The sequence below is a fragment of the Lepeophtheirus salmonis genome, chromosome 13 (genome assembly GCF_016086655.4).
Source record: "Lepeophtheirus salmonis chromosome 13, UVic_Lsal_1.4, whole genome shotgun sequence".
In the NCBI taxonomy this organism is placed as follows: domain Eukaryota; kingdom Metazoa; phylum Arthropoda; class Copepoda; order Siphonostomatoida; family Caligidae; genus Lepeophtheirus; species Lepeophtheirus salmonis.
Window position 1 is genome coordinate 42,484,582 of NC_052143.2, and position 72,089 is coordinate 42,556,670.

The window sequence follows — 72,089 nt, forward strand, 5'->3', positions numbered from 1 at the left end:
CTGTCATTACTGAAACTGATTAAAAAAGGAATAAATATATTTTAAAGGACGTCACACAGGACATAACTTAATTTTTTTTAGGATGAACACTACAAGACTGAACTGGTCCGGACCGAAACTACACTACTTGATAGCAATGAAAAGCAGTTATATTTAAATTAATTATCCATACGAAATGGCTATATTGGTATAATTAATCATGTTCCGGATGTATCATGAACGGGGAAATTAGAATAATTAATGGAAGATAAATATTTGATCCATGCAAGTGTAATTGCTGATTTTTGGGCGACACCATCGTAATATGATCATAAAATGAGGCAATAAAATATGTTTCATATATATTAGGATCTGATAAATAATAAAGATATTTAGATTTTTGATAGAGAGTAAAGTTTCAAACTCTTTTATGTGTAGGTTCTAATTTTACATCAAAATACACTGTAGTAATTGACAATTTCCCCTCATCGTAATGTAAAAAGTAGAGATATTGCGTCTCTCTCATTAATCTGAAGTACGCATCGAATTCCGAATATACAAACAGTACACTAGAACAATAATTTGTAAATTAAATCATCATAAATACCATCCAGTGACGTCATCATCATTCAATCCATCATACAATAAATAGGCCAAAATTATCTGCAAGATGGTTAGGGCGTCCGCTGGATTATATTTTAGGGAGGTCTTGGTTTTTGGAAATTTTTGGATAAAATTTTTCCAAAAATCCAATTATTCAAAAAAATTTAATTTTTTTTCTCAGAAAATTTTAAAATTTACAGCTGTTCTCATAAAATCGTTTTTGTTTTAAAAACCAAAGCTATTAAAAATAAATTAAATTTTTTGGAAAAAAATTTAAAAAGTTCATAGCTGTTCAGATAAAATTAAATTTTTCACAAAAATTTTAAATATCCTATTTTCCAGTAAAAAGCAAAAATTGCTAAATTTGGGGGGAACTAAGCCCCTGCAGCCCACCCTTTATGGACGCCCCTGATGATGTGATATTCTGTAGCTTCTTCTAACTATTAACTAGCTAATTTAAGAGTTTTCACAGCATCCTCTTTGTGAAAAACAAACAACTATATTTTTATTAAATCATATTATCATTCTCAGAGTCGTATTATTTTGCCACCACTCTTTGCTTACAAACTAATATAATTAAACAACACTCATGCCTTATAAGTTAACAGATGCATTTTGCTTTAACATTACTGAATATTAGTCATGAGACGATTAATCGGACTCGGGAAAAGAATGTTTAATTTGCCACTCCCATTCTAATTTATTATTATTTACTATTTAACTATTTGCTTTCTAAGCTATGAAAAAAAATAATTATTAAATATATTCGTCAAGAAGAATAAAGCAACCATTTGAATTTGTTACTTGAGCCTTGTAATTTTATAAATATTGTAATAAAACGATTTATGATTAAAAATGCTCGAAAACTGAAAAGAAACAAATTGAATACAATCTAAACTTGAACAAAAGTGTTCTAAACACATACCGTCGGTGCAGATATAGACATTTTAGGGATATACGTTTTGTGAAGGGATCTTAGAAAACTCGCCTTTTGAAAGTTTGCTGTTGGATTACTCACCTAGGAAAATTTGCCTTGGAAAAAACTCGTCAGGCAGAGGAATCGCCATGCTATATTTAATGAAAATATTATTTACATTAAATAAAGGAAGTCAATTTCTTTTATCAATTATAATTCTTAGAAATTTATACTACAATTGTATTTTTTTAAATATTAAAGAATTGGAATTGGAATCGGGAAGTTTTACTAGAATGGCATAGGAATCAGCATACGGACTTTTTCAATAGTCCCATCACTAGGAAAGATGATGTCTTGTAGAGGGATTTCTAAAATTTGAGATGTTTTTTAAGGACTGATTGGAGGGATGGAGCTGATTTTAAGTCCATCTTATTAAGAATGGATTCAACCATAGAAAAAATCTTTTTTATTTAATGTTTATTTATTAATTCCTCGTTGTTTAGGCCTTTCAAGATGGACCATATTAATATTGCTGACTTTGCATAAAATTACTCTTGTAGAGCGTTTTCATATTTATTTTAAAACGAAACTTGTCAAAAAAGGAAAATGACAATGTTTCTCTTCCTTTTCAATTGACTCTGTGTATGTACATACGGCAATGAACTAATGATAGAAAAGAAGATTGTTTGTCGTGTGTTGCTTTATTAGGACTGGAGGTAATGGAGTAAGACATCATCCATGAGGGGTGAAAGTAACATTATCATCATCAACTATATACATACACGGGGTCTTTGTGTGTTCTCTGTTAACTATGTACCTAAAGACGGAGCTCTTAGTTAGTTATTATAAGGAATAATGATGATGAAGATGAGGTGGAGGCCATTTTTCTTTCTTTTTCCATCCTCTGGTTTCTTTCCCTTTTCCCTACAATATGTGCTTGTATATTATAATACATATATATCTTTAAAGCATCTCCATCCATGTACAGAATAATAAGACAAAAAAAAAAAGAATCATTTATTTCCATCTTGAAAAATAGGCGCATAAAAATAAATGCCATTTTAATATTCTACTCAGAGCCTGCGTGCAGTAAGGAGCTTATTCTCTCTCTCTCTCTTGCTCAAAAAGTATATTTTTGTACATTATTCTGTAGATAAGCTTTAACAGAAAATTATTATGATTTTTATTATTCTCTGCATAAAATATTTCAAAAATAGGCGGGAGAATATACATATCTAATAAAATTCAATTATTCTGTGAGGCTTTACATATTATATGTAATATTATTTATATGAATGTTTTCAGCATGAGGCATACATATTCTAGGGAGATAAGAAGATTTCCCCTTTGAAGGCGGCACAGAGGTTGCGCGCCTCATAAATAGTTAAATCTGTTCCGGAATGGATAGGTATATATGGAAATTGAAATAAAATTGAAGGAATCACAATGCTAGATCTTTCCTTCCTTGATTAAATGAATTTCATTTAAAGAGATGGCTTAGTTAGATAGTATAATTATCAAAACGTTCTGGTCTTTCGCTTTGGAAGGCGGACAGAGTGGAAGGGAGTAGAACTGCAAAATGTACCTATATGCATACGTCGTATAAAGGAAATGTAGTATACCTTATGTATAAAATATTTCAGCACTTCATTAAATATAGTGTTGGTTTCGATTCAAAATTTTTGATTTCGAGTTTTTGAGTCCTGTGGCGAGTTGAGTTCAAAGTAGGAATATATACTAAGTTTTGAGTTTGGTCGAGGTCCAGTCTTTGTCAATTATGACATATAATGTATGTAAGCTTGTATCAGTCTTGAATATAGCACTTAAAATCAATGATCGGTACTTGAAAAACGTCCCAAATAATAAAGTGCTCTCTATTTTCACTAATATAACTGTAAAGTATCTCATTTTACCATTTAAATTAGCATAGTAAAACTGTAAGTTTCTTTTATGCACGAGAATAGTTTGTCATTGTTCTTAATTTCACCCTAATCAAAGTCTGAATTAGGCTTACTAAAATGATCAAGATTTATTTATGATGACGTCACCGCTAGATATCTATGATGCCGTCATTTATCAAAGATTGTTCTTTGGGACGGCTTTTGTGTCCGATTTTGACGCATGAGTAAAATTTAGAATAAAAATAGACTAAACTGAGACATTTTGGGACTGATACATTTCTATTAAAGTATTTTTTCCCCTTTTTAATACAATATTCAATATCAATGCCTATAGTCTTTGTTCTTCACTATATTTTTGAGGGATACTAAAGATTGGGGCCCAAAACTTACCGAATCATCTAATTACAATTTTCACTCCCCGTTATTTTTAATTACGTGATTTCATTACGCAACAAAACGACATTTGAAACACAATAAACAAGTTTTGTTTTCATTCCATGTCTTTAAATATAAATATATCGGAGCAATCTGACCGGCCTCCATGTGGCCCTTGTCCTTCCCGTACTCAATCCCCAGGACTTTGCATTTGGTGTGTCTTGGAGAAGAATTGCTGCCGCAGATCTCATCCAAATTTGAATTTACTCCGAGCTACCATCATAAAAGCGTAGTCGTCTAGAGCTGCCTGTCTGATCGTTGTCGTGTCGAGGCTGACATTACTTGTGAAGAAGAGCATATTGAATAATAAATAATATTGTTAAATATAGTATTTAAACTATTTAGGTACCCAATCTGTAGATATTTAACTGATGATTAATATGTGAATGTTTTGAATTTTGATAACTCGAATTTAAGTAAAGTTGAGTCATCCCAAATATATTTAGGATGAGCTCAATATATTTTTCATGAAGTTATTGGCTTTAGTAACATCGAGTATTTTTTATTTATTTTGAAACAATGCTCGAGTCCAACACTAATTAATTAAATGCATGTAGTATTGATCCTCTTTAGATACATTTATTTTAGAACTAATGTAGAAGATTTTTATAATTAATACATGTATTAATATATAAGTAAAGCAAACGTGTATTCAGACTTTGTGTCGGAATATAATATAACTCAAAATGATGTTTCTTGGGTCGTCTTTTGAAAACAAATCCCAGTTTATCCACTTCTCACACCTATAACACTACCTATGGAGGTTAAATCATGAATTCAACTACTTCATCAAAAAGACTGAAATAAACTAGGCCAGACAATTGTAATTCCAAAATCTTATTTGATTTCAGAGTTGAATCCGTGTGGTTTGTCCATTGCTACTTACGGTTATTTTTGAGGTTTTACTTAATAGATATATGTACTATAGGTATTACTCTAAGTACGCATTTGTACCAAGGTTAAAGTAGAATAATAATATGAATTGGAATAGAAATACATACATAAAGCCTTAATCAGATAAACTAAGGAATGAAGCTTGGCTCTGCACCTTTTTCCGTTGCAAAATAAAAACCTTTGAACGTTAATAATATGTCCTTCAAAAAGAAAAGAAAATAAAGGAATTATCAGACTAGGACCATATCAAAATGTGGTTTGAAGGCCAGGTCATGATAATATAAAGATGTATCATAGCAACAAGTACAAAAGAAGTACAGTGATATATAGAATTATGAACATAGTTACTCCGATTTTAGAACAAAGTTTGTTGGACAAAACTGACTAAGAATTTACAACTTAAATATAAATTATAATCTACCATTATTTCAAGCCAATCCTAAGACTTTTTTGTAATTTTCGAAATTTGTATGTATTCTAGTAGCCCTAGATTTATCCATGAAAATCATAAGAATCAACACTGAAATCCTAAAAAAATAAGAATAGTTGACAGAACATGAAATTTCGACAATTTCATGTCCTTCTTCAACTTCAATAATGTATGATGATAAGCGTATTTAATTATGTTTTTTATCTTTGTAAAATCCCAAGAATTTGATACAAATCCTCCTTAACGTAACATCAATATCCTAAGAAGTTATATCTCTGATCTCAAGTAATAAGTATTTGAAATTTATATATAAAAGTATAAAAATTGCAGGAGTCCCGGCGAGCCACGAAACTTTTTTTTTTTTTTTTTGATGTCGCTATTAAAAAAAAGACTGATCGATATTTTTCAATAATTATTGTACTTAATTTGAAAGCCTCAATATTCCCATTTCATTCATATGGCCACCGTGGGTGGCCTTACAGGAGCCCATTCTGTTCACCCAATTTTTCAATTCATTTTCGATTGTGTGACCTTCAATTGCTGCAATGGCGACTCCAATTTCGTGTTTCAAATCGTCAATCATCTCTAGATGGTTGGCGTAACATTTATCTTTGACGGTTCTCCACAAAAAATAGTCCAACAGAGTCAAATCGCAGCTACGAGGTGCCTAGTTGACGTTGCCGTTTCGGCTTATGATGCGATTGTCGAAGACAGTGCGCAAAAGATCCACTGTAACGTTGGCTGTGTGGCACGTAGCGCCATCTTGTTGGAACCAAATGTCGCCGATGTCTTCTTTTTCCATTTGGGAAGACAAAAAATCTTCCAACATGGCCCAATAGCGCTCACCATTGACCGTAACGGCTCGTTTTCTTGTTTTTTCGCTTTCGGCAAAAGCAGCAATGTTTTCGATTGAGTGCACTGGACGAACACGGGAACACGTTGTTATATCCTTTAACGAACCAGTTTTGTGCACACGCTTCACAAATTTATCCACAAACTGCCTGGAAGGCGCTATATTTCGACCGACGTAATTTTCTTGCAGTTTGTTTGAAGACTCTCCATTTTGGAAGTAAGTCTTCGGTATTTCCCAATTTTTTTAAGTGTAAACTTAGCCATTTTGTAAACCGGAGACCTTTTACAAAATATTAGACAGAATGAAAATGTTACTACAGCTGTCAGACGTCAAAAAAGTGATAGTTTAAAATGCAACCGCTAGATGGGCGTTCCGTTATATATATAAATTTATGCCAGTATCATGCACACTAATTGTACTTTTAATAATTTTCTCCGCTATTTTGAAAAATTAAACAGTTTCAGTAAGTATGAGTCACTGTTATCTATGTCAGCAGATACGCCGTCCCTAAAAGTTATCATATTTTAAATGACATGGACTTCTCCCATTTTAATTTCTCCATTAATACAGAAAATATGACTACCAATGTAATTTTCATATTATTAACAATTTACTGGGTATATAATAATCATTTTGATACCCAAAAGATCCAAGTATCCCAGACTAACAGACCCTTTAACAAAAGATCAACGGAATTTACCAACCAATGACTCTAAAACTAAATGAACTTCTAGTTCATAGTTCTGACAATTTGTGGACTGTTTTGTAAGAGATCATCTGTGTCTATGGAGGAGTGGCACAAGTAAAAAAATAAGGGCATTGTCAAAAATTACACTTTGATGTCGATCTTCCATTATAGTCTGAGTCCAACAAGGATTTACGATTATAAATCTGCAACAAATCCTCAATGTTATTTCTATGAGCACAGACGAATGTTCAATGAGGTTTAGAATATAGTTGAATCAAGTAGGAAAGTAAGTTCACTACTGGGAAGTTAAATAATAATGACAACAGCTGATGAAGAGAAAATTCATTCTTCAGATTACTAATTCCAAATAAAAGGACCCAGCTAAAAAATACACACGAGATACATCACTATACTCAATATCAAAAGTTAAAGTATCTACACTTTCCAACTAAGTAGCTCACGATCCGAGCACACGTATTTGGCCATATTGGATAGACAAGGGTTGAATTCAAGTTTCATATAATACATAAAAACATTTGCCAAAATCCTTATCTCACGTATATTGTTATGTAGATACATTAAGTTACCTCACATATGATAAACCCACGTGATTTGATTATTGTCAAGTAGTGTACCTACCTAGTAGTCTTTATGGACATTAACTATGTATATTTGTATACGTAATGTGCTTGCCCATTAGATCGTTCGTGATGTAGCAATTACGATCGTACATATTAAATTCATGAAAATATTGGTGGGATAGCTAGCTGGTATCTCTTTCGCCGAAAAAGCTGCCTCCCATCTCCATTACCTGTCACTTTTCTCTTATTTATTTCCCAGCTACTTGTCTTGACTTCCTAAGTACGAGGTTACTTTATTTTTCCTTCTTTATAGCTATAAAAATTTTAAAAATAATATTGTTATTATTATTACTGTACCTATGTAAAGAATCTGATAAGAAAGAAAAATAAAAGAAAATGATGAACTTTGAAGAAGAAGAAAAAAAGAATATTTTTTATTTTTTTTAATTCTTGTTATTATTTTGAAGGAGAGAGAGAACAAAAACACACACATTTTTCCAAGTGAGATGGACGGACTACTCCATCCAACATCCACTTCTCTTTCTTTTTAAATTGACTTAATTTCTTATGCCTTCAAATAAGGAATATATCATCTTTCAACATCTCTTATTTTCAACAACAAAAATAAGATATCAGCTCCGTCTCGTCAAGGACACATCGTTTCATTTTAAATTACATAGTATATTTAGTCTCCAACTCTAAACTCCATGGTGACTATAAATGTCTTTATTATTCAGTTAACTTTGCACAAAATGAATTATTTCCCTTTTGTGGGTTTGGACGGTTTTATTTAACTTTTTGTTAGATAACTGAGGTGTTTATAAGGTTGAAACATCCTTGTAAAGTACAATTGCTATAATGAGCTAAAAACTGCATCCAATTTTATAGCTAACTATATGTATGATCCATTTAAATCCTTAATTAAAGTTATGTCCACTCGACTCAAAAGGCGGCGGTGAGTTCATCTTCAAATTCGAAAAAAAAAACGAGTCGACTTAATAATATTTTATAAAGTCGGCTTCATTTTTATTACTTAACCTTTTCACATGTTTTGAGTTTCGTGGTGCTAATGTTCCTTAGTGTTTTTTTAAAGAATCACAATTTCTAATGTGCTTTATCTAATTTCTGGTATTCAAATAGCACAATCCACTTTAAAAGTACTCGTGTTTTGATTTTTAGCGAAGTTAAAGGTTGATTAAGTATTTCGTTGACGTTTGATTAATTTTTCTATTTCTTACGAGTTTCTTTTGTTTGGGAAACCACCAATTCATACAAATAAATAAAATTATTTTTTTATTAAGTCAATATTCTATTTTGCTCTTTCATCATTTTTTTTATTTTTTTTTTCATAATCAAATTGGGTTTTCCCCCCACTTTGCTTCTCCTGTTTCAAGAAAGAAATTGAAGGCTGTAAGAAGCAGATAATTTTGACACTTTAATATTATTAATATTGTAATAGCAACACCATTTTACACTCCATTTCTCTTTGATACAAGATGTCGTTTTACCTCTTTCCTTCTATTTTACCTTATTTGGAGGAAATGTTCACAATGTACAAGTTGAAGTTTTGTACAAGTTGTAATTAGTTGATCTCCTGACGTGTTATTTAATTGATAACACCACCCCATTTTAATTTTTAAATGATTTTTGTTCAGTACTCCCCGGTTACATAGAGGGTCGGTTTTATTGGGAGCACTTGCCCGAGGGCTACCATTTTAAAGTAAGAAATTAGGGACACACAATAAATTATTTTCTTTAAAAAACAAATTAAAAATATCTGTGCCAAAACTGTAGTACGCGGTAAGTCAAGGTTAACAATAGTTATAGTATAATATATTTTCATTTTTGTTATGAAAAAAAGAAAGAAAGAAGTAAGCCGCGACCTTATTTATTGACCCTAAATTTTTGAAAGTGATACGAAATTACTGTTTCTTCAACCTAATATTTTGTTTGGTATTCACATATCCTCCAGAATTATTTTTCTCAGAGTTATTATATTTTTAGATTTTGTATTCTTTCAAATTTAATTTGAAGAGGGGAGCCCCTCCCCCCACTCCCTACGAATGCCTCTATAGTTTATTCATAAAGAAAAATTATTGTCGAGCATATATTTTATGTGAAAATATAATAAATCTACAAAAAATACTTGATACAAAACCTTGAAAATTTTATGGTCAAAAACTAAAATCATAGTTTACTTATTGGTTATCAAATATTCAAAGCCAAACAATTGCTAATTTTTTCCTATTTAAGGCCTCAAAACTTAGAGTTGGATTGATTTAATTTCTGAGCTAGTCTACTGTCAATAATACTCTATAGCAAATTTTACTCAAATCCGCTTCCTCATGAAAATTTATCCTGTAATGACCCATTTCTGAATTTATCATGACTTCTATCGTCTATCGACGTCATTTTCTTTTCGTTTTTGTTTGCCGCTGACTTGAGTAATAGATTCTTTCACTTTCATATAGTTTATATACTTACAGTTGTGGCTGGATAATTTGTATTTAGATTCATTTTTATTCGGTAATTATTTGGATACATTATTTTTTTTAATGTATTCCGGTAATAAGTTTTTTATTTAAAATATAAAACTTTTTGTCAAAAATAATCGTGAGGATTAATATTTGTAAAATTATTGCACATATTTACCTCGGATCATAGGATAAACCTTTATAAAGTTGCGAGTGTATACTACAAAACTCTTTTTGGACAGTATTGTGTATAGCTGATTCAGTCGTGAATTATCGTGCGTCGAGTATGGAGTTTTCATAATAATAAATCTCCCATATTTTACATTTTGATGACCTGAAAGGGGAAAACGTCTAAAAAAGACCAAGAAAATTTGTGATGTCGGTTCGTATTGAACAACGCAACCGTTTGAATCTGGTTATCGAACAGATGCGGACAGCATTGCTGAATAGGTAAAAAATCGTGTGTCATCAAGACTACGCACATAGAGGCGTGTGAAAATTGGTTGGCCAAGTTTTTTGCTAATAGGGACAAGGGCTTCTACAAGAAGTTGGATTCTTGTTGGCAACGAGTTATGGAACCGAACGGGGCATACTTGGCTTAAATCGGATGATTAGAACACTGTTTATAAAGCATTGAAATAATGGGGAAAAAAATACAAAATGACTTTTTCCCCAACTTATTATTATTTTATTTTAAGAAATAAAAAATGGCTGAATTTGGGAAAAAGGAAAGTGTCGTCTTTATTACTGTATCTAAAGTTCCATGATTGATGGCATGTTAAATGTTGTTTTCTCTAGTAACAAAAACATACATTTTGGCTTATATGTAAATGTTATATTCATGTTTTTCGAAGTAAAAGCAATCAAAGGCATTATCTACATATTTAAAAAAACTCCTGCTATTTTTTTGCAACTAAATTGTAGAAATCCCAAAATCATAATGTAGTAAACCCTATATTTGTTAAAAAAAACTCGCCAATATCTTTGAACCAAATAAATAGGGAGTAAATATAAATGTAAATTGAAGGCGTTTCCTAAGAAAACATTTTTTAGGACAAAAACCACACCTTGGAAAGAAAAGGTGGATGATGTACCTACACGTAACCAGACTCAATAACATTGCCATCAGCATCCACTAACCAAAGTGTGATAAGAAAAACAAAGTCATCAATTCCTTCTTCCGTCCTTAACGAACTTTTGATATCCAACATTTAGATTTTATATGAATCTATTATTTTTATATAAAGAAATATCACATCATTAACTCATTTAAATATGATTTAAAATTGGGGCGTTATTTGAAGATTGGAGTGAGGGGAATTTAATGGACATACATAGTACATTATACGTCTATTTTGAGTGATTAAGCTTCTATTCTCATTTTATATGGAGCTACTAACCATGGATATACAAGACTCAATATGACTGAATGCCTTTTATTGATAATAGGTCAATGCTTTTAAATGATTCTTTCACTTATCTTCTTTTTTAATTGGAGTCATTATTAGTCTCTTGTTGTTACACATTGATCACTTCAAGAAGGATCTTTCAAAATACCTTCTAATGGAATCCAAGGAATGCAATCTGGTCATCTGTTGTTCTATCACTACTGATAGTTATTGTTGTTGTAGGAACGTCACAAGTGATCATTAATGAGGAGGGGGCATCCCCAATGGTTTTAATTTATAACTTGTACTTTATTTATTTATATGCGTAACTTTGAGACTGATAAGGATATGTTGTTTTTCCTACGTACGAGAATATACAATGTATCAACATAAAGTCTGAATATGAAGGAGGTAGATGATGGCCAATTCGTGCTCCCGCCCACCCATTAATGATAATATTTGGACCTAAGATGTATAAAGCGATACAAATAAAGTAATAACCTAAGGCCCGCATATGATTTATTATATGTATACATATTATTTACGAGTTGCAACTTGTACAAGTTACAATTCTATGAATTGCTGGTAGAATTTCATTTTGGACATTTCACATTACTGCGACAGTATAACTTCCTTTTTTTTTAAAGTAATAAAACGTGTTTTATAAATTAAACAAGTTTTGCTTTTGTTTCATAGTGATAGTTTGTTTTTAAAGTTTTGTTTGACAAATTTTTAAAAATCCTATCAGATAGTTGACGTCCCCTATTGGGCATATATTGAATAAACCGAACTTAGGTATTATTACAATGGGACTTCTTATATTTTTTGTGCATATTTCTTTGTATAACTTTTCATTGGGAAGTTTTAGAAGGATAACTATCTTTTATAAAAAGATGCAAAGTTTGATAAGAACCATATCTTATTAAGTAAATATGCTTAATTTATTGATGAGAACATTAATGATTGACGATTCTACAAAAGTCTTAAAAATGTTGGTTGTTCCGGAATCAATCCGGTTCCAATTATTCGACTTAAAAATCGCAACAATTTAAATTTCTTGCATGATACCAAAACTGATAACTCTGGTTTTAGCTCTCATACATTAATCTATCTATGGAGTTATTTGCATTCAAAGAAATTTGCAATTTTAAATTATAAAAATGTATGAAAAATTTGAAAACTTTGCTTTTTTTATAATACAAACAATAGATCCCCCAGAAATCATCAGTATTTTTCATTTGTACCCTTACACGCAATTATTTAATATAGTGGTTCTCAAATGGGAGTACGTGTACCCCTTGGGGTACTTGGAGGCACTCCAGGGGGGTACTGGAGATTTTCAAAGAATATTTTACAAGTGATACATAACTCAGAGGCGTCCGCAGGAGGTGGGCTAGAGAGGATGTAAACCCCCAAGTTAAGGATTTTTTTTTACAATGAAATTTTATGTTTGAATTTTTTTTGAAAAGATTTAACATTTGAAATTTTAATTAATTTTCTGTGAATAGCTATGCTTATATAATTGAAATTTTTCTCCAAAAAAATTAATATTTGAAATAATTTTTCTAAAAATATGAACAACTGTGGATTTTGAATTGTTTACAAAAAAAAAACTTTATTTTTTTTGTGACAAGGTAAGGATTTTTGAAATGTTTATCCAAAAATTGATTTTTTGAGAATAACTGTAGATTTTTGATTTTTTTTTTTCCAAAAAATTTAATTTTTGAAATTCCTTGAGATAAATTAATATTTTATAAAATTCAATCCATGAATTTGAAATCATTTTTGGTAATGATTATTTTTCGAAACAACGCACACTCCTTACTACTTTTACACATGACTGTATCTCCAAAAAATAAATGTCTTTTGAATCTAGCCTCTAAAAATAAACCACACCCCTCTGCTACAGCCTGATTGCACCACATTATATAAAATGAAGTTATTTTGCCGCACCCTGTATTTAGGAGTAATTTAAGTCTGGACTTTTGACTATTATAATCAGTATTTTTTATCAAAGGAGATACAATTTATGCAAAAAATATATTAACCATCCATGAAATATTCAGTATTCAAATCTTTTCATCACCAACACTCAAAATATCTCATTTAAAAGTATATATAAGCTTTTATTGTAATCCAAAACTTACAACTTGTACAAAATCAATATGAATTATGTGTTCTATTTTTTAGGCCCGTGACTAAAATTTTTATTTTAGGAATGGATACTAGTGAGCTCTTGGTTATCATTTTGTTTCTAATAGACATTTATTATGAAGATATATTTCCATTTTTGACAAAATATACCAGCTTTATTTTTTTACGCCAATGAGGGTTGTCCAGAAGAACCCCCCCCCCAATGCCTTCCCTTCTTTTAACCCATTATTAAAATTATGAAATTATAATTTGTTAAAAAATACCTATTCAATGTATTTTTTAAATTAGAAAAGAAAAATACGTATTAAAAGCACAGACATGATGAATTAAAGGGCACTTTGTGAGTTTTTTTTTTAGTTTTGATTGAGAGAACTGATTAAACATTTGATTTACAGTTCTTTTGGATTTATTTATTTAAAATCCTACCTTTATCTATAGTAGTAGTAACCACCAATAAAGGGGGTTGCCCCATAAATGGTGATGTTCATAATGATTTATATCCCATAACTATTAATAATAAAAATAATGTTAATCTATTAAATGAAGCAGCCCTTAGCAAACCGCCTTGTCTGAGAGTTTCAATTTAATTGGAATGACATACTACAAATAACGATGGGAGAAAAACGGGATTTAAAAATGTAGCTTACCCCATAAAATGATTTTTAAATATTTATTGTCATTTTAGACGGTTTTGTATCCCGAGATTTAGATAAAATTTGTGTGTTATCTCGTGGTCCCAAGAATTAATTATTATTTTTACAAACGATTGGTTTTTATATCAAGTACTGGAATGCTAAACGATGTCAAAAGCATGAAATCTATGAACATATGTTATAAGAGATACTTACTTATTGTCATTTGTTAATAATTTAGAGCTTTTTCCTTGACGTCATAAATTGCATCAATATTAAAGAAAACGCTATGTTTGGGTATTCAAAGTTGGTATTTTAATACATCAAATCAACAGGTTTCCAATAAATCTTGATAAAACTTTATTAAATAGCTTTTTAAAAAAAGTCTTAATACATATGTTGATTACTACTTGATAGCTATGATAAATATTGATATTTGAATTAAATAAAAGTCATATGTACTGAAAATTCCTAAAAATGGCATGATTTATACATTTGGGGAGGGGGGATTAACATTAACATGGGATAATTAGATAAAAATATGTAATCCTAGGCAAATATAATAGGTAATTTACCATCTACACCAGGGGGCTTTCTTAGTGGTCATTATTTGAGGGGGGAGGATATGTGATAAAAACTTTGGGAGACTTCAGTAACGTTTAGGGAGAAGGTTCACCCCCTCCAAACAAAAAAAGGAGCATATTGTTTATAGGTAGTAATGTTTAAGTATTTTTAATTGTTGGTTCAATTCCGATTCCAATAGTTCACCACTTACTATTTATGAATTTAATGTTTCTATTCTGATAAAACTTGGTAGCTTAGGCCCCCAAAATAAAGAAAAGAAAATTGACCAAGTACCTATTTTGTCACATGAACTTATATGAAAAATATTAATGACAACGTACTATCACGTACGGTACAATTTCTTTTCACCTCCTTGGCTATTATGTTTTGCTTTTGATAATAATATTTAACAAAAAACATTTTAATTTCCAAAGTTTTCTTATATTATTTTATTTTTTGAATGATAATAATTATTTCTGAGGTTTTTTAAGGTAGGAAAGAGAACGACAAGGTCATTGATGGTTGTATGTATGTAGGGACCAACTTGATAGTATCTTCATCACATCCCTGATGCATCATTTGTTCAGACAATCTTCTAATTAAAACGAAAAAAACATTGGATTTTTCTTGATTGACATTATATTTTTTTAATTTTTTCTTAGGTGTCTTATCAATTAAAGAATATAAAATAAGAATAAATGATAATGATTCTATTTTTTATTTTTTTTTCGTCGTCTGAGGCCATCTTATTATATATATTCTGTATATTTTTGTATGCGTTGTTTTACCATTGCTCCAGGGAAATTAAACGTACTTACCTATTTGGGGTTATCTCCCAAGATCTCAGTATCCCGAAAACCTGGGATCACTTTGTTTTTTACTATTGGGAAAATTCCAGGGAAATCCCGATCCATTGAAATTAAATCGTTTTCATCTACTTTTTCGTCGACGATGACAATCGCCATGTTATTGTGAATAGAAATCGTTACCGCGCCATGATAACCGATGTTTTTGGCCTGAATTGGAAGATGTGGACTTGGACTTGTGGTTTCAAGAAGAGGGTGCCACTTCACACACAGCAAATGTTAGAATCGATTTATTAAAGAGTAAGTTTGGTGAGCGTCTTATCTCCAGAAATGGACCTGTCAATTGGCCACCTCGCTCGTGCGTTTTAACACCTCTAGACTATTTTCTTTGGGGTCACGTGAAAGCCCTGGTCTACATCAATAAGCCGTTGACGTTAGAAGAGCTCAGAACAAATATTCAACTCAAAATTGCTGCAGTTTCAGCCAATTTATGCGGAAAAGTAGTCAAAAATTGGGTTCAACGATTGAACTTTGTAAAACGTGCACGTGGTGGTCATTCAAACGACATCGAATTTCATTCATAAATTAACTTGATGTATTTTAACGGCAAATAAAGAAATCGTCGATATCTTAAACCGTTTTTGTTTTATTTAAAAAAAAATGTGAGCGCTGTTAATGAAAAACCCCCTTTATTTTTCATATTTAACAGTACAGATATAGAAAAAAGCTAATATTAGTTTACATAAATATAAGGAACAACATATATAAAAAAAATTCATAGAAAAATGATGTTCTGGTAGTGTCATTGAGGTATTAAAATAAGTTCCCCCAATGACATCAATCCACTTAAATAGTGATAAAAATCTGTCGTATTTTTTAGCTTGCTTTTTTTTTTTTGAGTTGACAAACTGAGGATTGAGTTTTTTTTTCTGAAGCTGTTGTAGTTATAATTTAATACCTGAGTAGGAAACTTACCTTTCTACTACATTCAATTATATTCAAAACCTGATATAATATTTGCTTGCTGAGTTCAGAGTAGAAATGAGGATCTACGTTTGAGTAAGTCTTTCCAATCGTTTTGTTTATTTTCTCCCCCTCCTCGTCAAAGGTGGGTTGTAGCTGATCTAATGAAGCGTCATGACAGCTTAGCTGATATCCTCCAAACATTCTTCAAATTATCTGGGTTGCCATGTTGACTTTGGATTTTTTTTACATGGAGAAAATTTTTAACACATTTTTTTTGTGTTTATATTTCATTAAAAAAATCTGGAATACAAAGTATTCCTTAATGAATCAGCTGCAGTCTTTATTAATTGTATTTTTATATCCATTCTGAGATGAGCACGGGAAATGACAACAGAATTAAGCTCTCGGCAATCCTTCGTGCAAGGATGATTGTGGAAGAGACTGCTTGCCTAGTGGGCGTATCCATACCCACAGCGTACACAGTTCGGAGGAAGATGGATGACTACATCAATCTAGAGAAGCGTTCAGTAGGTGGTAGGAAGATTCATCCATAATTGACCAAGACCATTTTGAAGGCAGACACAACCAAGTCAAAAAGAGTTCATTCAACAGACTTAGATGTGGTTGAAGACAACATTTCAAGATAGTAATGGGGTGTTACAGAAGAACTGAGCACCTGTAAACACGGCAAAAGTGGTACAAAATTCCCTTAGGAGTAACTTGGAGTCCAAGGAGATGCGGCCCCCAGAAGCCCAGACCTGACCCCAGTGGGCTGTGCCTTCTGGGCGCACATTGATTCTAAATCCTATAATATTTGCCCCCTCACCCAATATTGAGCCCTTCTGTTGATGAGTGCTGGTACAAAAAAAGGACGTAAACGTCATAAAGAAGTTCTCCCATTCCTTCAGAAGGAGGCTAACGACCATCATCGAGGCTGAGAGAGGTTATATTGAGTAAATATCTATAAGTTTCAGAGGACATGTTGTCTCAGAAATATATATGGTTATCGTTATTCTATTTATTTGTAAAGATTTATAATCTGCATCCAGTATTTGTAGTACCGGATAAGTATACAACACTAGTGGGCTCTAAATGGTTGACGACGAACCAACTGATAATAGTTATTCTTATTTGTTTAGTTTTTGTTTTGCTTTTACTTAAAGAGCCATCAATCTCCCCCCACTACCTCTTATCTAAACACCCCATCTTATTTACTCTTTATTTCTTCATAACAAGAGAAGAAGTGGCTCTTTCGCCCCTCAAGGCATGTTAAGATATTTCAAATATTTTCTACCATGAATCTATCTTATAACCATAATTATAACCTTTCTTTTCTTTCTTTCTCTATGCCTGGGTATGTAACTGAGATAAAAACAGACAAAAAAAAACAACAACAACATATATTAATGTCTTATAAATCACACCATCTTTTTTTTTATTTTATATTTTGGTGATTTATGAGAAAGGGATCTTTTAAAAATAAGGTTCTTCTTCGTCTAAGGGAGAGAGAAAAAGAGGTTGAGGGAAATATTTTACTCATATCTTGATGAAATAACTAAGACCACTATGTATAAAGCATACATACATAGAAAATAAATTGTAAATAGCAAAGATATATACAAAAAGCAACATATCCCGAGTTTCTAATTTGATTTTACGCCTCTGTAGCTAACTTCTACTTTCTTACAAAATATGACAAAATAAAACTACCATTTTTCTTATGGAAAAAAACATCAATTCTGGAAAAAATGGCACAGATAAAATGAGAACAATTCTTTTAAGCTGTTATGCTTACAAATAGTAAGTAGGTTATAATGAAAACACTATTTATCAACAACTTTATTCCTAATATATATATAATTACTAGACTTAGGACTTTTGAGCGATTTTTGCAGCCAAAATGAGTACCCAAAATATCACAATTGAGACATTTTTATTTAAGAACGATACAGCTGTACAAGGATGATTTAAAATAATTAGTGTCTACAAATCTATCATTGATTTTATATACAACTTTTTGCATAAATGGAAGTTTTGGAGTTCACAATGTGGTGCTAAAGTATTTCTCCTTTGTAGTAAGATTCAAGGATGATTATTGTAGGGTCAATTTTAGGCCAAATTTCCACTTCCTCAAATTAGCTGTATCCGAATCTGGCTCTCTCACATATCTCATCTTGTAATCATAACCTTGATTGCATTATATACATAGTTTTGCTCAACAAAAAAAAAGTGAGCCTAATGAAGGAAGGGGTTTGGATGTGGATTTTTCCTCGGAAATTGTCATCAAAAAATTAAAAAAGAGCTCTTGTTTAATCTAACTAGAATCCAAATTTTCTCTATTTATTTCAGGTAGATGTGAAAAATGAGCAATTTTCAAGCAACAAAGGGCAAAATGAGCAATTTTGTAAGCGATTGAGGGATCGCTCACAAATCTCAAGTATAGTAATTATATACCTACATTTAATGTGCATTTTTATCCCTTTAGCTCCAAATAAAGCCAAGTAGTTGGGGCCCTCTTTAAATCTACAAAAGTTATCATGTAATCCGGGTACCTCGTTGTCAACACATCAGTCATATGATTATTTCGTACCGGATTTAATATTTTTTAAATTTACCATATGGTCACTTTTTCTCGCTATTTTTTCCTGACATTGTCCATATATATATATATATATATAGATGTTGTGTACAAGTTAAACCTTGTATAAGGAAATTGTACAAGTTCAACCAAACCATGAGATGAATGATTTTACATGAAGGATTCGCAGTATTTGGCATGAGGATCATGCAATAATTTAATAATGCATACGTGTTCCATATATTACTGTTGTAATGTTTGACTACTTTAATAGAAATGACTCACATATATGTATTCTGTAGCACATTGTAAAGTTCAAATACTCAGAGTTATAGTACTCATAAATACATAATAACCATGTAATTTTTATAGATCAAAATGAGATGAAAGCATCAATGAATAGCTGTTAATTAGAAGGACCAATGGCCGTTAAATAATATATTTTAAGACGAAAAAAATGCAACTTGTACAATCTGCTTATACAGGTAACAATTAGTTTGGTAATTAGTTACTAATTGAATTACAATATTAGTCACTCCAATTACTAGACAGTAATATGTGCTAGTATTTTATTTTGATCCATTAAAAATACTAATTTATTACTCATGTTTTAGTAGCAATGTAACTTTGAGCAATAGAGACTTTATAATATGCCTTCCCAATTAGTAATTGTCATTAAAAACAATAGACCAAAATGACACTCTTACTAAATTGATAATCTAAAGAATGTTCACTGATTGTATAAACTATTTATCTAAAATTGTTTATCTCATTATATGGTTACAATTTGTAGAGTGTACTTATACAAATTTCAACTTTTACACACTAAATAAATGGCACGTCAACACAAAGACAAACTAGAATGTTTTTTCTCTAAAGTGAGTCTGGATTAGATTTGTATTAATAATTTCATTATCTTCCATTTCTATGTATAAGTTATATTAAGAAAACCTTCAGACGTGCTACAAATTGCACATAAAGATTGTAAAAATTCCGTGAATATTTATAGAAAAAATATGTTAGACTCTATTTTGAAGGTCATATCAGACAAAAAAATAGTATCATAAATCAAATAAAGGCTATGTACTAGGGATTCCCAGCCTTTTGATGACTGCAAAGCCCCTAAGTATATTTTTAGGAGGGGGCATCTAATTTTGGCCGAATTTTTGTGTGAACCTTAAACTTTTACAATTACTACTTTTTTATTTTTGAAAAAACAATTTTGTTGGCAGTTTTGAGGACTTTTTTTATCGAAAATAAAACAATTGATGCTTATTTTTTAATAAAGACATTTCTTGATGACCATATAACCTGGTAGAGTCTTAGACGATGCACTGCTGAGACTCGGTTAAAAATCACTGCTCTACATTTTAATTAATATTCTCGGGATTTCAATCAATTCCATAAATTAGAATATATAGGTCATTTTGACCAAGATTAGCGTATTAAATATTGAAGGGTTCATATATATGAGGCTACGTACTTTCACCATTTACTATTTTGCCACAGGACATTTTGCCTTAATGTATGGAAATGTAAATTAACAATGTTTAGACATCGTTGTTGATTATTTCTGCTTGAAATTAATGTTAATGTAAAACGCACTAAATAACAGGCATACAAAGTTCAAAAGAAGAAGATTATCCCTACTAGGAAGTACAAACGCCTCCATGATTGCTACCACTATTTTACTTATTTTCTTGTATAAAGTGCCTTTGCATTGTGATTAAAAATATCTACCAGAAAATCAACGCATAAAATGGTTGTTTTCTATTGTAAAAAGGATAGACTTGTTCCCCAAAGTTTCATGCATACATATTATCAAAGTCGGACTATCTATTGAGTTCAATCCAGATACGAAATAGGTAATAAAATTACTATAAAATAAAAATAAACAAACTCGACAACGATTCGAATATACTATATGTGACATGATAATAATTCCAAGAGACAACAACCATTTTATGCGTTTTATAGTAATAAATATTACAAAATTTGATTTAAAAGTACAAAGGGAACATCAATTTAAAGCAACAATACACAGTTTAAGGACACATAAATATCATTTATTGATATGAAAAGTCGACGGACACTTGAGACAAAATTGGATTAGGCTTCTTTTTTTTTTTTTTAATTCTGATTCCCTTTTTATTGACACATGACTTATACATAAATATACTCAACATAATGTATTTCACTTTTAACATATATTTCTGTATACTTATTTTATTATAATATATGTATACATTTTGTATTGACAGAGGAAAGTTATTGCATGCAGTTATTGCGAGAGAGAGAGAGGTTTTGTTGCTTCGTATTTTGTATTTAGTTATGTTTTTTGTTTTTAAGAATAATAAGAGGATCTTTTTTTCTAAGCATTCTTTCACTGTTGCCATTCCTCGGCCTGTTGCTTGGTATATAAATACATGCATACGGCTTCCTTCCTTACCAACTGCTTTCACCCCTCCCATATAAAGGAGAAAAAGAGAAAGAAAGAAAAATCTATGTATATATATAAATAAATTGTCAAATCACATACATTCAATTTAAAAAAAAAATTTATATTGCTTATAAGCCTCCACTTTGTACTACAATACTCTTCATTTTTTTTTTTTTTTGCTTTTTCTTTAATAACAATAATAAAAACAACAACGCCATTAAGAATTCAGTTTCTTGAGTTAGTTCTACTAAAAAGTGGATTGAAGAGGAAGTAAAGAAATAAAGTACAAAAAAGTCCTTAAAATAATGAAATTAAAAATTTGTGAAATATGGAGGATGGAGCTAATTAAATAAGTAAAGGGATTTGGTGAGTTGAATATCTGATAAACGTACACTTATTTTTTGGTATATATATATATATATATTTAAGACGAAAAGGAAATCACATCGTGATGATAATCGTGATCAAATAAGGAGAGTTTCCCCAAGGGGAAAAAGAGTGGAAGAAGGGAGAGGGAGGGAGAATTCATCCCTATTTATATGATATATAAATATATATTTTGTGAAAGGAAAAAGAAAATCGTCCAGAGATATGCTCTCTCTCTCTTTCTTTTTCTTTGTACCGGAGTAGTAGTAGTAGTAGTAGTAGATAGGGGTGAATGGAGAAAAAAAGAAAGAGAGAGAAAGAAAGAATCTTATCTTAATGTGGGGAAATTGAGTTTTGGCATTATAGTTGTAGTAAATATCTACATATAAAAGTAATAGATAGAAAAATGGAAAGTCAAACTACAAACTATAAGAGGGGAAGAGAGAGAAAATCATTTTCTTCTGCACCATTGAGTCTCCTACTCTCAAAGAACATCAACTAACTCTGGTTAAAGGAAAGAGTGAGAGAGAGAGAGAGAGAGAGATTCTCCCTTTTCTCTTCTCCTTCCATCTCCTATCATGTGTATATTATAAAATATATGTATTTTGGTAGAGGTATGCGTTTCTAAAGACTTTTGGTTGATAAAACCTCATTCCCTCCTCTCTCCTTTTTGGTTGAATGGTTCATTAGGGAATGATGATAACAATAACATTAGCTATTTAAATGGAGGGGGGGGGGAAAGGGGTTAAACCGCACGTTGCCCACCATTTATTATAATAATAATATGATCTGTTGTAACATCATCAATGTATCCGTATCTGTTCTCACCTCATTTCCATCAGTTCACACATTAGTTATGGTCCACTGGTGCACACATGTGGATATATTATATATATATCTGTGTATGCATGCACTTATTCGGAAAATATATTCGATATATATATATATTTAGAGTCAAAATAAAACACTGGATAAGAGAAAAACTTTTATTATATGTTTTGCTTATAAGAGTATCGGATCGTGCACTATAATCCGAACAAACTTTGAACTCTTCCCCATCCTGAATCAATGCATAATGGCGGATTTTTTTAAATAGCATCAAGAGTAAAAGTAGTTTAATTTTGAGTATTATCTCCATGAGCTGAGAATCACTTCCTCAATTCTTCCTCTGAGTAACCTTTTTACTTCATAAAGAAAAATATTAATCTTCCATAAACGGCCTCAGAGTTGGTATAATTAATTTTACCGTCAATTTATGCTTTTTACAGATATAGACCCTTAGTAAAAAAAAAAAATCAGAACTGTAATAGCCCGTGTGGTGCCATTCAAAAACGTTGATATTAATGACATTTTATCTTTTTCAACTCTTACGTGTCAATATTTGTAAAAAAAAACAATCATATCATATAGTATAAACAGTCCCAAAGTTGGTTTTAATCACCCTATTTGAATCAGCTGTATCAATTTGGAATTTTTGAAGTAACAGTAAGCAAATAAGCATGATTAGTTCTGAAGTTATTTTGCGGTCAAAGAATATTAATCATCGAGTAAATTGCAAAACATTAGATCATGAGCAATTGTGTTTATCTAACTACTAAAAATGAATTATTATAATAATATTTAATATTAATATTTATTTTATGAGTTACCTTACCTTTTATATGAGCAAGAAAAACTCGACTGTGATACAATCATACTGTATCTTGATGGGATCAAAGTTTGTTTCAATTGTAGTGTACGAACCTGTAGGTATAGGTGTCCAAAAGATACATTGAAAAGTAATCAACATTACACTTTAAAAAAATAAAAATATTAAACATAAGTTAAGTGCATTTTTCTAGCATGGTTTTACCTCCGATTATAACCATACGTACTTATATCCGCATGTATTATCTCACTGATCTGCTAAAATCTTAAAAAAAACACTGATTTCATGGATTTTAATTTATAATTATATATTTTTTTAAATTGAGTTTTTGATTCCCTTTTATTCTATTCATTTAAATATATTCTGGATATGTTATGCAATATTTCTTAGAAGGCCCTTAATTCTATGTGACGGTCCCTTTTGCTTATAAAAAAATATATGCGGTAGGGAGGTTACAGTCTCAAAATTCTGACGTCCTGTCTCAAATATGTAAGACGTGTCCAAATCTGAATCAAAATTAATACCATATAACACTATTTTTCAGAGTCTTTCATCATAGATATCGTCCAGTAACTTCATTATCTATCTATCTCGTCTATCAAATAGATCCAATATTTATAAACAAAATAGTTATGCTTTAATTAGGCATCAATTAAGAATAAAGACAAACTATTCTCGTTGTGAAATATGTTCAAAACTTTACTTCAAAACTCAATTCGTAAACTTTAGTCAAAACGATTCCTTTTTTTAAAGGTGTTTTATAATTTTGAACGTTTTTAAAGGACCATATATACTGGATATACCTAATTCAAGTTCCATATTAAAAACCAAGGCATATAAACATTTTTGTAACTAAAGGGGTAGAATACTTTTTTAGGCAATAGGAGGGGACCATTTGTCATAAAATATTATGAAAAAAAATACAGATTTTGTTGATTAGATGCATGAAAATCTATTCTTTGTCAAAATTATTACCGGGCCGTGCAGAATTATTTACAGATTTTTTTTCAGAACATAACGCGGACAATAATGACATTTAAATGAGTTGAGAAACAATTTATTCATAAATTTTTAGAATAATAAAATAGTTTGTGATCAAATTTAATCAATATAGCCACCATTTGCCTCAATGACACTGGTCAGGAGACGTCTGAAGCTGCCACAGACTTGCTGGATGTAATCGGCGTCCATGGAGGCCCAGGTCTTGTTGACAGCAGCCTTTAAGGCATTTATGTTCTTGTGTCGTTTTTTGCAGGCCTTGGTCTCCACGTGCGCCTAGATAGGGAAGTCTAGTGGGCTAGAATCTGGGCTCTGGGGGGGCCAGTAGTTTTTGGCCAAAAGTTCATGTTGTCCTTGAGCCACTCCTGAGCTTTCTTGGAAGCGTGGGCGGGTGCTCCATCTTGTTGAAAACCCCAAGGAGAGTTGCCGACTATAGATTTTATCCACGGAAGGACCTTGGACGCCAGAATCTTCACATAATCCTCCGCTGTTAATCTGAGCCAGTGGGGAACCATACCGGCTTCATGGCCTTCCCGTTGGATCTCCAAACATCTCCAAAGCTCACATCACGGTCATTTTGCCTGTTGAAAACAGGATCGACCGTAAAAGTTTTCTCATCTGAAAAAATTATAATGCGTCCAGATGAGCTCTTGATTTCATTCAAGATTTTCTTGGCACGCTCAAGTCTGACTTCTCGCTGACGTTCAGTTGGCAGAGGGCGTTCAGTACGCCTCAAGGACTTTCCTCCAGCCCTTTTCAATGCCCTTGAAACAGTTGATGTCGACGTTCCCATCTTTCTGGCCATGTCGGCAATGGACCTGTTGGGAGACCTCTTGAACACTGCCTTTACTTGCCTTGTTGAGACAGTGGGCTTCATGCCAGCCCCAGGGGAATGCTTGAGATCACACCCAGCCTCCAAGCGCTTGGAAACGTTGTAAATTGTCTTCAACGAGGCCCCAACCTGTACCTTAATGTTGTTTTGAGGCACTCCCGCTCGGAGGAGGGCTGCAATTTCGATCCTCTTTGTTTCCTGATTGGACATGATCTCACGTGTGGAAGTTGTTACAGGAAGGATTTTTGTTTATTTTAACAGTAAAAATACGAAACAATCAGATTGGTTGCCACAAAACCTCTTAAAAAGTATATTTACATCATCGGTAAACAATTTTGCACGGCCCAGTATAAACAAGTTAAAATTAAATTCTTCTTTTGTTGAGAAAATAAAGTATTATAACCTTATCATAGAGTGGGAGGTAACATTTCCTATTTCACGAAAATGGGTAATATTGTAAATAAAAAATCTTCCCTAAACTGGGAAGCATGTCCTTCTCGTCCTTCTTAGATATGTACTTAAAACATCCCAAATCTGGTGAGACGAATAACATTCTTATTCGAAAGAAAGCTAAATGGAAATGACCTTTCTTCTAACAGTGCCTCTGTTAAGGACCAATACCAGTTTTAGCGTGATAAGGCCGTGCCCAAAGATACGGGTTCATTCTTTTATTTAAAATTTAATTTTTTATAAAATATATAAAAAATGTCATTCATCGAAGGACGTTTTACGAAAAAAACACTTTAATTTACTTTAATTAAATGACCTTTTTTTTTAATAACAGGATAAAATGTAAAAAAAAAAATTTTTAGTGTATATATGTTGTATACAAGTTGTAACTTGTACATGACAACTGTACAAGTTACAGTAAGAAAATGGTATGAATAATAATTTAATGAAGGATATATAGATCTTGGAATGAGGAACATGCAATAATTGAATATGATTGATATTTTAATGCTATAAGTTTTGGTTATTTTAATACAAATTACAAATGTATAATTAATATAACTGGCACTCTATAAATTTCAAATGGCCGCAGTTATATTACTCATAAATATATAATAGCCATTTAATTTGAACAGATGCAATGATCGTACCCATTAACAGTTGGTAATTAGATTAACCCATGTTGACATTCAATCATGCATTTTAAGACTTAAAAAATGCCTCTTGTACAACTTGTTTACTCCATATATTGAAAGATATATCCAGCCATGGGCCTGGGGCACTTGTCCTCAAGTCCTGTTCTAAAATCGACCCTTCTAAGGACGAATAGAACCCTAGAATATGTAACATATGCATCTTTTAATACTTATGTATATTGTATTTAAAACTAATAATGAATCTGATAAATATGTCATTATTCCCCTCTGTATGGAGAAAAGTGTAGTACTAGCTTACAAGTGATATCATATTTCATATATGAATTTCCAATTCACTCCCTACGTATTACATATTATACATATACATATTAACCCCGCAAGAGGAAAATGAATTTTTTTTTATTCAATAGACCTTCAGCCATCTTTCTCTCTCTCTCTCTAACTTTGTTAGTTTATTTTCGTATTCATCATCAGCATTTGATGATGAGTATGATGAAGGAGTCACATATGGTGAAGGAGAGCTTGCTGTTTTTTTGAATAAACGGAGGGAGAGGGGGGAAAAGGAGAGTATGTGAATCAAAGAGAAATCTTCCTATGAGAAAATGAAGGGAAATATTCTTATAAACAAGAAAAAAAAAAGAGATGAGAGTAAGTAACAGTCATCATCAAAAGGAGAACGAAAGAAAGGGAAATAACATCTTGTAAATACTCATTTACATAATATCCCTAATCAGAGGGGGGAGTCATCACACCAAATGAATAAATTAAGAGATATCTTACTCTTGGTTAAACGGATATACATACAATTGTATGAATATATTAATCTACAGTGGTGCTGAAGGATAGCCTTTTGGGCGTGTTAAAAAAGAGACACCGAAAATCAACATGCTAAGCCTGACAATTTTGAAGGATGTTTTGAAGGAAAAGAGCTTAGCTTTAATGACGTTTCGTTAGATCAGCATCAAGCAGCTGTTAGAGGGGGAGAGGGAGAAGGACATAAACAAGGATATAGGCCAGAATGTCTTAGACGCACCTCCTCAATTTTACTCTGAGTCCAACCCCAGACTTACAATTATAACTCAGCTACAAATATTCATTACTTCTCCGCCTTACTTCAGCAACCGCAAATGTTCTGTCAGGTTTGGAATATAATTGAATGTAGTAGAAAGGGAAGTTTGAAGAATGTTCTAGAGGAGAGCAGCTTAGGTGTTATGACGCTTCATTAGACAAACTACAATCAGCTGTCACAAGAAAGGAAGGGGAAAAGAGATAAACAGGTACATGAGCAAGAATACCTCCGTTGTTGATCCTCAATTATATTTTTACTCCAAATAGGACTTACAATCAGAACCCTGCAACAAATCCTTGGGGTTACTCTCCGTCTTTTATGTGCGTAACCAAATATTCAATCAGATTTTGAATACAATTGAATGTAGCAGGAAAGGAAGTTCATTCCTCAAGAGTTAAATACCAATCAGAGCTCCAATAAAAAAAGGAATTTTCTTTTCCTAAGAAAAATCATTGTTATTTAATTCCTATGTAGTGAACTTCCTTTTCTAAATAGATTCAATTACAATCAAAACCTGATGGACCATGTGTGGTTGTTCATGAAAGTAACCCCGAAGATTAGTTGCGGAGTTATAATTGTAAGTCCCTTTTGTACTCAGAGGGATCGAAGTCGGAGTAATTCTAGCAAAAGTCCTTGTTTATATCCCTTTATCCTTCATCTCCTGTATCAGCTGATTGTAGCTGATTTAGTGAAACGCCATAACAGCTACACTTCTCTCCTCTAAAACATTCGTGTAACTGTCAATATTGCCAGGTTTATTATTTATTTTATTTTTCATTTTTAACATACCCAAAAATATCCCTAAGGACATCATTGGCTAGTCTCCCAACACACCTGTAGTTAGTGTTGCATCAGTCCGTATTTATTCGATCCAGTTCAATCTTAGGCCAAGTACTGTCAACTGTTTGGATCGTTCCTTATGTCCGTCCTTTGGAATATTTGTACTAGAACTGATTAAAATTGAAGAAGTAAAGTTGAGTGAAGTCATCAGGGACCGAACTATAATAGTTTTAGAACTGATTTGGACCGGGCTGAGACTGAAATGGATGGGACTGTAGTCCTCAGTCTCAAAAATGACAGGCACAAAACTACCTCTAGGTCTAAAAACCGGCCTCGTCCTTCATCTTGGCTTCAAAATTTTGATTAACATATAAATCCTTTTATATTTTTACTCATCTTCATAAAAAAATCAAACTATGTATCTCTCCTTTTTTTGCCTTTACTTTTAATGGAGATTTGTGGATCAAAAATTGATGCATAACGCTACTTTTGTATTCATATAATTATGTTAAAGGTTCTCACAAATGACTAAATACTAATAAATTGTACCTATCAAAAATTACAAATAGTCAATCGAAATCTATTCCGATTTAATCATAAAGAGTAAATTGGCAGTTGTTAGAATCGACACACATTAGCAAGGACTGAGAAAGCATCTCTCTATTTTTAGGGTCGATAACTTTAGAATGTATATCCTACGAAGGTTGCTTTTAATCCAAAGTATTATTGTAGTATAGTGGTAAACGTTGTAAAATCAGGGAGTAGAAAGAAAATGTGTAATATACTATTATTTTAACCGAATTTTCTTATAGTTATTATTATTTTTTTTTGTATAAGAAAACAACGCATATCTTTTTATAATATCAAATAGACCTCCAAGGGAAGTTCTTATAATATTTTTAGGTATAATTTATGTCCTTTTATTTTCTTATCCCCTTAGAATCATCAATCCTCCCTCATTATGGAATATCTGGACGGAATATCACCAACAAATTCTCCTAAAGGATCCCTCGTGCCATCCGCCTCATCCAACTATATTTTTCTTCAACAGATTCTTGGTAATTGAAAAATAAGTAGCGCTCTTTCAAATAACTAAAAATTCCTGAATATTAATAATAAATTAATTCTTTGAAATTTTGAAAAACTTATTAAAAATAATTATAATGAATGTTTAACCCTCAAAAGGTTTTTTTGGGCCTCATTAGCATATAATTAATAACTATTTGATTTTCTATAATACATAATTGAGAATAGATATGTGGAAGAAAAAAATGAAGAATATAAATAGATACGCACCTATTGTTAGGTAAAAGTAATGACTAAAAATATATGTGTTAAATTTTACTTTAATTTTTATATAGATTAATTAGATATATTTAGACACATGATATTGATGACGAAAAAAAGACAATATGTATCTAAGTATATGCAAAATACACCTGAAGGATTTTATCTCCTCTTTTCAATTAATTAACTTTTGATTAATTTTCATTAGAGAGGTAGAAAACAAGAAAGTGTGTTTTTAGATAACGGAACATTCATTTCCGTTCGGTCACAATCTGTATACATAAAACATATGCACATCAAAAAAATGTAATGCAAAGAATTAAAAAGGCTGTTTTTGTTTTCTTTATTTTTGCAAAAAAATAAATATTGCAATATGATATCATTAATTTTAACGTATAACGTCAGGACCTTATTTTTTATCCATGTAAAAATGATGATGATTTTAAGTGGATATTAGTGACAAGAGTCGATCCAATATCGATATGGACCCATAATTTCGTAAAAACTCATCTAAATTTAATCATTTTGAAATTTTGGACACATTTCTCTTGGTCTCACTTTGCAGACCGACTGTGTATCCATCTGAAGTTATATCCCACCAAATCAAACATTATGGGGTCTAATGTTCACAATTTGAAAAAAAAAACACAACAATGTCGTAATTCAAAAAATATATATACGTAAAGTCGATCTAGATCCAATTTTAAATGAGATTAAAATAAGCGGATTGGATCTATATGTCCAAATCAAACGGAACTTCTCTGAATGGATCGAATTAGTCTTTTTTAATTGACAAAATTTATAACGGTCTTAGAGGAGTTTCTGGTCGAAATCTAACACGTGGTCTGACCTATCGGATCTAAATTGGAAAACTGACATATTGGGAAAAATTCTTAAAAATCTCGATATTTGCTCTGTAAATTCCATGATGCCATCATGGAGAGAATGGTAAATTAATTGTTGTTCTTTTGGCCAGGGAGTGCTTAATAAATAGAGTACTAACACTTAAATAAATTAATTGGCTATGAATTTTATAGTTCGTAAAAAGAGTGAGACTCAAAGTTTACCTATTATGTCATCATTGCATTAGGAGCAAACAATCCAAGATAAGATTTATTCATTACAAGGCGTCAAATATATAAATATATTTTTGGATGTAATGATTTTTTTTTTAAAAATCCCAAAAAAAAACAACAAAATTTCAATATTAATTTTTTTTTGTAAAAAACTTTACTCTCAAAACATTAAATTTTTTTGGAAAAAAATCTAATAATGACTTTTTTTGGGAAAAATAACCAAAAAATAAATTTCTTGGAAAAAAAATTCCAAAATCCATTGCTAATTACACCAAATTGAATATTTAAAAAGTTCCAAATTTTAACTATTTTTGAAAACAAAATTCCAAAATTCATAGTTATTCATAGAAAATTAAATTTTTTGCAAAAAATTTTATTAATTAAATTTCAAATATAATTTTTTTGCAATGCTACATAATTTGCCTGAATGACATTTTTTTAAGGATAAGAAACCTTTCACAAAAAAAAAATTTACCCCTATTTTCTCATAATAATTTTTCATCCTAACCAAAAAAAAATTTAGTAATAAGCAAAAATTTCTATTTCCCCCCTCTGTGGATGCATCTGCATTATCAAGACTTGTTAAGCTTGTAATCCATAAAAATTGTCATTTTGCCAACATGACTAAATCGTCATCAAATAGATTAATCCGTACTTTATAACACAAACAAAATTATAATATTAACAACGTCTTGTGTTTGTTAATGTTGTTTTGTAGTTTTTATGCTTAGTTGTTTAGTTTATTACGAGAATTTAGTACTTATCAAGCGGATATCCATGTGTTTTTTAGTTTGCTATTGTGTCAAAACAAAACTAATACTTTCTGAAAAACGAGTGTATCTAATCATTTGTAAATATTTAGATATCAGACCATTTCTAATATTTTACAATTGTAATGAGAGTCCAGGGGCGTTCGCAGAAGTTAGAATAAAGGGGCTGTCGCCCCATCCCGAATTATGTAATTTTTTCTTTTTAATAGAAAATTAATTTAATTTTATGTGAATAGTTGTGGATTTTTGAAATTGTTCTCCATAAACTTTTATTTTCTACGAAGAGCTATGGTTTTTCAAAAAAATTTAAAACTTGAAATCTAATTTTTGACATTTTTTTTCACAAAAAATTAACACTTGAAATCAAAGTTGTGAAATATTTTCTAAAAAATTTAATATTTCAATTTTTTTGAGAGAAAAAAGAGGCAAAAAACCAATCCCCCCCAAAAATATAACCGTGCAGACACACACCCCTGTTGACTCTCCTGTTGTGGAGTTGATTAGGTGTGCAAAAGAATACAACAACAATAATATATTTAAAAAAAAACGGTTATATGTGTCATTTTCCCTCACTCGCAGTTTTTTTTTTTGTATTATATTTAATATGGAAACGGAAGTTGTTCGTTTTCTTCTTCATTTTCTTATCTAGATTGAAACAATACACATAACTTTAAAGTTTCGTTTCTCTTTACAAACGATGTATATAATATGTATATTGGCTGGAGCAGGGGCTCTACATAGAACAATTCCAGGTAATTAAAGTGGAAATACAATAAGTTAATATCATACATAAATTCTTCGCTCTCCCTAGCTGTAAAGGGAGGATCGTACACCGTGTTTCAGCTACTGAATTACCTATGTACACAGTATGTTTGTAGATACATTAAATACATAAATAAAAGGGGAAGAGAACCCCACTTTTTAGATCCTTTATCAGAAGCTGACTAGACAGCAGGGCCACGTATCAAATTTATATGCTTGTATGTATATCTAAGTACCTACATACATTGCATGGTAATGATTTTCAAGTAATTTTATAGGTTTTCTTCTTTTTCATCTATTTGTTGTTTTTGGTACTACAAGTCCCATTTGAATAATGATGCTCAAATACGCAAATAATAAGTAAATATACATTTTGTTAAAAGAGATTCTATCTATGAAAATAAAAAAAAACCCCATATATATGTATTTTTTAACAGAGATTCTATAGAAGAAGAAAAATAACAAATTTAATTAATTTTTATAAAAATTCGGTAGCAAAAAAGTGTTACTATATATTTTCTCTTCTTCCAAAATATACTTTCTATAACATAAACATTGCGTAGAGAGAGTATTGTCTTATTCAATTAGGTCTGTAGAGATTTTCTACATCGATTTAAATGGAACTTTTCTATATGTCCGAGAGACGTTCTGTGTATATTCCAAATGGGAAGGCATTGTCATTATTCTCCAATGTTTTGCATTACTGTCTAGAAACAATAATTTAGGGCTAAATTATTCAATTTTATGAAGACATTAATCACATTTTTTTCTAAGTCAATAGTTAAAATAAATCTTTTGAACTCAATTACCCAATTAAAAATATTAAGAATTCCATTATTCCTATGTAAAAGTTGCAATTTTTACAATTTGTATATCTATCAACACCTTGCTTCATTACAACATCTGTCGTTTTAACTCCAAACTGTATCTATATTCATACTTTCATTTATTTTGATCTATTAAAATTACTTATTTACGAGTAATATGACTACATGATCAATTAAACCTCAAAATGAGTCACAGAATAAATAGTCCGTAATAATTAGTAATCCATTTTTTAAAAGTCAAAACTTACATCATTAATAAATTGAGCATCCATTCAATATTGAAGGATTTCAATCACATCCTCATCACAATCATTTCTTTCAATTCTTCATCTTATTTTTTTAAAACAGTGACTTCTTCACAAAATAAAATACAAAGTGATTGCTAATGGATGTTTTTAAACAAGATTATACGGTTAAAAACCCCTCTTCTAGATATCCACTTTAACATAGATGACCTAGTTTTATGCCCCCATCACACAGCAGTGAGGCTCAATTTGTCAATAGGGATAATTCAGTGCCTTCATCACGGTTTTGCTATTGGAAGAGGCCTGATTTTATTATTTGGGGGAGGGGGGATGATTGGAGGGACTGTGGATGACTTACCATTAATGGAGCTGATAGATACAACTAAATAAATAAATTAATTGGGTCCAGGGCCCCTTGGACTTGTAGATTAGTGTCCAGTAATAGATCAAGACTCTTGTAGGTAGCTGAGGGACCATCGGAGGGAATAAGAGGCTGAAAATCCTGGGGAAAAAAGTTGTTTGTCCAGCTTTTGCAAGTTTTTGATTGATTAATAAATATACCTAAAGATTAAAGCTATCTTCCATCTCCCAAGAAACCTCCTGCTCATCTAGTTCCCTCTACACCTGATGCACTCGACACATGCTGTCGATCTAGTTCTATCTTTGATATCGTTATAATACATATGTATTCATAATTTCCTTTTTTTCACTTCTGCCTCTTATCTCTGTCTTTTATCGTCAGAATGGTTGTAACTATTGTGTAGACTGTTTGAATGTACTCGTAGAGGAACCATATCAATTCTATTGAGTCCCTAAGTAATACTCTAATTAGTGAAGAATCATTTAAATTTCCGTTTCCTTTAAATATACAATATGATAATGATAAAACGAGGCAGTAAAAATAAGGAGAAAAAAATTAAGAAGATATTATCTCTATGGTTGGTTGTTATTAGAAAGAGAGTTATGGTATGGGGTGGTTGCCTCTTCTTCTTTATTTCTTCTTCCTCTCATGTGGGATATTACATATTATTATATCCCACCTTTTTACTACATATTTGATTAAGAAAAAAGAAAACTTGACAATTTTTCAGTAAAAATAATTATGCTTTATTTGGGGTATATGTACAATTTTCTTTTGACTATCTCCCTGCCTGCCAGCCTCCCCCCTATTTTTTTAGGTGCTGTTCTACACATACATAAAGTACCGAAGTAACATCCATCAAATAAAACAAAACGAAAAAACTTGATCCCTTATCTCAAGTCCACAAGTGTAACTCAATTATTATTCATTTTTAAAACACTTTTAGAAGTACAACTGCTATTACGTAGATAGTTAATAAGTTATGATACACAAATATTATTATATGATATATTTTTTTCCATTTGACATTCAATAAATAAACAGGCAGTACGCTCTAGGTTCTGTAGGTACACTTCTTATGTTCGTACAACGAGTACTTAGATTGAAAGAAAGAATTCATGGGTGGTCCAAAGTCTAGGTAGTTCCTCTTTTATTCTTTGGGGTTTATTTTTCTCTCCTTCAAATTTACGACTTGTTAGGGGGAAATAAAAATAAAATAACTGTCAACGAAGCCCATTTTTAAGCAACCGAAGGAAAATCATTGTCATATCATTTTGAAATTTGACTGCTGTTATTTAAAACAACAACAGCCACAATAAATAAACAAAGAAGCTCGTGTTCTGATGGCGCCATTAACATACCTTGCAAATATTTGCTTAGTAGATTTATGAGTTGATTGTGTCATCCCATCATGGACCTGGATCGTCTCTCCCTGTCCCCTTCCTTCTCCCCCCCATACCACCTCCCACACAAACACTCTAATTAAAACTACATTCGCAAGTGAAATATTAATAATAATTAGACCCCCGATAGTAATCAAGTCACGCTTGATCATTATGGTTTTAATGTGGCTAGGTACATATTGGATTTATGCATTAGGAGCCGTATTTGTACAATATATAAGGAGATGTATAATTATGTACATATTAGTTACCAGGATAGCTGGTTACTTGGAAACTTGTTCTAGGGTGTACAATTTGTATATATTTTCTCATACTTATTTTATAAAATGTATTTGTTCATATAATTTACTCGCTCGTATCTTGAAGAGGAAGGGGACTTCTTGCTCTCCTGCTAATTCCGCCTATGGTGACCACTTATTAAAAAGGAAGAACGATTTATTTTGCATTGATTTGTGTAGTTTGTAATGAAAAACAGAGGGGAAAGAGAAGACGCGAGCGAGAAATATAGTAATACTGAATTGAGAAACTTGATCATATTAGCTGCCTGTTATGTGATTTTGGGGGGATAAAATGAATTACTGCTATAAAATATATATAAATTATTATTACTATAGGGAAAATATTGTAGATTTATATAAATTCATAACTATTTATTTGATTATGCATTTTTAAATCAATTTACACCCAAAATAGGAGAGAATGCTTACTTCAGAGGGAGATATTAACATTACAAAGACCGATGAAATATAATGAACAAAAAAGAAGAGAGAGATCACACAACTCCCCTTTCCTTTTCTAATTTGTAAAGATTGTTTTTTCATTACAAACTACTCAGCTCTACTTTGAGCTAATGCTGTGTTAGCATGAATCGAGTCGTTCAAGACTGAGTCTGTTCGATGAATTAGAAAAGGAAGAAAAAATTTTTTTACGGTTGCCCAATGTCCATGTATTTATTCATATTTCTAGGGGGGTTGCTGACAAGAGTTTGAAATTTTGTTCGAGGAGGTGCAAGCAATTTGTATTTATTTTGATATATGTGTTCATTTGATAAATCTTCAAGATAAATGCCCACCGGTACTCCTGCAAACTCTCCAGAGGGTCTGCAGGGGGAGGGCTGCCCCCCCCCAAATTAAGGAATTTTTTAATCTAACTAAAAAATTTAATATTTGAAATTTAATTTATTTTTTTCCAAAAAATAAGGGCAACTACACATGTCCACTTTCTAAATGTGTCCACATTTATTAAATCCAATGTAATGAATTAATTTCATGGTGTACTTTGATTGTGAGATTGTCCAATTCCATGGTATACTAATGTCTAGTCTGTCTCCTCAATGTGAAAAATAACATCATTTAGAAATTGGGATGGATTAGAAAATCAATTAGAAACAGAGCCTTCAAAACTACAACCTATAGGGATATTTAGTGTTATAAATGAAGCCGATTCAATAATATATATAAACAGGGCTCAGATTTTCCCAATTTTGTAAAACCAGTCTTCACTTGAGTCAAATCAAAAAATCTTCGACTTATCTTGATTCGAACTGATTTGATACAACACTATTTAAGTATTTCCATAGAGAAAATGGAGTAAAAGTATGATACACCAAAGATATTACAAGAATATTTCAACCTCAAAGTAACGAAGGGTTAACTTTAAATCCATTCGATAATTTTACAAGTCATCACAAAACTAAATATTGTACTTAGAGAGTTAACACATATTAGATTGAAGAAGAACAACCACTTTGAACCCCGATAAGTAGTCGAAAAAATAAAGAATGAATCATTCAAGAAAAGTGAACGATGTTTAATACCCTATGTCTAGTATAAAATAGAGCCTTTCTATGAAGACACAGGGTAAATACATACCTGAACAACTTCCTCTGCCATGTCTTTTAGGAGATATTGGACGGAAAAGAGAATGCTTCATTGATTGGTCGTCGTCCTTTACTTGTCTCTAACTTTCTTCTCTATTTCCAAGACGTGTTGCACAAGGAGGGAGGAATAATGAGCGAGACAGAGGGGAAAAGAGAGCGAGAACTTGCTGCGTGCTCCTCTTGATGCCATTTTCAAGAAACTATGAGAAGGGAGAGAGAGAGGCTAAAATAGACATCAAGGATGATTTCATATCGTAGGGATTATTTTCATTATTATATAAATAATAAGTATGATATATGTAAAATTATTACCGGGTTGATTCGGTTCTCAACGTAGGACTTAAAATCTTCCCTTGAAAAATGCCCATTTTATAAAGGGCCTTCTACTTCACAAGGCCCCAATGTGTGAACTGGAGGAGTTGTAGCCCCCTCAAATAAAACTATATAAAATGATTGCTTTTCAGAAAATATTTTAAATGTAAAAAGCATGAGAAACTAAATTTGTGGCTTAAAAATATTAAGCCTTTTGCATAATAAAAAATCCTACTGATCCCATTGGAATTATTAAGTAAAAGTTCCTACAGCATCCGTAATTACTAAATTGAATTTGTTCATAATTGTATAAAAAATATATCCATATATCACAAATTCGTCCAAAATATGTCTTTGAGGAAAACTCGACTTTACTTGAACTCGAATAATCAAAACAAACCGAAACTTTAAAAATTGCAGACTCTTCTTTCTTAATAGATTAAGATTTAATGTTTTAATTAAGAGAAACCACATTACATAATAAGAGGAAATTCTCAAAAACTCAAACTACACCGATCTCAAAAATGGGTCTATTGTACTAAGACGTACTCAACTGAAATTATTGACTCGAATCCAACACTAGTTGTCATTGTTAATAAATAGTTGTTGCTTCTTAAATTCTTAATCATTCTTATAAGCCTTGAATTAATCTTAACGCCTCCATTATGATATCCCAGGTGGTAGATTGATGATGAGGTCACTGTCTGATATATATGATGGGGTCAGTTCGCAAAGGTTATTCAATGCGTTCTCAAGACTTAAGAGTGGACTTTCGAATTTTGGGATTAATCTTCCATGTTAATAATCTTATCTAGGGACGGCCTAGTATAGACCTATACGAGGAGCGTCCCCAGGATTATATATATATATACATATTATGATGTATTTGGGTTATTATGGGTTTGTAATTATTATGAAAATAAATTAAAAATTTTGAGAAAAAATTTAAAAAATCCTGTTATTCACCAAAAATTAATAAAAAACAAAAATTAGAAATATAAAATTAAAATTTTTTAAAAATCCTGAGCTATTCAAAAAAAAAAAAAATTTTAAACAAAATCCACATCTGTTAACAAAAAATTTCAAATATTACATTTTCTAGTAAAATACAATTTGGCGGTTGGGGGTTACGATCCCTCCAACCAACACCCAGGATATGCCCCTGCCTGGGTAACCACTTTTTTTTCTTTGGGGGGGAAGGGGGATTAAGTTTTTTTTTTAAAGATAAAAAAAAAGATTGTTAAATTTTTTTGGGTCAGAACTAAATTTTAACAAATGATCTGATGAAAAAAAAAAAAAAGATATGGGAAATGTTTCTGTTTTTTTTTTCACAAAAATTACAATAATTATTCCATGTATTCTCAATTCTCAGAACGGGACGTCTCAATTTTGGGACCCATATATCTCCACTAAAATCTTATCCAGGGACGGCCATGTACAAACATATGCATGCATACTTTGGAACTTTTGTCATTGGACTTTTGTAGATTCAAAATGATGTTACTGGTTCATATTTACGTCATTTACCAAAGGTTGTAGTTCCTTCATAAGACGTCTTTTGCATTCAAATTGTACGCTTCTTAAAGATTTTGGACCTATTAACAGAGTTGATTTTAGTGTGAAAAGTTACAAATCTTCAAAGTTCAACTATTTCTTTCCTTTCTTGAAAATATTTTCACTTTTAAGGGCTCTTTTTTTTTTAAATGACATTTTTTTTTCATTAAAAAAGGAGAAGAAGAATGTTATATCTTATTTTAGAATACGGAAAGCCTTCTTGACCTTTTTTAATAACTTACCTTTACCCATTTTTCATTTGTTGACGCTTTGTTACAAAAATAATATGTATTTCATTTCTTAAAACGACCTTCTTTTTAAATTGAAAAGGTCAATCAATCCTTTTTATATTTTTGTTTATGGATTTACAATGTTTTCCAGTACAGGACCTCAATCAAGCGGTCTGGTGACGCCAATACTCCCTATCAGGACTGATAAACGTAAAGCACGACTTGTCTGCAGATGCACAGTGCTGGTACCGCAGCAAAACTCAATTGTTTTTTAAACGATAATTATGTCTGAAAACATTATGGACTAGAATGGACACTCGGTAGAGTGCAAAAAACCCGTTCTAAAATCGAATTGAGTTATTTATCTAAATCTTTCTCAAAGTTATGATCGATTATGCATTTTTAACGTTTTTGTACTATTTGACCTTTGACATTGACCTCTCAAAATTTAATGGCCTCATACTGTGACCATATATGATTTTCGTACCAAGTTTAATCAAAGTCGATCCGTAATATTAGCTGTAACCCTGGTGACTAACTTATACACTAACAAACAAACGTAGGCAAAAGTATCACTTCTGTTCAACTTCGTTGACTGAGATAATAACGTATATTAAAGTATGTACGCAATAGATATCTTTGTGGTACAAAGTGCATATACTTTTATTAAATAATAACCTCTGTTCAACTTTGTTGGACGAGGTTATTATGTAAACAAATCCAAGCTCAAAGGAAATTTTATACATATTACAAAAAATGATGCCACATTTGAGTTTTTCCATAGAATTTTGACTTCCTCTTAGTGTAAGCAATTTGAGATCCTCTCAGGTTTTGACTGTATAAAAGGCGTCCTAGAGCCTATTAGTGTACATCCAACAATACTTATTCCCTACTACTTAGAGTCCCTCTTATCTATTCAATACATATGCAATGTATAAGTACATCATTTGTTATTAGTATGACAATTAGATATTTTTGAAAACAAGAATAACAGCTTGATTAGCCCATACATATATGATATAGGTATGTACGTATATACATAGGTGTCGTACACCTGACTAGTCCATCAAATAATAATAATATAATATGTATATTTTTACAATTCCTTTCATCCTCTGTTTTTATCATCTCAGTTCATCAGAGCACCTCTCATTAAATAATATGTACTGATAATAACAATAATTTATAATACTACTTACATTTTTATACGTAGATCAACTTGTTCATACTGAGTACAAATATACAGTGCACATACATAATTACCAATCTAAAGTATCAATGTATTTATAGGCATGTTTGCAAAGGATCCTTCCTCAAAAGAAGGGCATCCGGCAGAGCAAAATCTATCAAAATGTCCTTCCTCCTCATCATCCTCACTTATCAAACTAGGATCTAGGAGGACCTATGAAGGTACGTACTTTGTAGCACAGATTTGTTCAACAGGCGATCCCGGAAAATCCTTTAATCACAATAATACAAATAAATAATGTAAATTTAATGTTGGTAAAATTAGTCTTAAATCTTTGGAGGGGGTGAATCAATTAACACCAATTTTTTTACCGATGCCAGGTAATATCTAAATAAGACTAAATTAATCACTAGTATAAATTATACTAGTGATGAAAATCTTGTGTATATGGGCATGTAAAAAAAAAAGAAAAGAAACTGATAATCAACATTAAATCCCTCCCAATTTAAAGAATGTTTTTAAGGACAACAGCTTAGCTAGTTCTATGGAGCTGGGGCATAGGGGAGAAGGGACGATAGAAGGACATTGGCAAGAATTACACCGATATCGATCCTCCAATTATATAATGAGCCCAACACGGACTTACAAATATAATTCCGGTACAGATCCTCGGGATTACACTCCGTCTGTTATCAGCACATCAAAATATCTAATCAGATTTTGAATATAATTGAATGTAGTAGGAAAGGAAGTTCGCTGCTTAGGAGTAAAATACTGTTGACAACTGCTAAAGAAAAGAAAATTCATTGACTTATTTCTTAAAAATGTGTCAGCTAAAAAATAGACACGATTAACATCACTAAGTATAATTGATCCAATGGCCGATTTCAGTGTTCTCCGGTTTGATCCAATATTTATGTTTATTAAGGATCCGAGTCTGTTATCTCTGAGATGAATGTAATGAACAATTAATATCCTACTAAATTCACTCATGATCACTTAGATCAGATAATGAGGATTGCCACAGCCAGTCTGGATACAAACTATAAAAAGATAGCTCAGAACTCACGAGTAAATTAGAGTTGTCATATCTATGCATAAAAATATTCAAATGCCAATGACTTGTATCAACAGTTCAATAGTATTTTTTATTGGATTAAAATTACAGCCAATGTTCCTTAGTGTGGCGTGGGATATGATCTCTGCATCTTATTTTGATAAACTATGCCTATTTGACGAAAACTTTGACTTTAGGATAAGGAGAGGATTAGAAAATGTATTTTTCAAAAATCCACACCTATTCACAAAAAGTGTACATTTTTTGGAAAAAAAATATTATTATTATCTTTTTTTGTGTGAAATTTAATATATATTGGGAGGGATGCTACAGCCACTCTAGCCCTCCCCCAATGGATGCCGCTGCAGTATAATCTATCGTAGATATCATTGAGCAGAAGGGCTCTGAAGAGCCTCAGATGGGGCTCTACTGTTCTAGAGAAAGAATTATTTTCATACCATTGTAGCTTAGATCACATACAGAATGGATGTAATATTTTGCCAAAAATATATTTGCTTTATTCCTATGCCATTTTTACAAACTATATAATATTTGCTTCTTTTAATGTATATGAAGATGGTCGTGAATGTGTCAACTGTGGAGCCAATGTGACTCCCCTCTGGCGACGAGATGGTAATGGTCATTATCTTTGTAATGCCTGTGGTCTCTATACCAAGATGAACAACGGCATCAATCGCCCATTGATTAAGCCAAAACGTCGGATCATTCCTCTCAAACGAACAGGGACTTCCTGCTCTAATTGTAAAACCACAACAACCACACTTTGGAGACGAAATCATGATGGAAATCCCGTTTGTAATGCCTGTGGGCTATACTATAAACTTCATAGTGTAAGTGTGTGCGTCTAATGAATTAAGAAAAATGGTTTTTTGGGATGAAAAAGAAAAAATGAAAAATTCTCTTTTTTTTGTTGTTATTATTATTTTAAGAATTCTTTTCTTTCTTTTTTCTTAAGAGAAGCAATCATTTTTCGATTGATATCAGTGAAAGAATGTGTTATAATGAGGAGTGAGTCTTGATTGCTTGGCACATGCCACAGCACCTCAACTTTTTAGTCTTATTCTATGTTTCTCTCTCTCTCTCGTTCTTTCTTCACTAATTAATTCACTTTTTCCCCTCTTATTTATTCATACAATTGATTGATTGATGGATGGATTAGGTTGAGCGTCCTCTTGCAATGAAAAAAGTAAGCTTTTGCCAAATTATAAATACATATTATTATGTACAAAATAACCTCATACTTTACTCTTTTTTTCTATCCATCCAAGGCAGAAATACAGACACGGAATCGAAAATTAGGAGGAGTTGGTTTAGTACGTGACAATCGACAGTGTCTATTGGATCCTATATCTATGATGCCCCTCATGCTTTATCATCACGACGAGTCTCTACCCTCAAGGAACCCCTCTGGATCTAGTCCAATCGAACTTTTATTTGACAAAAGAAATAGGGATTTGTATCATCAGTTATAATATTATTACAATCAAACTTTTCTGTTTATTTACTTATATGTACATTTTGTTTGAGTGTTCCCTGTATTTATTTGAATAGTATTACAAAGATATTAATAAATGGTTAGTTAAAGTTTTAAGTATGTAGTAGGTGTTGGGTATTTTTTTTCAAATAAATCAAGTAGTGGATCAATACTTCCGACTCGATTAGAACCGAATATTTAACGGGGTATTTAAATACCCAAAATAAATTTATAGTGTTATGTAGAATGTGGGGAGACAAAACTTGGCGTAGGATTTAATTAAAATTTATTACCTGTTATTTTTAATTACAACGTTTCATTACGCAACCAAACGAGTGCTGAAATCAAAATCAACCAATGTTTTTTGTTAATCCCATGTCTCTAATTGTAAAAATATCGCATTGGCATTCATCGTCAAAACCTGCCAATCTGTTCGCCAGCGTGTCGAGGCTGTTATTGCTTGTAAAGGAGCACATATTGAATAAAAAATATCGCTATATTAATCCATATTAAAAATTGTGTTTCAGTTGTCTTTTTTTTTATTACATAAAAATCCCTTTTTTTTGTAAATTAGTAACTCTACTTCAAGTTTTTCGAAAAATATGCACTTTTAAATACGTTCTATGTGACGTAATCGTAATATGTACCTTTTATGACGTCATAAATTTTTGAACTACTACGTTCATCACATATAAATAGAAATACAAAAATGGAACGACTCTAAATTATCTCTCAACAACTTATAGATATATGACAAATATCTGGTTAAAAACGGGAACTCGCCAATAAATATATGAAGATCAAAACATTTGATTGAAATTTTAACCATTGACGAGTAATTATCCGCAAAGTACTCGTTTTAGCGATTAATATGCGTGTACTTTTTACATTGATGTTCCTGGTACGAGTATTTATTGTTGCGTAGGTCCTTATTTATTCGGTCTAGTTCAGTTTTGTGACTGTTTCTATCAGTCCTTTGGACTTAGAACTGATTAAACAAAGAAGAAAGTTGTCTGACGTCGTCAGGGACAGACTTTATATGTTTTTAGGACTAAATTGTACAAGATTGAGACTTAACTGTACGGGACTGTAGTCTTCAGTCCTAAATATGGACCTACACAGTTCTATGAGTATTACCCAGAGTAAGTAATACTAAAACTAAAAGAAATATGAGGTGGGGGTATTCTTACGTTTTACTTCATTCATGGGTATCTTATTAATAACAAAAGTAGATTATTTTATAAATTTATAAAATATTCATAATAATATTGCTAAACAAGAAAATATTTGTAAATGTTTCAAAACGTTATTTTTATTCCTAATGAAATAAATCAATATCTGAATCACATCCATTCTTCATTTTTGAACCCTATTATTACTCTGTAGTTTTTCACTTCAATATAAATTATTTCTATATATTTTTTTAATATAACCATTTTCATAATTTATCTTTGCCATGCAGTTACAAATTTGACTGGCTATTTGTATTTAAACTGTTCAAAATAGCTATCTTTATCACATTCAACGTCAAGAGTTTAGTATAGGTATTCTGCTATTAGTTTAAAAAAATTATTGATGAAAATATGATGATGGATTTTTTGTGTTCAAGATATAATTTTCTTTAATAAAGGTCTACTGTTTTTAATTTCTAAAAATATTAAATAAATAAACGTATACACTAAAAAAATGAAGCTCTACTGTGTCTTTTGATAGACTTCTATGCCTTGTAACTACTACGGTATCATAGAACTAAACAATTATTTACCATAACAATGGATTTCAATGCAAAATCCTTATGAATGAACCCTCAGACAGGGGGTCACCAACCTTTTTAAAGCTGAGGTCTACTTTAAGATTTCCAAAAGGTTTTATGACTACCAGTTATAAAAATATATGTAAAAATGATTCAAAAAATCAAAAACATAGAATATTTTTAAAGCGAGTCTAGCTAACGACTAAAAATGAAGGCAACGGGCGACCGGGTGCCCGCGGGAAAGGGGTTGGTGACCCCTATCCTAGTTCATTGAGAGAAGGAGTGTAACAAAAATCTCATATTTTTAGTATATGGCTAAATATTTAAAATGTTGTCATGAGAAATAAGTGAAAACTGTAGTAAATTAATCAATTATCAAATATAATCAAAGGCTAAACAATTAAAACAAAATGAAAACAGAAATTTCAATTAATGAGGACCACTAATGAATACATAAGTAAGCCCATTACAGCCTTATTTGCGATTGATAAATAAGAAAATAATTTTAAGTGTTCATGTCGTATTAACAAAGACACTTAATCGATCATTTAGAGTCAATGAACACTAATATAATCGTTTTATATACAGTTTTGTCATAGAGTGAACATTTACTGTAATTTATTTATTGAATATTTGTGTTGAGATAATAATATTCAAATACGGTGACAATTAAATTAAGTAATTCAGAAAATGATTCTCGACTTACCAACTTTTGAATTATGTACCACAAAATTCATATTTTCTAATATAAGTTATAAGGTTAAAGAGGTTATAAGATCACTTATAGTGCATTAACACTTCATCACGTAAGAGTTTCCATGAACTATTTATGTATTTAATAAAAGAGTTTGATATGCATTGTGGTTTTGCAAATAAAGATATTTAGAAATGAAGACCACCTTACCTTTCTACAGTCTTAGATCGCCTTCTACTTTTTACCCAATGACATAAAAGACTCACAAGTAATAAAGGAATCGAAGTGAAACTTAAAGTGTCTAAAAATACTACAATTATTATTCAGTTTTATACACAAACTCAGTGTCATAGATATGAGTTTTTTCTTTGTTTTGTACATCAATGACACTAAAAGTCTCAAAGCAATGAAAAAGTTGTCTTCGAAGAGGCTGCAAAATAGAGTAGACTTGGATTGAGTTTCAATGAAATATCTATAGATAAAGGATGGACACTATCTTAGTGCCTCACTAGATAGTACAGGGTAGTCCATTAAAATGTATATACTTACTAATTTAATAACTAATGAAGATTGAGCGAATGAAATTAATTCATATTTCGATATATTAAAGCATAAACAATTGTTTAAAAAAACTGAGATCTCTACCTTAGGTTTAAGTAGAGAAAATGACACTTTTACGTGATTGATGAATTTCATTTCCCACATTCCAAGCAGTTAGGCTTCTCCATGGCCACCGTCTACGCCGTCAGCAAGTCTAAACATTGGAGAGGAAGAAGGGCTTTGTCAAAAAGACCAAACTGGACCGGAGGAACTAAAGAAAACAGCCCAGCCCAATCTCCTCAAGAAATCTCTGGGGTTCACACCCGACAGTCTAGACAGCTATCAAAACAGTGGATGGAAAGGGCCTTATGAGAGTGGAGAGCCCACTTTTGACACCAGCAATTAATGAAACCCATCTCCTCCGTTGCAAGACTCTTTTGAGTTATTTTGAACTCTTTTTTTTTTTTGGGTGCATGTCGAGTGAAAGACCTGCAGTGTCCATCATCCAAAACTCGAGGCCCTCAAAGTCACTCTCATCCAAAACTGGGACGCCATAACAGAGGATTACATCCGAAGAGTGTGCTAGGCATTCTACCACCACCTGGAAGCCATCATTGCCGCTAAGGGGGGCTGGATTAATGATAAAGAGAGTTCGGACACACATCTATTTACACTATTCATTTTGTTGAATTTCTATTGTTAATTAATAAATTATATTTTGTTGAAGTTTATAATTTAAAGTATTCAGATTTTAATGGACCAACCGATATTCTTTACCTTTATCAAACTCATGAGCTCTGATGGAAGTATACTATGATTCCATGCAAGATATAGATCGACGGATGTGATTTTGAGTCAATGGATGATATAAAACATCTGCACAATGAGTGAGTGATATGTCCATTAAACACCTCGGTACCATTATTCTACCAACAACTTTTCATACGGAGTGAAACAGAAAAGAACCCATAATCAGTTATTTAATTCTGGAGCATTTCTCCCCAACTATGGAATTATAATATAATAGTTATTGAGGATTCTTCACAGTTTAACAAGATCTAATTATAATTCAAACAATCAATATTCAGAATACTAATTACTGGATAGGAAGCATCTACAGCTAAAACAAAATACTCTGTAAATTTTTACGTGAGTGAAGTAACACCGTAAAAATGGGAAAAGGCCTACCAAATGAGAACAATAACCTCTTCTAAAGAGATGGGATCCTTTTGAACATTAAGGGTATCCAAATGTCATAAACTGTAAGCAAATAGGGAATCAATGGAACTATCAACTTTTAGTGGACGCAGATTCATAAACCCAGATGCTCTGCAAAAAAACACAACAAACTCCATCCAAATCCGTCTTATTGTCTTAAAAGTCGTTGGTATGATGTATATATTATTATGAGTCAAGTTTATCACACAATCTATTTTACAAAATAGTGCAAAATCATCATATTTATTCCACCTTCCTCCCCCATAAGGAATGTTGGAAGTCGAATTGATGGTCAAAAATTCAAATTACTCCTTGGCATCATTTTTTTTTGTGAAATAAACTTTGCTTTGAGCATGGATTTCTCACATTTAATAATGTTTTTAGTCATCATTTAAAATCTCATCGAGTTTTGCCCCTATATTAATGCCATGCATCTGCAAATAAGTCATTCCGGACGTTAAACAATCCCTATGATGTAGTTTGTATGTCAGAAGCTTTGTGGAGTTTCCCTTCTACTTGGATATTATTTCTCGAAATCATCCCTAGGTTAGGTGTCCCACAAAAACTAAAGTAATTTTTGTATGAGGCATGCCCCAGATTTATTTTATTGGCTCTCACACACACAAATAGGAATTTATCTTTCTCTGGAACAAAGATTTAACTATGAGTTGAGTACAGACATTTCATACTTACAATTAAATTACAGAAAAAGTACTTATCAAAGTGTACTTTCTTTTTAATAAACAAAAAATTTCTATATATAAATGTCTTGAGAAACAACCCTCTTGTAGATATTTAGAAATATCCATTTAAATACTGCAAATGAAGTCTTTCATTTTTATTAAGCACCCCTAGTTTAGTATACCGTTAACCTTTTGAGAAATAGATTCTTACAATATTTTGGCAAAAGAGTTTCGAATAATACTACGAGCTATTAATGGTATATTCACATAAAAGTGTGAAAATAATGGGTATTTTCCTAACATAAGTATATAATTTAATTTGGTTTATTCTTCTCCTGTTCTCATCATAATAACTACATCGTCTATGCTGTTTAAAAACACATATTTTTCTCACCATTTTCGGAATTTTTTGTTTGATGATAGGATAGGGAACCCAAGTGGATGGGTATATGTAGAATAATAATAATAATAAAAACGAGTTCATTGAGTTATTATGTAAAAAAAATACAAAATAAGTGAGAAGGTCACCAATTATCTGTACGCTATCTTAAAATATGTAAGTTTGAAAATCGTGTGTATAATATATATGGTAATGTCTTAGTTAAGCATGATGTTGAGAGAGAGAGAGATGCTTTTCCATCCCATTCCATCCTGGTCACGTTGAATCTTTAATGAAGACATTCATAGTATCTTATTTCCTTGCCTCCATGAATGTATGTATGTAAATTTATACATAAATATATATTATTTTAGAATTTTTAAATAATTCATTTCCCCATTTAAAAATTGATTTTTTCTTCTTTCCTACGGAAAAAGTGGGTTGAATATTATTGATATTATTGATTTATTGGACCCATTTAAAAAGAATGTGTTCCATAAAAATAAAAAAAAAGAGCGAAAACAATAAAAAAAAAAAAAAAAGAAATGAAGTTCACACGCTGCTCAGATCATTTTACCATATGTACCAATGGTTCATATACTAATCCTCTATTATTAATATAAATATATATATATGGTTGGCTAGATGGGTGACGTATAAGGCTTATCTCTACATAAACGATGACAATATGACAACAACAATGTTATAAAGAGTCAAGCGGTTGGAAGAGATTCAAGCTTTTATACATATATGTTGTCCGATCCAATCTTATTCTTTTGATATACACACATATATGTGCTGCCTCAACTTACAAACAATCTTGAGCCAAAAAAACTATGAAGAGGAGAAAATCCCAACTTTATTTATATACATATACAAATATTTAATACTTTATAGATACATACTTTTAAGGGAAATATAAGCTTCGTACTCAAATTTGTGGGATGAATTGAGATACCAAAGAATTTATCAGATATTGATACACCTTTATTTGATTTAAGAGACTTATCTAAGGCCCAATATGGCCTTTCAATTAAAATCCATACATTTCTCATTATTTCATTGTGACGATCAATTTTGGCTACTCTAAGTGCAATTTGCGTCATAGCCAAATGGTTAAAATAATTGATTATTTGATATAAATAGAGGATAATTTGTAGAAGAATACTAAGGAAATCTACACTCAATTTTGAGAAAGATCATATAAAAAAATCGCAAAAAAATAATATTTATCATAGGGTTATCTAAATAAATATGATGTCGGTAGTGATGTAGTTTTACAGATCGGCCTTGGTATGTACGTGAACCAATTTTTCCAAACCTGTCAAGTTCAAAACCAGATGAACTAAATAGACTGAATTTTTTTTTGTCCATTTACATCAACCCCAAAAAGTTTTGTAATCGGATAGTGTTGTTCGGTATACCAGAGTACATATAGATATTAAATGGTAATAAAATTAGTCTGTATTGAAACTGGACCTCGCTGTATTGCTATTACGTGATAAATATTGGTCCGTCGATGAACAAGAATGAAAAGTATTTTAATTCACATGTCTCCTTCCCCACGAAAACAAAAATCACGTGACTGTCCCTGTAACGTCATGTAAATTACCTTTAAGATGCTTCGATCTCAACCCTCTTAACTCTCAAATTTGTAACGATTTCCATGAAGAAGTAAAAGAAAAAAGCAACTATAAATATAATTTTGACGTAATCAGTTAAGTATTTACACTATTTTTAACGATTATAACTTCAATTTTGGGTCATCTGTTAGAACCAAGACAACAGACCTCTTCAAATACTTTACACATCACAAACACAAAGTGTTATATTCAGTTTCTTTCGTTTATAGCTGCAAATGACTTTCTTTTTTTTCCTGAATCTGTGTTCTTAACGTTGATTTGTTGAATTGGAATGAGCTCTTGTTAAGCTGTGAAGACGTCTAAGTAATTATTGAAATCATAATTCCATGCGATCTTTGAGGGCCCCAGTGTTTGGATGACAGACACTACAGGCCTTTTTCGATATGAACTCGAAAGGTGTAGTCGTGGACGTTAGGATCAGGGTTGTAGGAGGGGGGGGGGGACAAAAATGTCAAAAATAGTTCAAAAGACTCATTGAGAAGACACCCAACTGCTTGGAAATTCGTTGATTACGTTGAAGCGTCATTTTCTCTACTTTATTTCCCATGTTGTTGTTTTTTAACAAATTGTTTATGCTTTAATGTATCAAAATATGAATTAATTTCCATCACTCAACCTTTTTTGAACGAATTCCTCTATAATTGGACATGTACCTACGGATTTTGGGCCTTTATTCTGTTTTTTATCGTAGGAAAGTTTGTCTGATACAATAAAGGTAAGAAGGTGATTGTATTGGTAAATACATATTTGGGGAAATTAAATCATTTCCCGGAAATATTAACCATTTTTCAGGAATTTTCTCTTCTTTATTTTTCCCTCTCTCGATATCTGTACATACACGAATGATATATGTATGTATATATTACTTTATCCCATTCACGTGACCCATGTGAAGAAGGAGTGTTATTTCCGATAAGAGTCTTATATATGTATGTACAATGTTTGAAAGTCGGATCATCATAACAATAAAAAATGATAATCCTAGTCACTTTACCTCCTCCTCCTCTTCCCCACGGCTCGGTCCTGATTTCCATTCTTCTCTCTCTCTCTCTCTCTTTATGTGAGTTTTTATCCTATATCATGTATGCTGTATACAATACACATAAACCATTCAAAATGGATGCTATAGATGAGGAGAAGAAGAAGGAGGAGGGGGGAGACTCACTAATTTGTGGATTTGCATATAATTTGTGATTGTTTTGGGGAGTCACGTGGCATACATAATACTGATAACGAGGGTAAGTCAAACCCAACTCCAAGGAGTCAAATGATTTAACTTTTTTATTGTTGTTTGTTTTACCCGGATGGTTATTATAAATAATCATAATAAGACACTAATCGGATGACGTTGTTGGGTTTGTAACGGATTAGAACCCAAAGAATGATGAATGAGTCTTGAGAGGACCGTGATGCTACAATAAATATTTAATCGTAATGAATGATGATGACCCCATCATACATATTTCATCAATTTCATTTGTATTTCCCATCTTCTTGCTGTATCTTTATTAATCCAAAAACGCACAGAGACATTTTGGTTGCGTAAGAACACCTCTTTTATATCATCTGAGGTAGAGATTCTATAACTTTTCTTAGAGTAACCCCAAAAGAACTTGTAGTAAAATTAATTTATCCCAAGCTTGGGCATGGGCGTCTGCAAGATTATATTTTAGGGGGTGGGGATGGCTTTTGGATTTATTTTTAGGAAAAAAATTCAAAAATCCACAGCTATTCACACAAAAAAAAAAAAATTACCCCTAATCTTGCGTAAATTTTTTCATCCTGACTAAAAAAAAAATCCAGGAAAAAGCAAAAATTCCTTGATTTTCGATAGAGGGCTACAGCCCCTCACCCCCTACATACGCCCTTGCAGTGGCATGTATTTTAATTAACAGTACCTCAAAATTTTTCTAAATTATACCATTTGCGGTAATTTACCCCTGTTCCCCGACCACTGATCTAAGCTAAGGTAAATCATCAGGAAATGCATGGATCAGCTCTGCAAATTTCTACATACGAATATTACATACTATTGCAATAGTTCTCAAACTGGAATACGCTGTAATATCATACGTACATAGTAATGAAAATTGGTTGCATTTTATAGATCCGCCGTTTTGTTTTGTTGTACAAATCTTAAGAGCCCTTGTCATAGAGATAAATCCAGAATGTTCTTATTTGTTCTGCTAAATGCTAATTTTTCATTTTATTTGACAAACTATCATTAAGATTCAAGCTTAGGATATGGTTTTATAAATAAAGATGTCTTTATGTTTATGGTCCATATATATATATATAATTAAAAACCATTTAAACCCCTCGTATATGAATATATCTTGTGTGTAAAGTGATCCTATCTTTTTTTACTTTTATTTGACGTCCCTAGAGATGCGTTTCAAAAATAAATAAATAAATATATAATTTGTCTAATTATAATACTCGGAAGAAAAAATAATATGTTTTTTTCTTCTCTTTAATTTTTTTAAAGAATACTCCCAGAATATTAATTTATATATGTACTTATATTTTGAGATATGGATCAGGGCATTGCAAGAGAAGGATGAACCATTCTTTCTCTCTCTCTTTTGAAAGGACCATTATCTTGATATATATATATGTAGTTATGGTTCCCACATTACTTTTTTTTTTTTTTGGTGACCATAACTATTATTATTATTATTATTATTATACTAGAATGGAATGAAATAGTAAATAAAAAATAACTGATGATTATCAAGTCTCTTGGTGTCCAGTCATACATATGTACATACTAGGACCAATGTACATATATCTTATTTGACTTGCCTTAACTATACTTTCATATGTCACAATGAAGTAGTAAGTATCTATATTTATATGTATAGTATATCTTTATTGAAGAAGTCTTACTTCAATGTACACATATTGTACATACATTATCTTGTAACTTGTACCATCTCATTGTACAAGTTACAGTTTATGATTCATGCTGCAATATTATGTATGTAAGTAAGATTCTCATTTGTGTGATGCCTATTTTAAAAGAATGAAGGTCTACTGAGTGTAGATTTTCAAGCTTTATATATAAATGCAATAACGTCAATCAGTTTTTGGGACCTATGAACCTTTAAAGAATAATTATATTTATACATTGAACTTACTAAATTACTCAATGTAACCTACCTCAGCCTTGTTGACGCCCGTTAGCCTCGTCTTGTAGGAAAGGCGGCACATCTTTATGATGCTTACGTCCATGATGCCCAAACACTCGTCAATATAGGTCCTCAATGCGTCAATATTGTGGTGATGAATTTACAGGCATTGGACTCAAGCCACAAAGTCCAATGGACTCTGGTATGGGCAGAAGTTTATTTTATCCTTGAGAAAATTATGGGCCATATATGCATGGCCTTTGTCCTTCTTTAGCTCCACATTTTTATCTGATAATGTTGTATGAATTTTGTTCTTAGGGTTACCCGTGTAGTCAGCCACGGTGAGCCGGTATCTTGTAGGAAACCAGACGAGAGGAGCAGGTTTTTGAATAAGAATTTTCTTCCGGCTTCCTCCTGGACGCTTGTCCATGCTGTTGTAGTCCTCCATCCTTCTCCGGTACGTAGACTCAGTGAGTCTTGATACGCCCACTTGGCAAACAGTCTCTGTTACAATCATTCCAGCACGGAGGAGGGCCGAAATCTTGATTATTTTGTCTTTTTCCGTGCTTGCCTTATACCTGAGAAAAAAATGCAAGAAATAAAAACAACAGCTGATTCATCAAGGAATTCCTTGTATTTCAGACTTTTTTTTAAATTAAATGTAAGGAAACACCTCAAGAAAGAAGATTAACTTTTTGTAGAGATTGGAAATCAGCGCCCGATATTTATTTTCTAAGAATTGCAATAATTAAGAGTGCATTAATTAATTCATTTCATTTGGTTTTAACCGCTATTAAAACCATTCTAACAAAAATCATGAGAACCGTTCAATCAATACATAAATAAAAAATGTTTTAATAGGAGAAGAAGTCTGAAATGAATCAATTATTAATTAATGATTGCAAATCTTGGAAAATGATTGGCAATCATTTTATCTTTTTATTTTGGAATAACATTAATATAATCATAATTACATAGCATAGGCATCATTAAATATATTTATAACTTTTTTCGGCAATGTGGCTTTTGAAAAAAAAGTTTTCACTGAAGTCACAATCTTAAAATCCTTGCTTAATTACACTATGCAACAAAATTCAGGTTTTTGAACGTCCACCATCATCAACATGCATATTATAAAGTGATATTACTCCTCAATACTATATAAATATGTAATTTAAATAGATCCAAATGAAATCAAAATATCAATTAATTGTTGGTAATTAAAATGATAGCTTTTCCAATTAAACTACGAAATTGAAACTTGTACAAGTTACAAGTTGAACAAAATCTCGACTTTTAAGTACACAGCTTATTTATAGACTCATATCAGAGTATAAAAAATTTGGATTTAGTAAAAATATGCTATTAATATATACCTTACATACTCACATGCAAGAAAAAAACTGCATAGAGTCAACTTATTCCCCCTTTTTTAATATCGACTTCATGTGAACGAAGAATTCCCGTATCAATGGATATTACAAAAAATCGTCAAACACGCCCATATACTTCTAACCGTTAAGCCTCTCACAAACAACCTAAGTATATTATATTGCTAAAAAAATTAATACATGCTTGTGGCGAGTCAACTAACATACAAAAATTCAGCATAAAAAATGTAAATTGCCCGCAAAATTTGAAAAGTCATATTACTTTTTGAACACACCTCGTATACAAGGTGCGACGAATATTTAAAAGCCAAATACGATTATTTTTGCAAATGGATTCTAATCATCCGATTTTAATAAAAACCAATGCCTAATGAAGGATGATAACGCCCTCAACTTGACCTATGAAATGGGAGGAGGTCTTGATGACAGTCCAGAATTCCTCCCCCCATCCTGGACATCAACTCGTATTTTGTGTTGGAAGCAGATCTGTTGGTGTGTAGTTCAACTATGCCTCACTCAAAGAAGTCAATGGGTTGAGGTCTGTTGAGCTTAGAGGCCAAACACTGGGTCTAACGAAGTAAAGGACAAGGTTTTCTTAACAGTCTGGTATGGAGCAGATCCTTGTTACCAGACAAATGAACTCCCAGCTGGAACTTTATCAATTCAGGACTTTACCTGTCCAGGCTCAAGAAGTTTGCAATCTTAACATTGTCTCGTATGGTGCAAATGGCAATAGGGGCACTTTGCCTTTACCACGATTCTGGAATAAATACTTCATTGATCCATGCCACTTTTGTAAACTAACAACAAAGAATTCTGTCTAACCGCTAAATCAACAAAGCACGTTTTACCTGATCATGTGCTAAATTTTGCTGCTGTAAATCATCTGCAGTACGCTGTATTTTGTTGCAAGACCAAAAGAATAATTGAATGAATTTAAGGCGAACTTCTAATTTATTTATGGTGAAAATATACTGTCAATAGTACATAAAGTTTGATATAATAGGTAGCTGTATAATTAATTTGATATAACCAATATAGCATGGCTATAAAATGGTTTATTGTTATATATGTATATATATATATACATATTTATTATCAAACCAGTTGATCTTGCAATCATAAACAACAATGAAAAGAGGTTTCATATAATATTTATGGTCAAAAAGAATTCATATAAGTAACTAAGGTAAAGCTATTAATGTAGGTACGTACCGAAAAGTATGAATGCTTATTTAAATGGGGTTATATATGTAAAAAGAGACAAAGTAATTATTCTGTGTCTGGTTCACCAAAAAGACATTTTAGAAGATGTATGTTCAATGTTCTATGGAGGATTCACACACTTTTTTTTTTTTGAAAGTGAAGGGGTCAATAACTATAATTTAACAACAGAAAATATTTTTTTTTTTTGCTTCAAATTAATAATTGAAAATTCTCAAAAAAGTAGGGTAGGCATGACGCCCCTGTTATGTATGTACTAAATAGCTGCAAATAGGGATAAATGTAGCCACTCCTCAGATTTGGATACTGGGGGGTATTGTTATGGCTGATTTTACCAGGGTTAAAAAAATATTTTTTTTAAATTTGACTTAATTTTCATTTCCTTATTTTTTTAAATTTTCTTTAAAAAAAAGTTTAACAAACCTTTTTTTTATTTTTTTATTTTAGCCTGATCCCGCTTAGGGTAAAATTGGCCTGACAATATCCCCAGTCTCAAAAGTTTTCAAAAGTCTCGCTTTTTTTTGCTTTTTTTTATTTGAATTAATTTTAGAATACTTATTTTTTTTGTAGATAAAAAGGAAGAAGTTTAGCGGACATTTAAAAAAAAAAAACTCTATATTTTTTTTCCTTGTATAATAACGGTTCGAACTTTAGTCATTACGACTGAAATATTATTTTTTTCTATCGATGGAGTTTCATTTATTTCTTCAAATATCAGCTAAAATCATGATTAAGACTAAGATGCCACTAGTCAATGATTCTTCTCAAGATAGACTCATGATATTGGAAGTATGACTCATTTGTCCTTATAAAAACTATTCCATCTTAATTTCCTCACTCTTTTTCATTGTTCTTCTTCTTGAAAATTTATGGATAGCTAAGATACAACATTATAGATTAGAGGTAAAGTCTGAATTATCCAGTCGCGGAAATATGTTATGTAGTATCATACTTCTAGGCTTCAGGGCTCAAAAAAGCAATATAATTTGAATTTAATTTATCCTTATTAATTAAAAATGTATTATTGATAATTATTTGTTGTTACTACGATTTTAATTATATTTAAATTTAAAAACATATTTTGTCTTTTGTTACTTGATATGAATAATTTTTTTAGGCATATTTGAGATGAGGATGGAGAATTCAATGTCCAAGTCAAGTTATTTTTCTTTACTTTCCACAGAAATTTAAAAATCATATAGTGATATTCATTTAAAAAGAGTAAGGAAGTATCTAAATGGAGTTTGTACATGACTTCGATTTGTTTTATAGGTGAACTTTAAAGCCACAAACTCAAAAATAAAAATCACTGTCTGAAGCTTAATTGTTACTACTTTTATATTTATTTATGTAATATATTAAAAAGATTTTTATCAAGGGAGCCTCTTTTAAAAAATATAAAACTACATTTATGTGATCTCAATTAATAATTATTCCTCCTATCTCTCATGTCTCAAAACTTAACAAAGCCACTGTTATGTATACTACAGTAGGACTGTAGGAGGCCATTTTTAGCTAGCGGGACGCAAAAATCTGGTGGGGGTGAAACCCCAAATTTTTTTTCGCCCCAAAATATGAGCATAGTTATTATATATACTAAAAGATCAAAATCATTGAATATATATAGGGACACCTATGCCTGCTGCCCAGTTCCTACGGCCCTGTGTTCCAATGTACATGTATTGGTGGTTCTTTAAAAGAAAATTAACTATCTGCTTTAAGAATAAAGCCAAAACAAATTTAATGAATAAACTTTTTCTTATCACGATAAATATATATAAAAATCTTTTGAAATCTTAAAGTGAGTTTATTCTATTTTATTTTAAATTAATTTCATTGTGATATTTTACATTTGTAGGTCTTGAGTTGGCAAATTCTTTCAGAATGAAGATACGGAGGAAAAAAAAGAGACTTTATGTGATTCAAAAAGAAATTTCACAATGAATGTATAAAACAAGGATATCGATACATTAGAAAAAAAAATTATTTTCAGCAGAATGTTAATTGGTAACTCATCAATTGGCTGAGTTTAACGTTAATATGTAAAAACAAAATAATCTAGATAAGAAAAACAAAACAAATTCACAATGATATTTCCAAATTATCGACAACTCCTTCAATAATTTGCACATCTGTCTATTGAATTTGCTGAATATATAGGCATCTCTTGACGATGAAGGCTGTGTCTATTGTGGACAACAATGTCGTGATAGCAGCTCCGAAGAAATCCTACATTCTTCTCCAAGACAACCCAAACTTCAAAGTCCAGGGGGTTGAGGCTAGGCCTGGAAGAGGCCCTTATAGAGGCAGCCCCGAAGTAAGCCATATTGTTACTGCATAATTTTTATTTCTTCTTGCCGTTATTTTACCATTCCCATCTGTAATGATCAACCAAATTGATTTATACATATCATTATTAAAATAACAAAATAGTTTATAAGCATATTTTTGGACAATTTTTATATTCAAATCAATCATTTATGTCATTTGACCCATGTGGCTTAATTTGACTCCAAGATTGTCCTTTTCAAATATATATGAATTTTTAATTTTTCCTTTTATACGATCTCCTTTGGCTACTGTAACTGACAATTGTAGCCCCTTCAAAGCTTTAATAAGAATTATTGGCTAATAGAAATTGAGGGTAATTTGTACAAGAATACAAATTTAATACAGGCTCAATAATGAGTAAAATCATTCTAGCTTGTTTATGTGTTGACGTGTGACATTTTCAAAACGTAAAATATTATAGTTTCAAAAGGTTCAAATAAAGGGATATACTTATTGTTATGTAAAAGTATATCACTGTTTCTTGAGTTTAGTGACTCCAAAATCAAATCGTATGTGGGTTGAGACCCGCTGCGCTCCACTCATTTCATTACATGAATTTTAAAGTTCTAATATCAAGATTGAATAATAAGAAAATAGTAGTAGATAAATACATGTCAGTCACATCATCAAATCAGATCTACGAGTGCTGTGTTTTTACCTTTAGAAGAAGTACCTAGAAATCATAATTTGAAAGACAATGTGATAGAGAGAGAGAAAAGATCAAATAATTTGATCAGTGTGTGTCTTTTTATGAAAGAAATATATATAACAAGGGGGGAACTACCTCAAATCGTTGTCTTTAACTAACTCCAACTATTGATTATTGTGTTTTGAATTGATTTTTTATCATTTTATTATTTTATGTGTATGTAACTATACAAGAGTTAGGCATTGTTTCAAAGGGTTGGTCATACTGTGAGAATAAGTTACGACTTGCTCTAAAGATCGTTGTATCTTTTGTTCGTTTCTTTTACTTCTTTAAAAATAGTAGCATTGAAAGATAATTTCTTCTGCGTTACGTATCACATTGTGATTTCCTTCGTTTTATATATCCAATTTTTTAATATCAATAAATAAATGTTTTATGTTATTGAAAAAAGAAAAAAGAATCAAAAGCTGACGTGTGTGCATAATGGACTATCATATTTTGAATAAATGATTATTTTACAAACTGTTCCTTCATCTAGCCAAAACTATACACCAATGGTATAACAAAGACTTCGTATTCATATCTTTCTAAATACATTTAGCCACATAATAACTTTTTTGTCCGCTAGGAGCGGCAGGTACACGTGATTATTACAAGGGGCGTCTGCAGGGTTACATTAAGGGGCTTGGTTTTTTAAAACTTTTTTGTAAAAAATTTACCTCAGGCCGAGGATTTTATTATTAACCCTTTTTTTATAAAGAAATTATAACAAATGTTTTAATTATTTCTAAATGTTCATTTTCCCATTAATCATTTTTTCAAGACAACAATTCTTACATTTAGGGTGGGGAGCTATAGCCCCTCCAGCCCCCTCCCCCTCTGCATAGACTCCTCTAATTACTCGATAAAAAACTACGCAACCCAATGTTAGTATAACAAGGTTATTCAGCAAAGATTTTCAGTTATCACAAAAAAAGTTCAAAGGATAATAGATGATGTCATCGGGACTTTTAACACTGGGAAATAACTAACTTTAGAAAAATTAAGCTTAATGTTAACAAATAAGGATTTAATGGAGAAATAAAAAGTATACATTTTTTACATTTAATGTTTTACATTAACCTATATAAATGCCCCGAATGATGTCACTATAAAGATAAATAATTATATAATAAATAGGTTGTGTTTGCCCTCCGGGTTTCTTGATGCCTAACCTAGTTCTAATTACATTGCTGCAATCACATAACCAACAGAACTAGCAAGGTGTATCCTGCAATGGGAAGAAAAGCTACATACTTTATGAGGGTGGATGATAAAGTTACATCCTATGTGGTATCAGTAAAAGTTAAGTCTTTTGTGGGTTAAAATATTGAACATGGACAAAGTATCAACTTAAGCCAACAGGCGTTTTTCGCCACTTGCTTTATAGCTTTGAAACTATGCACCTACGTTAGAGCTGCCATATTTTGATATCCAAAAAAGAAGACACTGGGTCTGATTAGTATAAATTATTGTTGGAGAGAGGTCCAATGTAAGCCAAATCTAATCAAAATGACAAATTGTGAATTTAAAAAAATCATAATTTAGACCGTATTGCCGATAGCTTGACTTATCTTTCAAATGAGAACTTATGACGTAACAGCACTTAAGCTCAACGCTACTATAAATCAATTTTGTGACGAAAAGGCTAAAAAAAGTTTCGGGAATAATTCATATTGGTTGTTTTAGTAAATAAATCTATGCAATTAAGTTGAATATTTCATGAACTTAAATAAAAAGTTTCCGAACAGGTTTTAAAAAGCGGACATGTCTATGGAAAACCGAACAACGGTTGTCACACGAAACTATGTTTGAGGAGTATTGTTGTCTCGGTCCTTAATTTGAACCAAGGACTTGCGTCCAGTTCCACTTGTTGTTCCTAAAGAAGGTGAAATCGATCCCTCTTGTCGTTAATGGAGGTTTTTTTTTTCCTTTTCTTTTCTGTTATATAATAGACTTAAAAATTATATAATTAAGTAAATATATAAAATATGTTTGTTTATAACGCATTATAATGTATACATGAATATTTTTGGCAAGAATTGTGCAATCCTCTTACTAAATATTTAATATACCTTATTTGGTTTTAATAAGGGATCGACATCTGTAAGAAAAATTCCAAGGACCGACAGTCTTAATGACCGGTCTTAAGACGGGACTGGACCGAAAAAATAAGGATTGACACAACACTAGTGATGATTAGAATTAGTGCAACCATGACCTGTTATTTTGTTGTTGTTGTTTTTTCCGCAAAAAATAAAAGGCTAATTTTGTTTTCTGTTACAAAACCATCAATTTCCATATAAAATATGAGAGTGAGAAAATTAAGGTTGAGTAGGGAATGAAATTGCCTGGTTGCATAGATGGTTTAAAAAAGTAATATTTATCACGTCTTTGAATAAATTAACTGAAAAATTGACTCTTTTTAACAAGGGCGTGTGTAAAAATAAAACTTAAATGGGTTGAATAATCATAACAAGAAGATGAAGAGGAAAAAGAATCCAAGCTTCGACAACAACGGCACATGTTGTAGTATATAATAATAACGGCACACACTAGGTGGTACTAGAAATTTGTAATAATCACGAATTAAAATAATCGTAATACATAATAATATCTATCATCTACTCAGTCAAGAAATGAAAAAATAAAAAAACAATTTTCATTTCGTCGAGGTTGGTGTGTGTGTGTGTGTGTTTGATCGCATCAACCAGATTTCCATGTTAAATGGTCCTATTTAAATCATCTCAGAAGAAGAAACACAAAATCAGCAGGGAAGCTGATTTTTTTTTCTCCTCATATTTATATGTACATAAAAAAATTCAACTTAAAAGGAATTATGTGGTTATTCAAAAAGTGTTATTAAATCTCGTTAAAATGTAATTTTCCAAAGAAAGAAATAATATTAATAAAAAAACTGTAATAACAATCTGGGAGAAAAGGAAAAAAAAGAAAAAAAAGAAGGAAGAACTCCCGGAAAAAGTCTATCATTGATGTATGGAATGGATGTTGGGTATTTTTTTTTATTTTTTGGAACAGGGTGAATACGAATAAGGGAAATTCGGACTTGGATGTTTTCATACCTAAAAGTAATTGATATCAATAATGCTTTAGTTACAAAAAAAAAAAAAAAAAAACCTTTAGAAGTATCAAATAATTAAGTTACACATTATCATAGTCACTTAAAACAATTACAATGAATAGTTGCATCATATACATGAAACTCTCTACTTTTGAATTGGTTGGTTCAATTTCTTACTCAGTATTCAAGACAGGCCATGATCTTATGAACTATTTCGTTTGCACAGATTGTTGTTAAATATTCATACAAAATTGGAAAAAAAATTGAAATTATCCATCAATAGTGATAGATATTAAGCAAATACCCTCGGAAAAACGGATATTTGTCAGTAAATAGAGATACAAACACTTTTTGTCGGCATTTTATGCACTGACTTGTGATTATTTCTTTCATTTCTCGTACGAGTCCAGGGGTATGGAGGTATAACAGAGTGGCATCCCTAATTGATATGCATATATTTAAGTATACCAAAGAGATAAATTATAAAATAGTTATATTTCTTGATAGTGTCAATAAATTGTCTTCTCTCTATCTGTGTATTTGAACATGAAAACCAATTAACTGAATCAATCAATAAAAAAACCTGGATCATCAATCAAATTGACCAATTTGAGCCAATTTTATTTTCCTCTTTTTGCAAATTTCAAACACGTTTTTTGATCCCTCTATACAACTCAACCTTCTGCAGTAGTAGTACGTACGAGGGATGAAGAGATCCACAAATGTTGACACCCCGTACTAAATCCGACTCAAAAGAAGATTTTTCTTAATGATTGTAAAATAGAGATCCGTTAGTGACCGTCATCAAAACACTCAGTCTTTAGCAATGTTTATAAAAATAATTAGATATATTTATTCGACCTAAATTATAAAAATATATTAAATAAATTTGAATGTTTATTGAGCAGATTTAATTGGTAGACTAACGTAGATCCTTTGGGATAAAATGTTAGTAAAAATGATGCCTTGTATGTAGAGGTCTTAGACATACATCTTTTTTTTTTGTCAGCATTTAGATTACACTATACTTTTGTTTTACTTAGGAACAACATTACTCATTATTGCCTTTTTTTTCTTTCTCCAATAATATTTATCTCCTTGGCAATCAAAGCAGTATTTAGATGACGGTTGAACTCGACGATTTCCATTATTTTATCAACATTTTCTACAACGGACCGTCCATAACGTGGTGCATTTTTGACATCAAAATTCCGGAATGCAATTGACAAAAACCAAATTGCACGTGATGTCTGTTACAGTATCAAGACCATAAACACTATTCACATTTTCAGCATCTGGATTGCTTTTTGCCTTGTTTGAAGATAAACCATTAAATATGATGTACCTACTTTTTGCAGGTGTCCACCTTTGACGCTCACATACCGAATACTGAGTCAAACAATCACGAAATTGCTATAAAAGTTTTTTTAGTACGAAATTATATCTTTCTAATGCCATTTAGTGTAAACCGATCATACTAATTAATAATTTTTCATAAATCAGTTAATTGAAATTTAATACATACTGCAAATCTTATATACAAAATGTAAAATATCACCTGATATAGGAGTCAATACTTGCTATTTTTATAATATTAAAATTAATAACTCCTTGATTGGAGACAATATAGATCAAAACAAAAATGGTTTTACTTGCATTTAACTCTGTATCTCTCATCCAATATCTTGTACACTCGACTCCTTATCTATTTAGTAATACCCTTGCGTCCTGAGAAAAGATTTACTGGGCTCTCTTTTTCAACTTTGCAGAAAAAAACATTTCCTCTTTTCCAGAGTTTTTCCATAAATAATATTAATTTGTATTCATTTTGCAAGAGTCGATAACAGGGACGCGGCCGAACGATACGGACTTTAAGTCCCATATTAAGGACTGATACAATCTAACAAAGTCTACATATTTACGAACCTACAAATATTTGTTATCCAACCACATTATCTCTCAATTGATCTCCAAAAATGATAATTAATTAATGCAGCTCATTACAGGAATATATGTATGTCAACAAACCATTTAGATGTTATATGAATCCCGCTATTTGTTATATGTATTTTAATTAAGTATCTTCCTTATTTACCAATTATTTTGCTGAGTGTGTTTTTGAAAATACAATAACTTATGAATTAGAGGGAGAATTAAACAGGTCAAACGTACGTAGTGAATGTTGAAGAAAAAACAAAACCAGTAGTTGGGGATCTGATTGGTTCCTCATGTATACCTATTTGTTGATTTTTGCAAAAAAATCAACAAATGACTTGAAGACTGGTCAATGCTCTTCCTTTATTCATGACTTGCTTACAAAAGAAGCGTGTTGGTAGGGGATTTGAATGGGAAAAGCCTATGACAAATAATAAAAAACCACAAAGGAGAAATTGTGAAAAAACAGTTGTAATATCACCCTGTAAGTGTTAATATATATATATACACATTGGAAGGAAATAATGAGTACAGAGCCCTATAGTACCTTCTGATGAATATCACTTGATCATGTCAAGACATGATTGAATCAATGAATGAAAATGAATGAGGGGACTACCCCAAAAAAGCAGTACTCACATACATACATGAATCCACTGCTTGTTAAAATCCCTAAAAATAACCTCAAGGAACATAGATTGAAGAGAAAATAGAAAAAAAAAAATCGTTCTTTAATTATTTTTATTTTTTGGGAAAACACAACAACGACATTTCTATTTCTTTTTCTTTTGACAAATTTTTTGGTTAATTATTTTTACTTATTAATATAAGTATTATGAAATGGTATATATATATATATATATTGACTAGTTTTTATTAAAATTTTATAAATTCAATGTAATTATCAAGATAATAGTTATAACTATTACAATTATATAATATAAAACATACAACAAAAGAAACAAAAATCGGGAAAATTGGGTGATGTAAGATTGTCAAAAAATAATAATAAAAAAATTGTTAAAAGAACCACACATATGTAATATTTATAGATAGAAAGATATATTTGAGAAGGGATATGTTGTTACGAAGACGAAGAGAGAGAGAGAGAGAGAGGAGAAAGGAGGGAATATTGTCTGGGGAGAGGTGAGGAGGGGTAAAGGAGGGGGGAGCCCAAAGAAATTAAAGATGAAGATGATTAAGGCTATCACACACAAGTAAAAACTGGATGTAAGATGATGATGACAGAGAGCACAGCTGAACTGAGCTGATAAGAGCCGGCCGTTCATTATGCTGGAGCCACCATGGAACTAGAGGATGCATCATTATGCCCTGCATTATTGTTATTGATGCCGCTCCCTTGCTGTTGAAATGATGAGGGCGAATGGGTCGACATGGGTGGACTTGCATTGGAATTCCCACTCACTAGTTGCTGCTGATCGAGAAGAAGACCTTGATCAAGACCCCCACCAGCCATAGATGACCCTCCAGAGGACATGAAACCTGAAGACATCATGTTATGACCGTAATATTGTGACATATTTCCAAAGTAACCAGATCCTGGATAAGGTCCAAATCGAGCATCATGTAGGGGCTTAAAAAAGTCATGCATTCCAACGTGCTTTTTTCGCGCTTTGGCAGCTAATTTGCGATTTCGAGTTTGAATGCCGTCTTTCTTCATTGTCATGGGCCGTTCAACCTGAATATCAGAGTTAGATAGAGATACAGATAGATAAATAAGAATACATACATTTGAACTTGTCACACTTACATTATGTAGCTTATAGTAGAGTCCACAGGCGTTGCAGACGGGTTCGCCGTTGTGGTTCCGTCTCCAGAGTGTTGTTTGGGTGGTTTTGCAGTTGGAGCAGGAAGTTCCTTCTCTCCGGGATGTGCTCTACAAGGCCAAAAAAGATTATTAATCAAATATAAAATATGATGAAAAAGGATGTCTTACAAGTCTACGTTTGGGTTTGACCAATGGTCGATTCTGTCCATTCATTTTGTAGTAAAGACCGCAAGCGTTACACAAATAGTGTCCGTTTCCATCACGTCGCCAAAGAGGGGTGGAAGTGGCTCCGCAGTTGACACATTCGCGACCCTCTAAATGTAAGAGAAAAAGAAGCTTGTGAAATGATTTGATTTCATTAATGAAGAAGTTAAGATCAAGAAAGAGATAGATAGCTAGGATTGAGTTAGATAGAGAAGGAAAAATGAGAGAAATAAAGAGAGAGATAGAGATTTGGTTATGCAGACCAGACCATCACCAAGAGAATTTCTCTTAAAGCAGCACCGGAATAAAAAGCCGAGTTAAAGTATTTTTGAAAAAAAAAAAATGCAATAGATTTGAATGCCTTTTTGCAGATCCGTGATGTATTATTGTGTATGATTGTTTGTTTGTTAGTTAGTCAAAGGTTATTTTTGTGTGATTTTTTTTTTGGCTTAGGTCTTACCGGCAGTGGATTTAGCTTTTGGTTTAGGCCTAGATTGCAGGGATCTGACGGAATACGCGGATCCGTAAACAGACAGATCCGGTGAGGCGTAATACGAATAAGGATTGGATGAACCTAAAGAATATCCATTGGAAGAAGAAGAAGAAGAAGTACCTTCAGGGTATTTCCGCATCTGAGAAGCAGAGCCTCCCGTAGCAAAAGTATTAGCGCCGAATGAACTCAAAGAATTCATGATTTGATCCGCAGATGGCTTCATTTCGGAAGTCATGAGATCCGACGCCGATGGTCCTCCTGTGGATGTGGGAGGAGTAGAGCCATAGTCCATTTCGTTATTGTTATTGTTAGCGTTATTATTATTTGAAAGAGGATCCGATTCCTTGGGAGGGGTTGGCGGGTATCCAAAATTTGGAGTTCCAAAGACGTAGGACTGTTTATTCGAAGATGATCCCCCTCCGTTGTTTGCTCCTCCGCCATTTCCTCCACCAAAGCCCCACATTGAATGAAATGGGGTGTAGAAGGGACCTCGACCCATTTGGGATTGAGCTGCAACGAAAAAGAGATAGGGATTAGAAAGATGATTCGGTGTGGATATTTAGTTATTTGGCCACTATATGAAAAGAGTCTTTTGAATTTACCAGAGTAAGCTCCCTGCATTTGTGAAAAGTAGGCAGCATTTGAGCCCTTAAAATAAGCATCAATGTGGCTTGAATCATCCGCTACTCCGCCGTTGGAGGAAGAGTTATTGTTATTACTGTTATTGTTAGCAGATCCCTGATTAGGGGCGTTTGCAGATGAGGATTCATACCAAGCCCGGTGGGCCGACGACCCAGCCTCACTCGAGCAAACACTTTCCATCACAACCATGCAATCTTCCCCTTTTATTGGTCAACTTCTTGATGATGATGGATCGTCTAGAATCTGGCCGCCCAAGGATCCTTACCAAAGCACAAGCACAGCACGGACACACAACACACAGAAATAGAAGATAGACAACACCAAGTGGAGGAGGTAAGTAATACCTATCTAAGGGCCTATGGTGTAGTAGTTAATTCGGATAAAAATAATAATGAATCAATATCTGAGATCAAGATCTGTCTACTATCACTAATAACGACGCACTGAAGATTGCAAATATAGTTAGTTACACTCAAAAAAAAAAAAAAAAAAAAAACCTAGGGAGAGAGAAGCGCTCTTAAAATAATAATAAAAAAAAGAATAAAAATTCGTGAGATGTTGATAAAAAAAAAGATGAAAAAAAAAACAAAACAAAATTGTTAAGAAACCCCTCGGCAGCAGCCTCTCCTCTCCTTCTCTCTCCTCTTTCATATGTTTGCTTGCATGTACCCAGTAGTAGTGAAGAAGAAGGGAAGAAAAAGAAAAAAACAAGCACACAAAAAGCGCGCATGATAGAGGTAGAGAAAGTCCAATCAGAGATGAGATCGCAGAGTAGTTATCGTCCAATCGAAACTTGCGGTTAGATTAACTCCTTCCAACTATGTCTTCCTCCTACCCTCTTTTATGTATTATTAAGTATTTGAGTTGAATAATAAGTAATAACCATACATACATACATACAGATAGATAGATAGATAGATAGAAAACTGATATAATACTACTACGCGTGTATTTTTGAATCGCCTCAACTATTATTTTTATAATGATTTCCAATACAAAATTAATTCCGTATTTTATTTACATATAAAGGGGATCGTATCCTCTGGGTAAGTTCAACTCCTAGACGACCTTTTCGGAAGTTCCCTTCAATGATAAGGCACTGAGAAATGCATGTTTTGAAACATTAATGATCGATACTAAAAGCAAGTAGTTGGAGGAGTCTGGAGATTCAAATAGATAGGGAAGTAACGGAAATGGTTTTTGATGATAAGACATAGAAAGTTGATCAAAAGGTGGTTCCCTCCCTGGTTTTGACTCAATTGTCTTTTATTATAGGCTCTAGGAGTGTTCATTAAATCATCAATGGGAGTTCTTCTGGAATTCATTACCACCTTTTATGGGGGCTATCATTTTTGTAAGGCCAAACTACATATTCGATCTGGACCGGTCTCATTCTCAACGAAATTAGCCCTTGATCCACCCCGCAAAAAGAATTTCTTATATGGGACCATTTCCTTTTAGGAAAGAAATTTTAAAATAAAATTTATGTGGCCGGTTTGAGTCCGGGGTCGTTTTATAAAAAATTGCAGAACTCTTTCCGAACCAATGCCTGGGGAGAGTCATGCAACCCCACTCATTTTTCCAACACAAAATTATGAACTCCTCTTGAAATTGACGATAAAAGCATCCCTGTTAAATCTGTTATATATTTTTATCGGAAACATCTTTACTCAACTTTTCTCAAATTATCAATTATTTAATTATGTTTTTTTTGTTTTTTTCATATCTCCGAATAGGATAAAAATTATCCATTTTCAAACTAATTAAATATATAAAGAGGTTAGAATTTCTTGAAAACAAACTGGAAAACTTTTGATCTAAGGCCGAATCGAAACTCTAGTTAGTGTTTTTTTTTAATCAGAAAAATCGAACCTAAAGCCTTCAGGCCATTTTTTGATCCTCAAGGGAAATAGGAGACGGGAGGGCAGGGGTCAACCTGATCTATACGATCTTCTAAAAAAATAAAGGTTAGTCCTAAATATTCGAGCAAAATTTGTTGCCCTAATAAAAAAGTATCTTCTCGTCTACTACGCAAATGATAAGCCACTATTTTGGAACTTTAATTATCATAAAGCTGAATCAAATTCTTTTTCTTTTTATAAATTACAACATTTGTCCACTCCACTTTCAAAAATAGTGCGCAGAGCCTGTTTATGTACTATGTACAGGATGCTCCAGATAAATCGGGGAAATCTTTAAAATAATAAATTAGATGTGTTGGAGCCATACATTTCTATTATTTAAAAGTAATATTTAATGACATTTAATTGATATCCACCTCTCTTGATCCCCTCGGCCACAGGGCGACAGAAGGTTTGACAGGCCCAGGGCGACCTCGTGCAAATCCAGCTTTGCTATTATATAGCTAATCTACTTATTCAGGGCCTATACAGAGGGCTGATACTTAGCAGAGATCTCATGCTTGACTCTCCCACAGAGATAGAAATCACATGTGGGCAAGACCTCCTGCAATTTTTGACTTGGTGGGCCGTTGGACTGTCTTGTTAGAGGGTGTAATTTCTTCCTTGGGCTACTTTATTCATCGAGGGAATGTAATACAAAAATGCAAAACCATTACCAGTACCCGCACGAGGTCACCCGGGCTTGCCAAAAGCTTCTGGTGCCGTGTAGCCAAAGTTATCAAGAGAGGCGACTCTTATTATGAATATGATTGAATGTAGCTTTCAAATAATAAAACATTATGGTTCTAACCCATTTAGTTTGTTCGTTATAAGCCTTTTTAAAAATCCCAATTTGTCTGGACCACCCTGTACGTACCCCTGACTCTGATAGACACGAGCCATCATAAGAACCTTCTTAAAAATATTGACAAGAAGCAATTCCAACACCAAAAACAAAACAAAAAAGGAAAAAAATAATATAAAATTCTTTTATGAGGGTCAAGAAACCAAATACATAGAAATAATAAGTAAGTGTATTGTTATCTCTGACGTCAGGGACGACTTACCAGCAGCTGCAGAGTAAAGACTCCTCAATAGGAAGGATGATGAACAGGAGGCCGTAGGAGACGATGGAGGGGTTGACGTAGATGATGAGGAAGAGACGGAAGAAGAAGGAGCTGACAGGAGAAGGCAGGACGGCGAGGAACCTGCATGAACAGAAGTAGTCGTTGCTTCTGCTGCTCTAATTTCATGAGTTCCTCTCCTCTCGGCATGCAAACTTCTTTTCCCGCTGCTGCATTCATCATCTAATTCTAACTTTGTCATAATGTCTAAAAAATAAATAAATATTTATTTATTTGTCAATCAGTTGTCAATTTGTTTATTTAACTAAATAAACCCATTTCCGATTTCTTTAATGATATATATATACATTCTCACAGCACAAGAACAGAGGACTAATCAATAATCATCCAGGACACTGCTCTTCAGGGCCTTCTTATCTATTCACCTCTCCTCCAATGACTAACATAAGTAGATATCAGCTCAAATTAAATTAAATATATTTTTTAAACTCTTATCAATATTTTTTTTAATTTTTAACAAGCTACCAGAAGTATTTTGCGATAGTTATAACCCAAGGAAGAACACTCTTATCATCTCTGGTGGGATGCTCTGTGAATCACTCGCTCTCACATCCATGATGCTGATGAGACTTTATTATCTATGTCATCCTGTCTAATTCCGTCTCTTATCTCTTACAGCCTTGCCATCATACTATATATATATTATAAGTATTTCTAAGTGAGAGAACTTCTCAGGAGGTGCTTTGATAGCGAGTCAAACTCTCCTATGCAAAAAAATTAAACCGACTTATCAGAGAGTCAAATGTGATATTAAATATTACATAAACATAATTTTGTAAATTAAAGCAAAGTCTTGAAATGATTCAGAAAGAGAGAGAGAGAGAGAGTATCAAAGGTCAAGTTTGTGCACAGCTCCTTGACAACAACAGCTGCTGAATAATACGATTAAGTAACTATGTAATTACAAGGCAAGTTGCATTTTAAAACTCAAATTCAGAATATAACCCCTTTTTTTTAAGTATTAGACGTATAATATCAGCATTATTGATACCCCCCATTTTGAAAGAACCATAAGCAAACAAATTGTATATGAATAAAAAGCCCTGTTTGCATTAAGTAGAAGGAAAATGTGCAACTACGTCTGTTTATTCATTTGGATATAAAAATTGAGGCATCAAATAAGAGGAATTAAACCTTTTACCTTCTATCAAAAATAAATATCTCTAATACTGTCTAGTTTTATTACTTATCTAATGATATGTTAGTACATTGTTACACATTTGTATTTGCTTCGTGAACGTAGTCCTACCTTCGTCTATCTTACCTTTCTCGTTTTTAATCCATCTGCGACATAACTCATTGCAAAAAGACAGCAGCTATTGCATAGATATTTTCATTACTTAAATATTTGATTTAAAACAAATATCCCTGTTTATCATTCACATCAAGTTGTAATTTAAATATAATATAAGTTTTTCATTTTAAAACCTATTTGATGAAATTATCTTTTAGATTTTTGTACATTTTAATTGGATGTACATCCGAAGATTAGAACCATTTACTTGATACCTTGTATAAAGATAAAAATGATATTTCAAATTTGATTCAAATGAAATAAAATAAAATTGGAAGGCTGTTTAAGAAAGATAAATAAATAATATTAAAAATTGAAAGTGCTCATGTTTTTTTAAAATTTTTAAATCAACTCAACATGTATTTTAGTCGGAAAAAAGGAGATGGATGTCGGAAAAACTGGGATATCTGTATGAAAATAGAAAAAAATATTCAACACCCTCGCCCAACGGAAAATTATTGTACTGGGGTTGCTTATATGACATGGTTTTACTTTTCTGTTTATGAAGCAATCTGTAACACTATTCAAAATATTCTATACGTAGTACAATTATCTAACTAAAGGTGGGTTACCATCAGGCAGAGGCAAAGACTTCCACAGGGGCTGGGCTGGAGGAAATTTACCCTCCCCCCAAAAAAAAAATAGAATTTTTTTCTTTTTATTAGAAATTAAATCCCTTATAAGGGCAAACTATCCACCAGAGCAAAAAATTAAATATTTGAAATTTTATTCCAAAAAAAATATTTTTTGGAAGTTATGGCTTGTTCAATTTTTTTTTTTCAATTTAATCTTTTCTGAATACCTGTAGATTTTTGAAATTTTTTTCAAAAAATTTAAATTTTTAAATTTTTTTTCCAAAAAATTTAATTTTCTGTCATTGTCAAAGGATTTCTGTAAATTTTTTTTCTAAAATGTATTTGTTATTTTTTTTTCTAAAATGTATTTGTTATTTTTTTTTCTAAAATGTATTTGTTAAATTTTTTTTTCAAATATTTGTTCAAATAACTGAATATTTGAAATTAAATTTTTGAAATTTTCTTACAAAATATTTAATTTTCCATTTTTTTTTTAGAATAGCTATAGATTTTTGTAATTTTTTTCCAAACAATTTAATATTTAAATTTTTTTTCCAAAAAATTTATTTTTGTGAATTGCCATGGATTTTGAAATTTTTTTCAAATTTTTTTTTTTTTCAGAAAAATATTAAAAACCAACACACCAAAAAAAAAAAAATGAATATAGTCCTGTAGATGCCCCAGGCAGCTCCTTTTTAGAGCTCCCTAAAATGTTTATCATATACATACATATATATATGAAGAATACCTATTTTCATCAAGTATTACGATGTTGATATTTTTTGGAGCCAAGCCTCCCCATAAGATACAAGCTAGCAACACCCT

The 72,089-nt window shown here is 31.8% G+C and overlaps 2 protein-coding genes across 5 annotated transcripts; one reads left to right on the forward strand and one right to left on the reverse strand.

The window, feature by feature from the left end:
- Window positions 1–21,522: 21,522 nt before the first annotated feature.
- Window positions 21,523–42,646, forward strand: LOC121127939 (GATA-binding factor 3). The gene is made up of 6 exons (XM_040723526.2): window positions 21,523–21,648; window positions 29,023–29,140; window positions 40,079–40,198; window positions 41,611–41,885; window positions 42,215–42,241; window positions 42,324–42,646. Exons 2-6 carry the CDS (start codon window positions 29,044–29,046, stop codon window positions 42,525–42,527), a joined length of 723 nt encoding a protein of 240 aa, XP_040579460.1. The 5' UTR covers window positions 21,523–21,648; window positions 29,023–29,043; the 3' UTR covers window positions 42,528–42,646.
- A 21,433-nt stretch (window positions 42,647–64,079) lies between these two features.
- LOC121127966 (GATA-binding factor C) lies at window positions 64,080–69,928 on the reverse strand. 4 transcript variants are annotated; one of them, XM_040723546.2, is made up of 6 exons: window positions 69,641–69,928; window positions 69,318–69,581; window positions 65,675–66,217; window positions 65,179–65,324; window positions 64,993–65,118; window positions 64,080–64,920 (listed from the first exon to the last, which is right to left on the reverse strand). In XM_040723546.2, exons 1-6 carry the CDS (start codon window positions 69,651–69,653, stop codon window positions 64,510–64,512), a joined length of 1,503 nt encoding a protein of 500 aa, XP_040579480.1. In that variant the 5' UTR covers window positions 69,654–69,928; the 3' UTR covers window positions 64,080–64,509. The 4 variants fall into 4 exon arrangements, with proteins under 4 accessions (XP_040579480.1, XP_040579481.1, XP_071748922.1 ...); XM_040723547.2 differs by having other exon boundaries at window positions 65,828–66,217; window positions 69,641–69,792; XM_071892821.1 differs by lacking the exons at window positions 69,318–69,581; window positions 69,641–69,928 and adding an exon at window positions 66,310–67,237.
- Window positions 69,929–72,089: the final 2,161 nt, after the last annotated feature.

Coding starts and splice junctions, on each gene's coding strand:
- LOC121127939 (XM_040723526.2), top strand. CDS start 29,044: ATGGAATATCTGGACGGAATATCACCAACAAATTCTCCTAAAGGATCC. Junction 29,141..40,078: donor TTTTCTTCAACAGATTCTTG/GTAATTGAAAAA, acceptor ATGTATTTATAG/GCATGTTTGCAAAGGATCCT. Junction 40,199..41,610: donor ATCTAGGAGGACCTATGAAG/GTACGTACTTTG, acceptor ATGTATATGAAG/ATGGTCGTGAATGTGTCAAC.
- LOC121127966 (XM_040723546.2), bottom strand. Junction 65,325..65,674: donor AAAAGCTAAATCCACTGCCG/GTAAGACCTAAG, acceptor TCTTACATTTAG/AGGGTCGCGAATGTGTCAAC. Junction 64,921..64,992: donor TCTACTATAAGCTACATAAT/GTAAGTGTGACA, acceptor TCTGATATTCAG/GTTGAACGGCCCATGACAAT.